The sequence below is a fragment of the Anopheles gambiae genome, chromosome 3 (assembly GCF_943734735.2).
Source record: "Anopheles gambiae chromosome 3, idAnoGambNW_F1_1, whole genome shotgun sequence".
NCBI lineage: Eukaryota > Metazoa > Arthropoda > Insecta > Diptera > Culicidae > Anopheles > Anopheles gambiae.
In genome coordinates this window covers 84436164-84493281 of record NC_064602.1, presented here as the reverse complement: position 1 = coordinate 84493281, position 57118 = coordinate 84436164, and the positions used below count along the sequence as shown (strand labels likewise).

The 57118-nt window shown below is 42.5% G+C and overlaps 1 protein-coding gene across 3 annotated transcripts; it reads right to left on the bottom strand.

Annotated features, from left to right (window-relative positions):
- Positions 1 to 3391: 3391 nt before the first annotated feature.
- LOC1271212 (zinc finger protein 316) lies at positions 3392 to 56319 on the bottom strand. 3 transcript variants are annotated; one of them, XM_061661166.1, is made up of 8 exons: positions 55910 to 56319; positions 53074 to 54539; positions 30583 to 30621; positions 15500 to 16473; positions 14369 to 15338; positions 12829 to 13364; positions 12643 to 12744; positions 3392 to 11200 (listed from the first exon to the last, which is right to left on the bottom strand). In XM_061661166.1, exons 4-8 carry the CDS (start codon positions 15980 to 15982, stop codon positions 10448 to 10450), a joined length of 2844 nt encoding a protein of 947 aa, XP_061517150.1. In that variant the 5' UTR covers positions 15983 to 16473; positions 30583 to 30621; positions 53074 to 54539; positions 55910 to 56319; the 3' UTR covers positions 3392 to 10447. The 3 variants fall into 3 exon arrangements, with proteins under 3 accessions (XP_061517150.1, XP_061517149.1, XP_061517151.1); XM_061661165.1 differs by having other exon boundaries at positions 12640 to 12744; positions 15500 to 16375; XM_061661167.1 differs by lacking the exon at positions 15500 to 16473 and having other exon boundaries at positions 12640 to 12744.
- Positions 56320 to 57118: the final 799 nt, after the last annotated feature.

The following is a 57118-nucleotide window of genomic DNA, read 5'->3' as shown; positions in this document are numbered from 1 at the left end:
TGTGCGTTTCTTTTTAGCTTTTTGGTCTTCAATATAATTCTTCATTCTCATTCTTTCTTTCGTTTTCTTTGCTCTATTTTTGCGGTACAATTATTACCGCGGCTTTCTATATGCTCGAAATGTGATTTTTGTTGCGGTTTGTATTCCTTGTTGTAGCTGCTACTGTTGTTTTGTTGCTGTAATTGTAGTTGTTATTGATTGAACTTGGCTCATTTGCGTAGTGATTGGATTTTATTTTTAAATTGTAACGGTTGTTCTGAGTATTATTAACACAAAACCAAAAAAAAAAAATTAAAATGATTTGCACGAAAATAATCGCCATTATCCAAGATGTTGCCTAAACGGGTGCCCAAAGTTGTGTTCATACATTATGCTTCTGAATGGCTGGAAACATTATTTATCCGTTTTATTTTTCTTCTTCCTTGTTAGTTCTTCTTAGCTTGTTTGGGATATTTTCTTGTTCCAGAAGTTTGCTTGAATCTGTGGATCATTCACATCCAAAACTGCTATTGCCGGAAAATGGGGGGATAATATTTTCTTCACTGTCACTGTGAAAGTTTTTTTTCTTTTTTGAGTGTGCGGATTGTGTGTGATTGTACTGTGTGTAAATTGTTTGTGTTTTTATTACATTTTTGTATTTTTTGTAGTTCCTTTGTTGATTTGCACTATTGATTTGAATGTTGTTGTATCTGTTTGCTGATGTGTGTTCTGCTCTATTGTGTGTTGTACAAGTCCGTTTTGCGTCCGTTATCTGTTCGTTTCGTTTGCTTTATTCGTTTGCTCTATTTGTTTCTTCTATTTCTTCCAATCGAGGCGTGGTTTCCGTTGGTTTGTATTTTGTAAGATTTGTTGTTCCTATTTGCTTATTGTTTGTTTGTTTGTTTGTTTTGGCATTGTGGTTTGTTTGTTCGACTCACCAAAAGTGAATCGCTATTGTAATAAAGTTATCTATTAATTTACTATTTCTTCTATGTTTGCTTTGCATCACTTGGTTGCATTCTGTGGTTTTCATTTTACCTATTTACTTGTCATTCGGTTTCGGTCTGAGGGAAGTTTGAGGGGTGGGGGTGGAGGGGGGGGGGTTGTGGTTGGTAGGGAATGGGGGTTTCTTCTTGCTTGGTTAATGTTGTAAATATGGACACTCTTCTCCCACTGCGTTTCCCCCCTCTTCTTTCTTTTGCGCTTCGTGGGAAAGTCAGTGGGAGTGCGAGCGCTTTTGAGCTAGCTTTGTGGCGTTTAAATATAAACTCTGGCACTGTGTGATGTGTATGTTGGCAGCACAGGAACATTCCCGCTTCTTCTTCTTCAACTCCTTCGCTCTGCCGCTTGTGCGCACGCACGCACGCGTCTCCTTGCATATCTCGGTAGCAATCAGCTGTTATGAAACTGGTTCCTTTAATAATTCGGCATTTCACTTTACAATAAACCTATGTTTAGACAAAATAAAAACAAAAATAGTTGTTACCCATTTGCTATTGTGTTTCTGTTTCACTGCTTCGTTCTTCCACCTCCACTTCCATCAACTGATCGGCTTCTGAACCGGTTTATTAAACGAGCTTCGGGCTTCCAGTATAGAGCACCGATCTCTGGCGGACTGTGTGGTTTGTTTCATTTTTGTTTACTTTCGGTTTGTGCTTTCTGTTTGTTATTGATTATGTGTTCTATTTTACTGTTTTGGTTATTTCCTTTCTATCTTTGCTTTCGTTTCTTCCCTCTTTTTCTGTTTTTTCTTGTCTTGTTTTCTACTTCATTTTTCTTATTTCCTGTATTTTTTTTTCTCAGCACACACGTACTTTTCACATATTGGGGCATATGTACGTATATGTCTCTCTCTCTCTTTTACTCTTTTTCTTTCTTCTCTCGCTTTCTCTCTCTCTCTTTCTCTCTCTCGATTACGCTCAGTTAATAATAAAATATGTAAAAATTGATCTCTTGTTAACAACTTCTATCCACTAATAGTAAGTGTGTGTGTTTGTGTCGGTCTGTGTTTATAAGAAATCACCACCATTTTTGGTGACATTTACAAATTTGCGTTCCGTGTTTTATATTCTTTTGCTTTTGTTTCAATATCTATCTTCCACCTTCGGCCCATTTACGGATTGTTTCTGTTTCTGGGGTTATTATTTGTTTTGTTTATTTCTTTGCAAATGTCTTGTTTTCTTCCCCGGAGAGTTTCTTGTTTCTCGGGATGCCTTTTTTTATTATAAACTGTGCATTTAACTGTCAACAATAAACTGCTGGTCGAGCAGGTAAGTGTTGCTGTTATTTCTGCTTCTGTCGATTGATTGTTGCCATTTGGTTTGGTATAACCTGTCAAGTGCAAATTTCCTATGTACATACTGGAAGGTTGTGTTTTTTCTTCTTCACATTCTTTACTGTTTAGTGTTGGTTAAAACCAAATAAATGTAAACAGTTTCACTTATTCACCACCAGAGACCATCTCTTACTTCATATTTCTCTCTCTTTCGCTCTCTTACGGTATGAATCATCACTATTTCATCTGCTTAATAGACACGTATATTAATGAGTAAGACCATGCTCCTTATCTTTGCGACTTTGTTTCTTGTTTGTTTCTCCGTTTTCTTAGTACCTACGGGATTAGAAGAGACACTCACATACACACACACAATTTTTCACGTTACAATTTGCTGCACTTGATTTGCGTTTTTGCTTTATAAATGTATACTGCTCATGTTGAATAGTAAGTTTAAAAGTAATTTTCACACTTTTGTTATCTTTTTTATATATATATCATTGTTCTCTTTTTAACTGCCACGTACTGAGTTCAAATGTGTATGGTTTAGTTTTGTTTGGCCTGTGCCTAAACAAGCATTGGTATTGAAAAGAATATCTGAAATGAAATATTCTTCCTCGATGCTTTTGCTCAAACATGTTTTTTGTTCGTTTCTTAATGAAAAATTTTAAATAAAAAAAAAACAAGAAAACATAACCAGCAATACGGTGTTGTGTTTTTCGCGCGTGTTTGCTGAAACACTATCAATATGCCGTGCCTGAAAATGGGGTTCGCGTTTCTATTTTTGTGATTAGGTGCTCTATCTTCAATTTTCACATCTTGTTGTCCGGTGCCAAAAGTTGGTTTTGCAGGATGTTGCTTGGTCTGCCTATTTGCTCCGCTTAATCTATTTCCTCTTCTGTATCTGTCGGTTTGTTTGTACTGTTGTGTAGTTATGGCAATAACAAAGTAAGCAAAGACTAATATAGCCTTTGCGTGGAGTCTTTAAGACTTTAAGTGTAAGTTACAAGTTACAAAAAATGTATTTAAATTTGAACAAAAACGATAAAATAATGATGAAAGTGTAGAATAGTCTGAAAACGGAATAAATAAAGGAACATAATAGATAAAACACAAAAAGAAAAACAAACAAAAAGGTAAATAATGTTACTCTTTTAATTTTATTGTACAACTTCTGTTGCTCTGTTATGCTTAGCATTGTATATAAAACGAAACAATACTACTAAGAGCTATATATATATTGACAAAGCTTAGCAAACTAAACATAACTTAAAAGCTAAGTTTGATTAACGTATATATCGAAAACATAACGTACATATATATGTATGGGTATTGCTGGCGCTAGATGGTTTTTGCTTGAAATCAAAATCAATTACCCTTCCCTCTGCTGTTTCAGTGTTAGCTCGAATATTGTTATTATTAATGAAGGGCTTATTTCCTTCTCTTTTATTCTCCCTCTTTCTCTTACTCTCTCTCTCTCTCTCTCTTTCCTATTACAAAATCGAGCAAGTGTTTTGCTGTGTCGTATACTTAATCAGATCCGATAACGCTTGGAACGCAAAAGAAAGTAGAAATGATAAAGATTGGTAGCAAAACCGAATGTGCTATGATCGTATCTGACAGCGGCTTGAAGGCTTTGAAAGAAAGTTTTTAAAATGGGAAACTAAAGAACAGTTAACTGCACTGCACATCGCTTATCCTTATGCAAAAACGGGGTAGGAGGGTATGTGTTATTTGTTTGTTTTTTAAATAAAGAGATCCTCTCCCAACTCCCGTTCATTCCCGTATGGCACACCAGGTGGCATCCGCTACCGAAACGTTTTTTTTTTATTTTTTTACAGAACCGGATGATGTTAAATTGGGAAGGTTGGAAGAACCCCGTGCAGCACCTTTGCTCACACGCACACAAAGAACCTTTGCCTTTTGCTCGGAACTCACAGAAACATTGGCAGAAAAAAGCTTAACACTCCTCCTTTCATCTAACCACACTAAACACTCAGAGAATTTGGTTTGTCGTTGCGTTTTCCAAAACAGTTGCTTAACAGCCGAGAAAATAGTCGATCGTGCACACACCGATCATTTAATTTTGAATAACGTTTTTGCCTAAAAGTATTAAATTTAGATAACACAAAATAAAACAACCTTTAATGTGATGTTGTTCATGGTGGTGGTGGTGGTGGGGGCGCCCTACTCTGGGAAAGCAACAGAAAACAAGAAAATCCCTTTTTCCTGTGGGCGTGAGAGTGAGCGTGAGCGTGAGCGTGATCGTGGCTGTGTCTCTTCTGTGTCATTCGAGCGAGAGTATTTTCGACCGATCTGTTTGTACACATACATCATACGTAAACATCATACACTAACACACATACACAGCTGAGTGCTGCTGTGACTATTTTTTGTTTGTTTTTCTATTCGATCGTTTTGTTCACTTTCGTTTTCTAGATTAAATTTTGATTGCCTAAAGAGAAGTATATATACGTGTGTGAGTGTGTGTTATTTTACTTCGTTTTGCTTTCATATACCTAAAGAGATGCCTAAAAAGAGATAGAGAGAATTATCATTTCTCGAACCACAGTCAACACTTTTAGCTACTAAAAACAATTTTGTTTCCTTCTACTTCTCCGTTTTTTTTTCGTTTTTGTACAAACCGAAACAGTAATTTTGTGAACACCTTTTGTTTTTCACTGCTTTTTTTTGTTTTGTTTTTGTTTTGTCATTTACACGCAGCACTCTCCCTCTCGCTCTCCCTTTTTTGCCTCATTCTTTACATTGCCCATTTTTTGTTAAGTTTTTTCTTGTTTTCGTTCCCTTCCTTTTTTTTTGACTAATTTGTTCCGTGTATGTTTTTCGTAATTTTGCCACCTCCGTTCACTTCACATTCCAAAAACACCGCCCATTCCTAGCATTTCACATTTGGTGTATATATATAATTTTCTTAAAAACAAAAATTTTGTTAAACATTTGTCCTAAACAGTTTTTGAGTTTCTTTTCTTCTTATCGTACTTTCTCTCTCTTTCATTTCATTATACCTTTTTCGGCACCCGCCATACGCCTAAAAGTAGCTTCAGTTTCCTTCTTTTTTTTTGTTTTTGTTTTGTAATCCGTTCGTATGTTTTCTTCCTTTTGCCTAAAGACGACCTTTTTTGTTTTTATTTATCACTTTCTTTCGCCCCAACATTTCACCTTTTTTGTTTTTTCATCACGTTTGTTTACTACCACGTTTGGGGTTTCCGCTTTTTATTCCGAAACAGGTGTGCAAAATAAAATGTTATAATTTAGAAATACTTCTATGCTTTTTTCTTCCACCTTTTCTAGCTTACCTTCCTTTCTTTACCTACATTGGGTTTGCCTTTCCGCCTACTTTATGTGTTAGATTATGAGAATTGTTACGCTCTTTTTTTTTCGTTTGTGCTCACGTGTGTGTTCTTTGTTTTGTATGTTTCTTTTTTATCACAGTTCTTTTGCTTCCTTCCTTCTCTTTCTGCTAGCTGCTTGTGCTTATGCTTGCACTTGCACGCGACCTCTTACTGCTTTCCGTATGCTTTTTTCTCCCCATTTTAACGTGGTTTTTTGTGCCGTTTTGGGGTGAAAGGTGAACTTATCCCTCTTTTTTTAGCTGCGCAGATCACAAACAAAAAAACAAAATCATATAAAATCAAATTACTTCGATAAACAAAAATAAAACAACGAAACAAGCTGCTTCACTACGCGTAAATTGCTTTCGTAACGATTTGTAGCTTCGATAAAACATTTGAAAATAAATAAGCAAAACGGAATATTAATACAGCGTCAAATACAATTTGCAATTTTTTTTTGCTACAAAATGCTCAAATCGGTATTAGGAAAGAAAGAAAGATTGTAATAAAAAGAGATAACAGCCCTGTAACAGAAGCAGAGGAGCAGAAATAATAACATAAGAAATCTTGCAACAAAACACATGCTTAGCTTGCTGTCAAAAAAATATAATTGAAATATACACATCCTTCAGCAGCTTATAACTCTATAGAAAAAAAACTATAATCTTATTAGTTTTTAAATTATAACTTTCCTTAAATCAGATCCTGCCTGTTTCCCCTTCACTACACCTAACGATCACCCTTTCTTCACTACCACTTTCCGTGACTCCGTCCGTGTTGGGTCCTGTTTACCCTTAATTTTTTTTTTAAATAATTTTGCATAGCCAAACATTGCACAAACATTTCCAATTTCTACACTACGCGTTTCTTTTTCGAAAAGAAACATAAATGGACTATTTTACTTTAATTTTTGTTTGCCTAAAATTCGGTAAATCTAATTCACACGAAACCACAGACGAATTGCCGTTTTTTTTTCTCATCATTCAGCAGTTTAACCAGCCGTAACCAGCTGCCACCGGCTTAACTAAAGCTCTAAAAGGTAACCTAACAAAACATGGGGATGGTTGCGCGGGACAAGGTAAGGTGTAGGAGTGTATAAACTATCGGCGTTAAAGGTATGAGAAGACGAAAACTAAAATCATATAGATAAATCGAAAACAAAAAACCAAAACTCTGATACTATCCTACACGTCCGATTGGATCCACGACACGACAATATAAACACATTTTAGTTTCCCCCCTCCTGCTCTTCACCATCTTAACGCACTCACATGCCTGCACTCATGGGTGCCGGCCAGCCGTTACTAAATGCCACGTCACTCACTCCAAAAGTAATCATGTTGCTGCCGCTCCCGCATTTAGCCAGCGGTTGCTTTGCCAACTTGGTTGGTTTGCTTCGTAAGTATGCGATTTTTTCCATTATTATTTTCTTCGTTTTTTTTATACATTCTAGTTATTTGTGTGTTCAACCATTTCTCTTCCATTTAAATTCGAGATTTTCTCCCATTTCTTTAACGCTTTGACTTCCTTTTTCTGCTTTTACCGATTGTTTTACCTTATTTGTTTTACCACACGGCAACGTGTTACCTTTCCGTCATTACATTCTTACACTGTGTTATACTGTTACTGTGTTTTGTTTTGCAAATATTGTGTTTTCATGTTTCTATTTTTCCTTTTTTTAGTGTGAGTGCTTTCATTTCTTTGTAGCTGCACCACTTCTCCTTTAATCGTTACACTTTCTGCTAACATTTTGCTTCTTTCGTTTCCTTTATCTTTTTTCCCCATTTCAACGTTAATGATTCCTCTTGTATCTTCCGCTTGCCGATCAACCTTCACGGTGCTAGTGTTTTCTTTGGCAGTTCAATTGAAAAGCATGGCACACGTTCCAGTTTTACCCACACTGCCTTCTTCTTTTTCCACAGTTTTTGCCTTCTGGCCACCACAGTTTTGACCGATGGCACAACAAACCCTCCCAAGTGTCCCTTTTATTCCTTTACATTTTAACCCTTATTTTCACATCCTTTATGCGCGATGCTTGAGATGCGAGATGTATAATAAAAAAAAAAAAACGTAAACATATGAAAACCATACAATACCATACCCCATTTTGTACCAGGGTGCAAATAAAGAGTGAAAACTACAACACATATTATGAACAAAATTTACTAAATACACACACACACGCGCACCCATTGGAGACATTTTGTTTTGCTTCGTTTTTTTTTACGTTAACAAACCACACGACGTACATGCACACACACACACACACACCAGCGTGCCAGTGTCCAGATATTCTCTCCCTCACTAGACCTTCCTTATGCTTACGCTTCTCCCTGCTTTAGCTTCATCTGTTTACTTAAGTCTACTACCACTGCCACATTTAATTGGTTGTTTTGATTGTTCTGTTCTATTGTTGTGTGACGAGAAACAGTTAAAAAAAACCAAAAAACAAAAAAAAACATGCTTGAGTACATGCTACACAAGGCACTTGACCGCGGCGGCTTAATGGTCAGGTCCCAACGGAAGGGGGTGGCAAAAACGATGAGCGAAAAAGGAAACGGACTTTCTATTATCCAGTTCCGGTTATCCATGTTTGGTGGATACTATTGTTTCGGTTGATTTGCGATCCTGATCCATGTTACTTCAATTTACTATTGTTGACTTAACTCTTGGTTGCTTCTTTCTCTTCTCACTCTTGTCTACTTCTCTGCTATCTCTTCTCTTTATGTGTGTGTGTTTGTCCCATTTTGTCTGTTCCGCTAGCTGTCTCTCTGTCTCTCTCTCTATTATTGTATATATTGTAGGTACTAAATAACAACTGTATATTGTTCTATCGTGTGTTCTATGTGTGTCTGTTCGGTGACTTAGTAAGATCACTCCCCCCCCTGTGTGATAGAGCGGAGTGCTGCTTGCTGTCTCCCTAAGGTCCTTAACTATTGCCAGCAGTGGCTGGTTGGCGCCTGCTTAATGTTTGGCACCTCTCCCCCAGACGGAGGGAAAGGGCCTGAACGAGGTTGAGAACAAGTGGATACAAAAGTACATCCAGAGTTCCGGTTGCGTGTACGTGGTGTGTGTTTGGGTGTGTGTTGTATCTCTTGGTTTGCTTGTGTAACTATAGTAGTATATCCTGCCTGTATTGTATAATATAACTTAATTGCACTAACGTTGATCCTCTCCACCTTGTATTCCCTATTGCGGTTGCGGTATCTTCATTAACTCTACGTGAATCTCGCTTCATCTCTCCACCCGAGAATAAAAAACAACAAAAATCTGTCCCTGTGTCACACCCTTCAATCGCTTGCCCTTTTCATTTGCACAAAAATGGCGGTGTGTAACGGGGTATGTAAAAAACGTAGCCATTTGTCTATTGCATCGGTTGCTCGGTTTGGTTGAGGAGAGTAGTGGATGTGTGTTACTGAGTGTGAGTGGTGTAAAAAACGCCCTCTTTCAATAAGAAAAATAGCACCATCTGTTTGTATAAAGGTTGTAGTACTATACTGTAGCTATTGCACTATTCGCGGTACACGACACCAGAGACACACAGAGAGAAAAAGAGTGAGAGAGAGTGATAATGAGCGAGAGATATAAAATGTAAAACAAAATCACTAACGATTGCCATAAAAAACGACCAATAGTTAAAGTTAATACAGTACTGTTCACTATGTTAGACACACTGTGTGGCTGGTGTGGCGCTTTGTACGTCGTGTGTGCGCATATGTGTGTGTGTGTGTGTGTGTGGTTTTGCAGACATTACATTTTAAATCTATTCGTCTTATCGATCGCGTATAGAGGTATATGCATTGCTGTCGTGTCCCCGTTGCTTGCTTACCTAATTAGCTTAGAATAAAACAATTATGCGTGCCTGCGAAAAACAAAACAATGCTGCCAGGTGCTCACCGAATGCTCGCTAAATCTAGTGGACACACTTTACAGCAGCTCACCGTGTCTGCTCTGGCGAGTTGTGAAGCCCGCCCCTTGTTGAGTGAAATTATAGTAAATAAAATTAACAAAAAGAAAAAAAAAGAAGGAGCTTAAAATGATTTGTACAAACTAGAAATGACAGTATAAAAAAACGAAAATTGACACCCCTTTTTTTAGCTTGCCGAGGGTATTTTTCTCTTACGTCCTGGTTTAGGCCTCATAGCTTGCTGCAGCGTTGAAGTCTCTCCCGTTTGCCTGTCTTCCTGCTTCAGTGCTTCCCTTCTTGCTCCTTGCATCTGGTAACCAATCGTTGCTAGGGGAGCGGCATTGCATTGCCCCCATCATTGCCCCTGCTGTCCCGGACAGCGAGTGTGTGTTTTACTGCTCCGCTCTCTCTCAGCTGCTTAAGCGCTGCTCAAGCGCTGCTTCGATCCGATCCACAGGTTTTGTCCGCTTGTTCTCCCTTTGCGCTCGCCCGTTGAAATGCTCTCGCTCCGCTCTACTCCCGCGTTCAGTCTTTGGTTTCGATTACGATCTTGCACACCTGCGGTCCTGCTGGCCGTCTGTTCGCCTGTTTCTTGTCCCCACAAATCTCTCCTCCTTATCGATCGCGAATTTGACAATCGCTGCACGGTTGTAAAAGCTAACCCAGAAATCCGGGTTGAAATTGGTTCGGGTTCGGTGGCAGAAACCATAGTATCGAGACAATTTACTGGACCATCCGGCCATCCGCTGCCAAGCTCCAAACGGCGCTGGTTTAGTGTCCATTAGCCATCGTACCTAGCGGGTGATGCATGGGACCGGATGCTGACGATGGTGGTGGTGGTGGTGGTGGCGGTGGTGGTGGCGGGGGTGGTGCTGGATGTTGTTGCTGCTGTTGCTGCGGCAGGTGAACCAAATGCTGTGGATCGCTCGGATATCACTGCGCCACGACGGCCTGCGGTACGGGGGCGGCCACGATCGCGGCTGCCACGGCTGCAGCGGCCGCTGCTGAGACCTGAGGTGGCGGCACGGACGGTCCGTTGGCATGGGGCGGCGGCGGCACTGGCTGCTGATTGCCCGCTCCGCCCGGCTGCTGCTGGGGTGGACCACTACCACTAAGCGAGGCCGCGGCGGCTGCTGCCGCAGCTGCGGCGGCAGCCGCTGCCGCCTGCCCGTTCGCATTCGCAGCCGCCACTGCAGCCGCCCCGGCCACGAACGATTGGTTGAAGGGTGGGCCGTAGCACTGCGGGAAGTACAGCTCGTGCTTGACCGGTGCCGCCATGCGCTGGATCAGCTGGTTCTGCTTGTCCATCAGGAACGTGGGCGATACCTTCTGCTCAATAATGCCATTGTTGTTGTTGTTGTTGTTATTGTTATTATTGTTGTTATTATTATTATTGTTGGCGGTGGCGGCGTTGTTGTTGTTGTTGTTGCCGCTGGCATTGGTTCCATTCGCCGTGCCGTTGTTGCGTGCGGCTTCGCTGTTGTCGTTATTGTTGTTATTGTTACTGCTGCTATTGTTGTTGTTGTTGCTGTTGTTGTTGTTGTTGTTGTTGTTGTTTAGGGCGGCCTGCTTGCGCGATTTCGAAGAGTGCGGGTTCATGTGGTTGTCGATATGTTTCTTCACCTCCTGCTCGGTACCGAAGCGTCGCCTGCAGTTTGGCATCGGGCAGCAGAACGGTCGATCGCCCTGTAAATGTGGTGTCGGAACGGAAGGGAAAGGATAGATACAATGCATTAGTCTGGTTGTTGTGCAGGAGTTTCATTGTGTGCAAACTTCCTTTATGCGCCTAAAGTTGTGCATTTTTCTTTACAAAATCAGCTTATTTGCTACTTTGAGTAGATTATCTGCTAAGAGGTAATATTATCTTGTTCACACTTCAATCTTATGCACAACAGAACTTGAAAACCGAAAGATACCATTTTTGCCCAGCAAAGGTTCAATGAATTGTTCATAAATTCTTCAAAATGTTAGAAAGCCCAAGCAAATCAACTGACTATGGCAAACTTACACCGACAACGGTTGTTAGGTCAAATAAGAAAAAGAACAGGAAGAATATAAGATGGTTTATTCTTATTCTTTCATCTGAACCTAATTTTGTATTCATTATAAGTAAAAGTAACCAACTGAACAGTTTTGTCTTGCTTGGAGATCTCAAGAAGATCCACAAAAACCATAAGAAATTTCAGATCATTCTGCTTCATCTGTATTTTATTAATATTCGATTTCAAATAAGCCTGCCCGAAAAGGATGCCGTACAGACCACTTCCCGTCACATAAAGGTCCTTTCTCGGGAGAAAGAATCAAAAAACATTCTCAAAATTATGAGAACCCCTTGAAAAATCCTTCAAAATCCTTCAAAATTGAAACTGATTTTGAATCGCTAGGATTCGGTGGGTTGGCCATTCTATACGCTTGGAATGAGACGACTGAGCTCGCAAAGAACTTATCAACAAGAACTACAAGAACAAAAAGTAGGTGCAAGACCTAAATTAAGGTGTCAAGAACGAAAACGGAGAAAATATGATGGGACCATCATAGCAGAGAAGCAATAAGTGTCCTGCAGTTCACATTATGACGCGCATTTAGCTGCAGTCTTCATCGATCCATGAGCTGAGTCTGTCTAGGGGTTAAAGAGTGCCTTTAGGCGCCGAGTGCTGGTCAATATTTCAAATTAGTGAGATACAATTGTAGTCAGATACCTAACTAAGAAGTTACTAGAATAGGGCTGGGTCAAAGACTATTTAAACTCGGAGAAAGTTCCTGGATATCTTGCTAAGAGTTATCTCAATAAGGCACTGACAGCCAAGCCTATTAGTGGTAACTGGCTTTGACCGACAACGGTTGTTGCGCCAAAGAAGTAGAAGAAGTATGTTAGATAGCTATAATCTGTCAACAGATCATTGTACGTAAGAAAAGAGGATCATCAATATTCACAATAAAGTCAAAGTCATTAACATGCTACTGATATCCTATGTCTTCCAAAGTTTGTTTATGTGACATTATGGATTTCAGCTCTACACTAGAATTATATGGATTTATGGCTCCATAGAGATGAAGAGGAAGAGCTATCTCCGAACAGTTCCGATATGATGGACCCTGTAGAACTGAAATCTAAATTTTACAACTACCTGGTGCGTCCGAGTGTGCTGATCAAGGATGGCCTTCTGCCGGAAGTCTTTGCCGCACTGTCCACACCGGTACGGTTTCTCGCCCGTATGTATACGGATGTGCTATTCAAGAAAAAGAAAAAGAAAAGACATCAGTGATTCAAACTACACTTGCTGGGGCCCTACAATCCCTTTTCCCCTCCATACCTGATTCAGGATCGTGCGCTGCCGGAAGAACCGCGGACAGTACATGCACCCGAACGGCTTCTCGTTCGTGTGGATGCGCAGATGCTGCGTCAGGTGGGACTGCTGCCGGAAGCGCTTGCCACACTCCGGGCACGGGTACGGCCGGGACTCGATGTGTATGCAGCCGTGCTGCAGCAGCGTGCTCTTCTGCTTGAACTCCTTCTGGCAGATCGGGCAGCGCACGTACAGCGGCATACCGGCCGACCGGCCGTGCTGGATCACATCCGGCAGCATCGCCTTGCCGCCCGTCGCCTTGTTCAGATACTGCAGATTGTTGCCGAAGATGGAGTGGTTCACGCCCTTGCCGTCCTTGAAGTAGGCCGGATAGTTGTCGGGCGAGAAGCAGCCGCGCGACTCGCCGCCGCCCTGGGACGCCTCGTCGCCGAACGCTTGCTCGTCCTTCGGCTGGGCGTTCTCCAGCTCGGGCGGGTACGGCACGTCCTGGGGCCAGAGCGTCGCATGCGGACCGTTCTTGAAGATCAAATGCGGAGACACATCTGTTTGGGAGGGAGAGCAAGAAGAGAACAAAAAAAAAACGACACCCGTGAAAGATCGACCGATTTGCCGCGTGAGCAGAGTTTTGTGTCTAGTCTAACAGAGTACGGGTACGAGTAGCCAACAAACGCAACATGTGCTCCGACAGTGAAGTCGGCATCTATCTATCGAACCAATAATACGAAACGGTCGTCCATCGTGCGACGAGTGAAATGGTGAATTTTGAGCATGGCTTGTTTTTGTTTTGTTTTTGCGGCAGCGACTCGTTCCGTGTAAAGCAGGTGCTTATGGGGAAAGGGGTTGGGAAGTAGCCTAGTCTACGAGGAAGCTCAGCAGTTCGAGGTAAGCCCCTTCTGGCCACTCGCCTCCCACTGGGATGGGATGTAACACATGCTTGGAATTAGGGGAAAAGCAACGCCTAGCACTACGACACAGTTCAAAAAGCCACAACAGGATGTAGAAGGAATGTTAGTGAGATAGCAGGAGTGTGCAGCTGTTGACTGTTTGGCTCTGGACGAATTCTGGGACGTGGGGCGCATCCCTGGCGCATCTTCAATCGGAAAAATGTCGCACTTCAACTTCAAAGCTAGATGTGCTTCTACCTCCCGAATTCGCACCCAGACAGCCAGACAACCAACGGCAAGGCTTAGGAAATGGCCGCCCACCGAGGCGAGGATTTCAAAGACATCCACACAAGATGCCACCAAAGCGCACAATAGAGAGAGATAGAGAGAGGGAGAGAGAGAGAGAGGATGAAGATGATGAGCAAGGTTAGTAACAAGGTTGGGAACTGGAGGAACACTGGATATCCCAAAAAACCGGGGGGGAAATGTGGGATTGTGTCTATTTGTGTGGATTTGTGATAGTGTAAATATGTGTGTATGACATTGAGGAAGGAAGAGAGAGAAAGCAAGAGAGAGAGAGAGAGAGAGAGACAGAGTGCATAATTAAGATTAACTAAGTAATATAGATAGTAAAATCGTCACGAAAAAAATCGATCGCTCGCCTTGATGGGTGCGCACATGTTGGTTCAGTATGGCCTTTTGTCGAAACTTTTTGCCACACTCCGGATACGGGCAGCCGAACGGCTTATCACCTGAGTGAATGCGGACGTGCTGGTTCAGGATCGCCCGCTGCCGGAAGCTGCGCGGACAGTACGCGCAGCTGAACGGCTTCTCGTTCGCGTGTATCCGCAGGTGCTGCGTCAGGTGGGACTGCTGCCGGAAGCGCTTGCCGCACTCGGGGCAGCCGTACGGGCGCGAGTCCGTGTGGATGCGCTCGTGCTGCAGCAGCGTGCTCTTCTGCTTGAAGTCCTTCCCGCACGTCAAACACTTGAACAGCCGCAGGTCGGAGTTTTTACTCGACTTGGCGTGGCCGCCGGTAGTGCCGCCGCCGCCGGCGGTGGTGCTGCCAGCGCCGGCATTACCGTTCGGAGCGACACCACCGTTGGTGGGTGAGTGGTGGAGTTGCTGCTGCTGCTGCTGTTGCTGCTGCTGCTGCTGTTGGTTGCCGGCTGCTCCGGGCGCACCGGGAGCGTTCCCGGGTGCGTTGGCGCCGCCGTGCAGCAGGTCCGGCATGCCGTACTGCTCGAGCGCCCCGGACTGGTCGAGCCCGGCCGGCATGCCCACCGGCAGGACGCCCTTCTGGTTGAGATAGTGGTGCAGTGGGGCAAAGCCGGGCGGCGGTAGCATCGCGCCCTGCGGACCGGCGGCGTGATGCCGCTGCGCGTAGTAGTTCAGCTCGGCCTGGGAGGCGGCCTCGTTCCCGAAGCACCCGGGCGGTCCTGGTGGTCCGCCACCGCCGCCACCACCACCGCCACCGCCGGAGCCGGGAGCCGATGGATTGCCCTGCTGGTTCGGATCGTTCGGATGATTGCCGGAGGAGTTGTTGCCACCTTGCTGTTGCTGCTGCTGCTGGACCAACTGTTGCTGCCCGTTCTGCTGCTGGTGCTGAACGGCTTGTTGCATGCTTTGTACCTGGGTGGGAAAAGAGGATTAAAGCAGAGAGAGAGAGAGAGAGAGAGATCCATTAGGTATAGCGCAGAACACTAAAACAAGGCGGAGCAGAGTCGTTTCGCCGGTTCGCTCGCGGTTTTCGCACCACCCGCGTTCTAGCGTGCGCCGCGACTCAAATGTACCTTGATCAAATCTTCCTCAATGTCTGGACCGTTATTCGCAGGATACGGACTAGTGGCCGGGCTGTGTAGATGACCATTCGCTTGTTCACCCGGTTGCTGTGGCCTATTGTCCTGATTCGGCGGACTGTGATTGGCGGATGTCTGCTGCTGCTGGTGATGCTGCTGCTGCTGCTGCTGCTGCTGCTGGTGATGGTGCTGAGCGGCGGCAGCGGCAGCCGCGGCCACCAGCTGCTGCTGCGTCGCCGCCCCGTTCATGTGCGCCTGCAGATGGTTCTGCGCGTTCTGCTGGTAGATGGCCTGGCCCTCGGCATTGCCCCACTGGACGGCGGCGGCGGCGGCCGCCCCCCGCTCGGCCGCTTCCTGCGAATCCTTGTACAGCACGTACGGGGCTGTATCCTGCGAGATGCAGTACATGATCTGGCGCGGCACCTTCAGCCCGGCCGCCAGGCAGGCCGCGAACGAGGCCGAAAAGTTGATCGCCATCGTTTTGGCGGTCGGCTCACCTCCGGGCAGTGTATTGGAAAGCCTTCCTTTTTTTTCTCTCTCTCTCTCGCTTCAACTGTTTGTGCTGAGCGTTTATTGCAACTGTCTTTCTCTCTTTTGCAAGCGTTTATGGCCGCCTCTTGGGGAGTTCTTCCTTCCGTTTCGCTTTACCAGTGTCGGTGAAGGCGCTGCCAGTAAACCGGGGAACCAAGCCGCTAGGTCTAGTTCATGCGAGCCATTCCTGTTGAATAACGGTTCCAGGCCTGGTTCGGAATGGGGTGAGGGAAGGAAAGCAAGTTCTGTTCTAGCTTTTCTTTCTACTTCTGTTTTTACTGTTTTTTTTTTGTTATGTATTTTTTGTTTGATTCTCGAAACGATCGAGCTGAGTGTAGTCTGTAAAGGAGGCAACGAAAGAAAAACCAAAATGATTGTGTGTTCTCCCTTTTTCTGGTACTCTGGTAACTCGCTGCTGCTCGCTCTATAATAAACAACTAAAACAAAAATACAAACGAAAGAGAAAAAAGAAAAGAAAACAACATTTAGCTTAACCAATAATACTTGTTGATGCGATACAAAAATAAACGAAAACAACAAAACAACAGCAAATGGTGCAAATATCTTTAGCAGAGAACTAGTGGAGCGCGCTCCCTGGATGATTTCAAGAATGTGTAAAACACGTACCGCTGGTGGTGTAGGTAAAACCGGCGCACTAAAAACCCGATAGTGTCTGCCTGCTATCTGTGGCACGTCTTTTCTAGGAACCGAATCGTGCAACGTAAACGCCGCTACTGTCGCAACGTGCGTTTCCCAATAGCGCTTAGTGTCGCTCTAGAGGCGGCGACAGGCGAAGACGACGCTCGCTGCTTGTTTGTTGATACAAATGCAACAAGAAACCAAAAACAGAAAAAAAAACTTCCCCAACATTTATCCATGAATGGTGGAAGATCGTAAAGAAAGCTTCGGCAAGCTCGATTCCTCCCGGGCACGGGTTTTCCTCGGTATTTGTGCATTTCTGATGCACACTTACCCGTCCCCAAGGTAGCGCGCGCAGCAGGTGTGGTGATGGAAGGAGGCGTTGCGTTGCGAAAGCCGCCAAGTTTCTGCGGCTACCGTTTCTGCGTACACTGCATTAACAGTGCAGTGTCTTAAAAATCGGGAGCAAACACCACGAACCACGAGCCGATTAAACAAAACCGCTGACCGCTGCGTCGGGGACGCGGTTTTTTTGTTTGTTTGTTGGTTCCATTCAACGGCAAATAAAGCGGGCTGCTCCAGGCAGGGGACAGGAGACGTGCCAGTTTAGTGCAATTGAGTGATGTGTGCAATATATGTATATGTTTAAAAAAAAGCTTCTTCTTGATCGTTTTGTGCAAAAAGGTGGCACAACCGTTAGCTAATTTTTTGGGTTTTTAGTGACTGCTTTTTGGGGCGAACTTTGGTGAGAAAATCGGCGGCCCTACACGCCCAGTTGCAAACACAGACAGTAAGTATTAAAAAGAATTGAAAAGAATTTTGTATTTTGTAATTATTTTTTTGTTTGTTCTAAGAAAAGCCATTCGCAAGCAAGGTGTCCATTTTCCCGCGCCCCATTCAAGGGACGTGCGTGCGAATGTTTGACGGTTGAGAAATAACACTATTTTTTTCTCTTACGTGTGTGTATAGTTAAAAAATTGGAAAACTGCAGTGCGAAGAAACTTGCCGCCGCCGTGCCTATTGCACAAACTGCACTGGCCTTCCCCCCCCCCTCTCTTTTGGCCTTCATGTTCTTACTTCTTCTTTTACCCTTGCCAGCGGCGTATCTTTCAAACGTTTGCGCAAGCCGCCAAACAGTTTTCTTTCCTATGTGTGCTATATTTTGCTCTTTCCACACGTTTCCGGTGCCAGCGAAAGGGACAGCACAAAGTGTGTGTGTGTGTGCGTGAGTGTATTGTTTTTTTTGTCAGCCACCGTTACTGGAAAAGAGGAGCAGGAGTGGTGGCAAAAATATAACAAAAATATACGATGCACTAACTGCAGCTGCAATAACAATAACACCCGCGCTGTGTGGCCGCGGTGTTGTCAAACACCGGAACGGAGAGATCTCAAGGCACTCACACAAAAGGAGCAAAAGGGGTAGAGCCAGCCAGCGGGTGTGATGGATTTCCACCTTGGTTTTGGTCCCACCAGTGTTCCGGGGGAGCTCCGGTTCCGGTTGGCCTTTTGGGGGACACACCGTTGGGAAGGATGTTTACAAAAAAAGGTAATTTGTTACCGAGTTAATGGCAAACTAAACGACTGTTTTGGCAGTAGGTGCGTTTATGAATGGTTGGTATCGTTGCGCTCTTTCTTTCTCACAGCAACATGTAACAGTTCGTTGTTCTAGTAAACCATTACAGTCGCGTACAATATTTGAAAACTTTCATGGATGTTAGAAGTTGAACTAGATCTAGTGATTATACAAGACAAGTACCCCATCCATAACATTCAGTAGCATTTACTGTGCAGGGCTACTCAACTAAATTTCAAAGTTCCCATTGACTATACAAGGTACACCGAAATAAATGGCCTCAGAACTTAATTAAAATGAGGTACTTATGATGACCTCCTGAGAGACCTAACACCAAAAACAAACCCATACTAGTCCTGACACCATCCAATTATCTATTCTGGTTCAAAACTGCACAAGACCTAATGCCAGTCCAGGAGACATTACTGGTCATACCGGTCCATAAACCGATCATGAACCCATTCTGATGTTGAAACCGATCATAAATCTATAACGGTCCTGGAACCCGTCATGAACCCATACCGGTCCTGGAACTGATCATGAATCCATACCTTATCTGGAACCGAAGATGAATCCATATCGATCCTGGAACCAAACATGCACCCATACCGGCTCAGGAACTGATCATGAACTCATACCGTTCTTGGAACCGATCATGAGCCTAGACCTGTCCTGGAACTTATCATGAACCACTAACTATCCTGGAACTGATCATAAACCCACAATGACCCTGGAACTGATCAGGAATTGGTATTGTGATATTTACGTAAGTTCTGAAGCAATCGTCCAGGATCTACCTGCCTAAACACTTTGCAGGCCAGACATATCAAATACCACCAAATCGCTTATGAAGCTGAAGCCAATAAAATAACCATGAGCAAATAAGCTCCTCTTTTAACTGACTCGAGATAGAGACATAAAATGCATAAATTACATTCCATTCTAGAAAGCTTATTGTCTTGAGCTATGTTTGCATTCAAACGCCAGTGGGAATAAAAGAGAGCTTAATCAAAGCTCAAATAAATAGCATATTACAAAGCATAGCAAAGACATATGATGATACTGTTCGTTTCTATCATAATCAAAATGACAACGCTGTTTGACAAAATGATTGTAAAAATTCACAAGGGTCAGGTAGTGTAATAGTAGTGTTGCACAGTAGTATAACGTCCAGTATGCTATGTAAACAAAGGTGAATGAAGAAACACACGGCTTTCATTGTCATTAAGTTGGGACGATTCAGTACGATTCGGCTCCTGTAAAGACCACTCGTGACAGCCAAGTCGTAGATTAGCTATCCAGCTACTTAGCTCTAATTCATCTGATGAGCCTGATTGAATGGCATGAAGTATAATAAATAGCATTTCGATAGTTTGTTCAAATAATTATTTAAAAAGGCTTGTATACAGGATTACGCTTAGTTGTTTGCCAATTTATTTTAGTAGATGAATAGTGAAATGAATTTAATGATTTTTGGTAAATCCTTGCAAAAGCCTAGTAGGATAAAAGGCCAAAAGATATTTTGGACTGGGATTTTCAATGATACATGATTATCATGACCAATTCATCTTTTCGCAACCATTCACAAATACTTCAGGAGTTCCAACTTGGGGCCGCTATTATTTACACTCTACATAAACGACGTGACTCTTACTCTCCCAAAACATTCTGTACTTCTTTATGCTGATGATATTAAACTTTTTTCAGCTATCAGGTCAATTGATGATTGTTTCGCGGTCTAGAACAATCTCAACCTATTCAGCAATTGGCGTTTGGCAAACCAGCTAAGCCTCTGTGTGGATAAATGCAGCGCGATTACATTCAGCAGGAAAAAAACCCTTTAAACTTTTGTTACTCATTATACAGTTACAAGTAGTCTCGCGAGTCATCAGTCAGGGATCTTGGTCTTGAATCCTTGATTCATCACTATCCTTTCGCGAGCATTACCATTATATAATTACCAAGGCCAATAGGATGTTAGGATTTGTAATCAGGCAAACTCTTGAGATAAAAGATCCAATATGCCGGAAAGCTTTATATTCCGCATTAGTACGTTCCATCCTAGAGTCTAACTCAGTTCTTTTCTCCCCATACTGTCACGTGTGGACGGCTAGGATAGAAAGCATACAAAAAAGATTGTTCAGAATAGCAATACAACGATTACGATGGGCTTCATCACAACAATTAGATTACCTGTCACGGTGCATGCTTCTTGGTCTGCCAACCTTAGAACATAGACGTCAGGCATTAGAAGCTACTTTAGTCGCGAAGTTAATCAGCGGGGATATAGACTTTCCCAACCTGCTAGAAAAGCTGAATCTTTATGCTCCTGAACGACTTCTCAGGACACGTGAGCTGTTAAGACCTACGTTCTCAAGATCTGCACTTTCCTACAATGCGCCTATTAACCAAATGATACAAAATCCTACCCTAGATGTATGCAATACGTACGACAAATCGTTCCGAATTATCGTTTAACCTGATGTATTGCAACTGCAAGTGTTTTTTTTTTCGAACCAACAATGATAGTATGGCTGATAAACCCTTAACGAAAAGTGTTTTTCTATTTTGTTTTACAATCATACAATCATTCATCTAGGATGTATCAAATATATTATGCACTGTTCCATGCCACTGTAGCTTTCCCAGCGAAAGATTCGCCCTGTCAGTAAATCAACCGTAGCTCGATGAAAGTACACAATGAATAACACCCAAGCGACTCAATTTAAAGTTCGGTCGTAAAAATGCAATGCCAAAAGCCGTTGGGACGCCAGTTGTTTGATGATGAGCATTTTTAAAAAAACCCGCTTTCTCCCTCCCCCAAATCCTCTAACACGAAGGGATTTCCGCTCCAGGAGTTAGGTCTCAATAAAAGGACACTTTTGCACGTGCGCAATCGTTCAATATACTATTCCCGCAGATGGGTGTGTGTGTGTGTGCATTATATTCCTCTTTTTGGCAGGATTTTAAATTTCACTTCCACATGGTCATCGAGGTGGCTAGTGTGAGATGTTTTATTCCAGCAGAGTTGCAGCTTTTTTTTACATTTGCCTAGTCATTCTCTCTCTTTTTTTGCTATTTTCTCTCACCAATGCAAAAATTGTGATGCTAGCCTCTCGCTCGATGGAAAGAGTATCGGGCTTCCCGCGGAAAATCGAACGGCACCAATGTATGCATTTCCCGTGCACGCTGTCAGAAGAATGTATAAGGTTGCAGCGATATTAAAAAAAGAACTGAACTGTGATATGCAATTTTTCGATAATAAATAAATGCACCTTTTCGAATGGCATGAAGCAAAGAGAGGCACAAAACCGAGCGCATCAACCAATTTAACTTGCATCGCAATGCATCGGCACCGGTGCCGAGATTCAAACGCACTCTGTGTGGGGATGGTGGGGCGCGCGCGAAACCCGCATGCACCACGCATGTGCAACTCAAATATTTATTGTTTACATTCAGCGACCGGGAACCAATGGGACGCACAAAATGCACGTTCGAAGCGTTTGGAGGCCTGCACATGAGAGGTGGTACATAAAACAATAGACTTTCGCCTTGCGCCACCACGCCGCCCAAACCAACGGCCAAAAGGAAGGCAGAAGAAAGCAAGGCTACTGAATACGAATCAAAAGCCAAAAAAACAAAAAAAGAAACAAGGATAATCAGAGTGATAATAAAAACAGACGAATGCATAATAAAACAAGCTGGTTGGACTTTTTTTTTGTCCTTCCTTTTTGTTCGCGTGTTTGTGCATTTGCGACAATAGCGAACGAGTCTCAGCGCGGTGTGTTGTTAATTATCGAATGCTCTCCATTGTTGTGCGTTAATGGATGAGGGGCGGATGCTGCCAGAGAAGAATGCCAAAAGAAACAATGGTCTGGACGGTCCTGGTTTGGACTCGCCCGTTTTGTTCGGAGAAGTGAGAGAGTGAGAGAGCGGGACATGAAATGCCTATACCCAAAAAATGCACCAACGCTGCATTGAAATAAATATTAAATGTGCCCGTCCTGTCAACAGAAGCCAGCGGATGGGAAAGGGAAGAGAGGCGAGGAAAAATCTCAGTTTCGAAAAATCCTCATCCTTGTGTGTGTATGCTTGTTGATGTGAGATTGATCTGTGTGTGAGCCTGGGAGAGGGTGTCATAGCGTGTATATGACCGAACAGACGCCGCCAAAACGATGAGTGACATTTGGAGCGTAGTGAAGCGATTGCGATGGAGCTATATGGCAGGAAACGGGGGAAAGCATTTTTAACCGTCCACACCTTTTTCACATGGAACCAAAATGGTGCTGAAAGGCAGGTTTCATCATGTTTAGTGCTGTAATAACACATCACACTGATTGCATAGCTTTCGGCGTATGGAACTGGAGGAGCATGCTATGTATTTGTTGTTTGTATTTGTTTAAGCTGTTACAATGTGAATTATTTGTTTCATTGCATTACCAAATAGTTCGAGTAATATTTAAATTTTTCAAATATTTTCCATTAGTAGTGTTTTTTTCTGATTACGGCACGCCTAAATGTAGACACATTACTTTGCGAGTAATACTTATAACTGTGCAATCTACGCCTAAATGTATGCAAACCTTTCTGTTACGCAGTTTTTAATGGTGATCAGAATTTATATATCATACAAGCTCATTCTCTTGGGTACATATAGTTCGCTTTCTTGTAGCTAACATTAACATTTCGTGTAACTAACTAATTAACATCACTACATTATACATAATTCATCATTTTTGATATAAAATCAAGGTAGCGGAATTTGGGGCAAGTGTGCCATACGGGGCAAGAGTGCCACCAAGCATTTTTCCTTAACAACTTTAGTTTAATGATCAATTGTGTATACAGTTGGTTGCTTTCCAGTGACTAAGTATTCTGAGCCTAATTGCATATAGACCAATCGATATTTCCCATTGTTTTGAACTTATTTATATTGAGTTTCAAAATTGAGCAGAATATTATAATTTTTTAATCCAACCAAATAAGCTCTCAAAAATCATGCGAACAATCAACCGAGAAAATATTTACACCACCGTATAGCTGAGAAAACGTGAAATTTTTTGTGGGGTTAGTTGAAAAAAACTTTCTTTTTGTCACTGCAAAATTCAATTTCAAAAAAGTTACAACTTTTGGGGCAAGTGTGCCATCTCTGTTTGGGGCAAGTGTGCCACCATCTTTCATAGGCGCGAGCTGTCAAAAATGTAAACATTGTTGTAGCGTGCTGCGGAATGGTGCGCTATTGTGAGCGGATTCCACGCCAGAAAAACAGAACAGTAAAAAAAACCATATTGTGGTACAATTGGTGGTCAAAAAGGGTTCATTGGTGACTAAATACATGTAGGAATACATACACTAGTGGTACAAACGTAATAATTTCCAATTATCTAAGAAATACGGTTATTTTAACCAGGTGGCCGTCTTGCCCCATACGAGTGGCACTCTTGCCCCATAGCCCAAAAAACAACGTCTTTTTGGACCCTTTTTAAAACGCTTCAAAAACTGTTTTATTTCCACTTTTTTCAAGCGAAACTCAGTTATAAGTGAGGAAATAGATGTAAAATGGTTATGAGATTTAAATCGGCTATTGAAAAACACGTTTTAGTGAGTTATAACTTGAAATGCTTAAGGTGGCACACTTGCCCCAAGTTCCGCTACTAAACTGTAAGGCGATGCAGAAAGAAATTTTATACTTTTTTTCCTCCAAGTTTAAATGAAGCAACAGATTTTTTTGTTTGCATAACCTAAAAAATAGGTTCATACAGAATGTCATATTAGAAAACACTGCGACAAAATTCGCGTTTTAAAGCTCCAGTTAGAAATTTGGAAAAAAAACATCGCAAAGAAATATTTGCATAGCTTTAGGCGCTAAAATAATGAATTCGATTATTCCTGCCAAATAATGATCCTACGGATTAAATCAAACGAAATGTTTTTGTTACATTCTATCAGGTGTATGGTAGCACCTATTTTACTTCCAATTTGGCATGAAAAGGTGCAGCTGTAGTGACAAAGTAAATCACTCAATTAAACGTTCATGCTAAATTCGATTGTTTCGGGCAACACATTTAACCCTTAAATGTACGGCCCAATCAATAATGTCTCACCAGAGACTGTTGCATTAATTAGCGTTAAAATGCAGATTGGCGGTACAACTCTAACTCTTTTTGTTTTGCTATTTACTATTTTTACCACACTGTTCTGTAGCATTTCTGCCAGTAGATAGTACATTTTCAATTGCAGTTTCATTTGTGTGCAATTAAAAGTACGTTTTTTTTCGTTGTTCAATCAACATTTTTCTGTTCTTTTTCTTCTTTTTTGCGCCCTTGGCAAAGGGCAACGTCGTTAGTGAAACACACATATCTACCCATCGTCACAGGACGATCTCGAACGAATGGAGAAAGTGGGGGAAAATTGCACACCTCAAAAAAGGTGACAAAAGAACTGCTCTACTGTTTCATGCTACTGGGGATGCGAAATTCCCCGTTGGCGATTCTGATTTCGGTGTACAATAAAAATAAAACACGAGCACACACACACACAGACACATACACGCACGTCAAAAGGGAAATAATTGTGCCCGCGCGCTGTAATTATTCATTTGGTGCAATAATTAAAAATGTTAACAATCGACGAAACTGCAGTCAGACGGAAAATAAATACATTTCGATGGCGCTTCTACGCTTGATGTTTTTTCAGTCTCTCTTTCTCTCTCTCTCTGCCTCTCCTCGTTAAACCATCGTGTTTTCCTCTTTGCTCGGTGCATGATTGCCAACCCCTTACCTGTTCACTCCCTGGGTGCCTTTTTGTTGATGGATGAAAAGCCCGCAACGAGCCAAAACAAAAAAAAAAAGCTGCTCCGAACGGCCAGCCCAATCGAAGCGCGTCATGTGGAAACGTGAAAAATAAAATTTTGACGCCCACAGACCCGAAATGACCACACGTCGGAACGTGTGGCTGGACGCACGAAGGGCAATGGGGTCAACAGCAAAAAAAAATAATAAAAAAATGGGGGAAGTGATGTGAAAATCCAATTTGTGCTGCCCGCCTCGTCAATCCCCCACGGCTCTTATAGGCTCTCTTATGCCACACAGAAAAAAAAAATGCTCCATCCCCATCCTCCACCCAAAATGGCTTCTGCTTGTGGCCAGAAGCGGGGGCCGAAAATTTTGGTGTTTTTTATAGCCATTTTTCGAGAATGCAATTGCAGCATCCTTTGCATCGCCACTAAATGAAATCAAGGGAAACGCACCGGGCGGATGAAGAAAAAAAAGCAAACGCAGCATGAAACCAAGCGGGAGCGAAAAATAGCGTCGAGTGTAATTAAAATTCAATAACTACGAAATTCGGGCGTTGCAAAGGTGTGTGAGCATGTGTGCATAGGATGTGCGCTTTGCCGAAGGAAATGCAATTGCATCGCAACGCTTTGCTCCGGAGTGCTGCTGTTCCATTTTTGGCCAATATAATAACCTTCTCCTGGTAGGGAGGAACAAATAATAAAAGCCAAACGCTCACAAATTGGTAGTTACACAGCCCCGGGGTTGCCTGAAAAACCTTTACGCTGCAAGGAATGAAGCAGTCACCATGGAAACTGTACAAAAGTGAAAGGTTTTATTGAAAATAAAAAAACGCACGGCCAACTGTCGTCGCGATCCTTTTGCACGCAAAATAAGCTGATCGATCTACCGATCGCGCCGATTTGTTAAACATTAATGAAGCGTTTTTCGGTCAATGTTCGATGATTTTTTTCTTTTTTTTTTCTTCCACTCCTCCCTTCCTCTCCAGTACGCAAGCATCCATTGCAAATGATACCATGTGGTCAAAAATGGCCCCCCCCTTTTGTGTCCTCGCAGCCACGGATCAAAAGCGCTGAGTCCGAAAATAATGCATCATACTTGCCAGCAGCTCTGTCAGGACCGCTGGGTGTGATTAATTGTTTTATCGTGCAATCGATCATGAGCTTTTGGCATGTGTGTGTGTTTTTTTTTGTTTCGTTTTCTCTCTGTGCCCTTTGAAAGGTGTCAGGCTTGTTGTGATAAAAAGGAACGCGCGTGGGAACGATTTCAAGGAACGGCAGGTTTTTGTGCACGGTGCAAATGACAACAAAATCCAAGGGGGTAAAATAGTAAAATTGCAAATAAGCAGTGGTGAAGCTGTACGTTTTTTTGTTGTACGAATCGATTCCCACGCTTCGAGTGCACTGAAAACTGTACAGCACCTTGACATTTGACAATTCAACGCGTAATGGAGGCGCCTGGTACGTTGAGATTTCAATGTTCATAAAATCACTTTACAAAAATTAAAGTAAGAGTGTGTGTGCTGTAAAAATGTACAAGTTAAAAAAATTAACTTCAATGATCAATAATAATCATGTCTAAGTTTAAATCTTCAGTTTGAGCTAAAACTATTGCTGGCAAGTCGAAGTAAAGACAAATAATTGGCAGGTAAAGGCCCAAAGCACGGGCTTGCATAACCAATGCAAGATTAAGCTCAAGCATTTGTAAAGAATAATAACTGTATAAAAAACAAATACAGTCATGGCGGAATGTCCCGTTGAGAAATAAATAAGTAAATAAATAAATACACAAAAATACGTAAATACATAAATGAAAAATCCATCATATATAACTTACACTTACTATGTCCAAAATGGCTATGTAAAGAATCACATGTCGTTTTATACGTGTTAAAATATATCAAATACCGCATTACAACTGTCGTAAATTTTGGCCAAATATAAAAGATTTAAACAGAGAACACAGCTGAAAGGCCTTTACAAATTACATCCTACTGGAGAAAAAAAGTTAGCTAAGATGATAAATCGATTGTGCGAAATCTATTGAAAGGCATCGAAGTTATGTCGTTGCTTTCATCTGTACATTATCTTTTCATTATTATTGTTTTTTTTTTTTCAATTAAATGTCCATAGGATACATTTCATTTGAGGCCGAAATCTTTTCGTATGTCAAAAATTGATTGTTTTACAGACTTTACTAAGTGATCAGATTTTACAGAAAGCAGGTCCTCCTGTACTTTAAATATGTTTTTTTTTAACTTACAACTATGAATGGTATCTAAACCATTAAATGATTAATTCAAAAAGAGGAAGCGGAAGCGTACAGTTTAGCTACAATTGTGAAAAATTCTCTTTGTTAATTTCATACAATACATACATTTCTTTACAACAATGGAAAGGAAAACGTCGGTATTAAATTTAAATTAATAATGCTACTTTATTCAAAGAGAAAAGATTGCAAGATAGATACGACAATGCTCACTTACAAACTTCTACTGAAAAAGAAAACAATCCTTTTCAACCTAACAAATACACGCTCACCCATAAACACACTTCTTTTCTAAATATATGTGATGCATTTTCCGATGTGCACATGCAGCGTGTAAACAACAAATCGCACAAAAAGAGTGTCCCTCCCCAGCTCAATGATGCACAAAGTGCACACAAAGCTCCAACGGCACAAACAAAAAAAAAAAAAACAAACTATAAACAAGCTTCACTTTCCCGCCACGGTCAGCATAAAACAGAGGTGACAGAGGCGCAGCATGAAAGTGCATCGTTTGTTTTCGGTAAAAAACGGAGAGTGCATCGTTGAGGGGGGGGAACCAGCGCACAAACACAGCCGGGCAGCAGTGGATAGTGGTTGGGCAAAACCATTCTCTTCCGCTTCCCAGCGTGCGGTAGCGTCCCATATCTTACCGTTCGAGACGCAAAAGCACAACACGCCAACAAGCGTGCTCTCGTCCCGTCCTCTCGTTTTGGTTCACGCTACACGCAGCGAACTCGGAAAAACACCCCGACGAAGGTGAAAGACGTCGCGCCGTCAGCTGTTGTTCGAGCGGGCCCCCCAAAACCCGCACCCCTGGCGCGCAGTGTCTCGCCGCGAAATAGCACGTGGTGTGTACGGCACGCCGTTTGATTCCGGCCGGGAGGAAGGCGCCCGGTGGAGAATTAGTATAGATGCCTTTCATGCCCCCACCCCGCTTCCACAAGGAAACAAAGGGCGGGAAGACATCAGATTGTGTAGCGGCTGTGATGAGCAACGCGAACGGGGAGAAAACTTTGCCATAAATCGTTAGCAGCGAGAGCCCGAGCGGAGCAGCAATGGGCAACACAAAACACAGGAGTCGATATGGAAAATTGGACTCATCGTACAAAACAAACACACACACACATACACACATACGTACACGGGGAAAACACGAGGACAGCTTTTAGTTCCGCACGAAGTTTAGCAAAACACGTTGTCCAAGATCAGTGTTTTTCATCGACTTTCAAGCGATACACACGCGCCTGTGCGAGAGCAGAAGGCAAAAGAGTGACCAGACGAAGGAAAGAGAGAGAGAGAGACTGTATTAGTAAGAAAATGATGTGCGGGGAAGAAAAGGAACAAGAGTTCCACTTCCTCCGTTGGAATCGGCTCGGAAAAGCGAGAGCAGTCGCCTGAGCGTGCGAGAGAAACCCTGAGGATGGAGGGAACCAAAAACGTTGAGCCCCGTGAGCACCGAGCTCGAAAGTGTCTGTGTGTGTGTGTGTTTTTGTAAGAAAATTATTGAGACGGCCCCAAGATAAACATTGCCGGTGAGATCGCGAGCGAGCGAGCGTATTGCACACATGGAAATATGGCGAGCACTCAGAGAGGAAAAATGGTAAAGTTTTGCAGGGGAAACACACCGAGCTGGGCGCGAGTAGTAGGGGGGGGGGGGGGGGAGGTTTTTGTGGCTGAAAGAAAACAAGCTGCAGACGTTCGATTCGAAGGCAAAAACCGGCAAACGAAGGAAAGTTAATGTGTGCTAGTAGGGAGAGAGTTTGTTGTTTTGATATCGGGTCACACACGTGCTAATCGGCGTGTTTAAAGTTGGCAGAGCAATTATATGCACAGCAGCAATGTGCATGTGTATGCGTTGCTCGGAAGGCACATGTTCCTTTGGGGTCGTTTGCATTTGCAGTTTGGGTAAGAACATTTGAATCTTTGTTTTTTTTTTTCTTTTTGATTTTTAGGATTGAATGTTTGCAGTCGTTTGTGTGTATATCTAATAGTTTACATCGTTACACGTTTTTAGAAATAGCATAAGCAGCTTTGGCAAAGTACCGACATACTATAGCCTTTACAGGATTTCTTAGGGTTTTTGGTTGATTCCCGAGTTTTCTTGTTAGCAGCCCATCGTTTTTTGGTTTATTGCAAAGATTTATTTATTTATTTATTTATTTTTTTTATTCACTTTTTGGCCCAAATTGGAGCAAAGCTCACTTGGTTGAGACATGTTACATTTTTTAAAAATTCATTCTACCCTATCTTTATCGCTATCGGGTTGTGACGTCACTAAAATTAAAAATAAAAAGCAATTATTAAGCGTAAACCAGAGCATTTTGGTTCAATTGTATTGATGTCCAATCGGACGATACCAATCAATTGTGGGAATAAGCCTAAAATATAAGGAACAATGAATAAATCATGAGGAAAACCCTAAAAAACCAATAAATGGTTGGAAACCCTGCAATGAGCAATATTTTCTCATTACTGAATAAAAAAGACTTTAGGTCTTTATGTGGATGACCCATACACCAATACTGATTGATCGCAATTATTATTTTAATTATATTTTAACCCCTAATATGTCTAGATTAAATGATCACCTTCTTCTTCTTCTTCTTTTTCTTCTTTTTTTTCTTCTTCTTCTTCTTCTTCTTCTTCTTCTTCTTCTTCTTCTTTGGCACAACAACCGTTGATGGTAAAAAGTTGTGGTCTGTCTGTACCATTCTAATTGGATCGACTTTCAGTGTCTTACTGGATACCCATAAGCAAGATAATCAGTTCTACGTAGGATCGAGGCACTCAGTCCATTCGGGGTTTGAACCCATGACGGGCATGTTGTCGAGTCGTACGAGTTGACGACTGCACCACGAGACCGTCTCGATCAAATGAGCTAAAGAGCGATAAACAACAAACTACACAGCAGCACTGTGGGATCAGCTCAGAATCTTCACGTTAATAACATTGAATTAACAAGTTGAGATTGGGGGTTTTGCATCAATTTTAATAACACTCCAACCAATCGAATGCTTAATTATTTCACCAAATCAAAGCCATTAAATCAACATGTTCATTAAAATTGCTTTCGTGTCGTGCTCATACACACACAATCTTGAATCAAACCAGTCGGCGGTGTTAATGGCGTTTGACGTAAAGGGGTGCATCAAACGCGGGTAAAACTCAATAGTTAATAAGCGTATGTAAAAAAAAAACATGGTGTTGTAAAACATTTCAATTACGTGTCGTGGGGGGGAATTGGAGGCTTTGCGCCGTATAGCCAGACTTACCGTTTCACGTTATTATCGGTAGCATTTATTTATCGTCATCTGCAACGAAACGAAAATAGTGAGGAAAACATTAAACACATTAACTAGTAGCAAACACACACACACACATACATACATGCACATACAGGGCAAAAGGGGGGAAGGATGGGGAGCACATAGAGTTAAAGGTTAAAATTACTTTGATCAGATTTTGCTTTTGCAGCAGCTGCTTTTACATAAAACCTGGAAGGGTACGCTTTGGTTTTGTTCCTCCATAAAAGCATATTATATATCGGACGCAACACACTCTCATCGATACCGTGAGTGAACCGTTTGCTTCGGTAACTCATTGATAGATCACATAGTTGGACTTTTGTTTTTTGGGCCCAGAGTTCTCCCCAAAAAATGCCAACGTTTTTTTTCGCCAATTTCCCGCGCGAGGCGGGCTCGGTAAAGGATGGGACCGAGAGCAGGTTGCATTTTTTCGTCCTTGCCATGCGCAACGTTCCGTTGCTTGTCCGCGCGTCCGAAGGTCTGGGACACGCGGGAATGTGTTGAGGATGACAGCCACCAAACGGGGCGATAAAACTGTACCCACAAGAGTGACAGAGATGGAGAGAGTGGTATGATTTTTTATCTCACAAATTTTTATGTTGCATATATTGGGGGAAAAAAAACGAAACGGAGCGCGCATTCTTTTTTATTCTACTAAATCGACGCGATTTTTCCCCTAGCCTAGGTACTAACACACTGACAGACAGAAATGGAGGAAATAGCTCCTTCCGCCCGCTTCTCCTCAGAGCCACGAAAAAATGGTAAAATAAAACTGCAATGTTGTTTTTGGCGTGTTCGCGAACCGTTGCCGTGGTACCGCGCGGTGGAAAACAGCTATGCTGTATAGAGAGAAACAAAAAAAAAAAGTCCTTCAACAAAGGTGCATCCAGTCGTTCTCTCTCGCTCTCTGTAGCTCAAGGTCTGACTCTCTGGAAATTTTTCTTTTCAAAATTTAGCAAATTTCCCGTTCCATTCTCGGAGTTTTCCTTTTTTTGGGAAACTTCTGCCATGGGAGGAGAAAAGAAACCGTCGCACCTGGCCTGGCAGCTTCACAAGGAAATGGTTCACCCGAAGCATTGACCTTCTTTTATTCGTGGGCAAACTCGTGGCCAAAACACGAACCAAACATCAAACCATTTTGAAGTAATTTTAAAAATTCTCAATTCTTGACAGTTCAAACCTTTGTCTACTCCGCAAGTTAAAGCACAAACTGATCACCAAGAAGGAGCTTCTCGAACCAATTTTCACCACACACCGAATTGAGTTTTTCCGAAAAAAATTCAATGTCAGCGTGTGTCTGCGTCTGTGTGTGAACTAGGGGAGGGGATGAGAGAGTGAGAGAAGAGAAAAAAAAAACATGCCAGAGAGCATGGAGCTGTGAGCGCGAAAAAATTTCCTCCAAACACATCTACATTGAAGCATGGACGGAAAAGGGAGAGAGAGAGAGAAAAAAAATCTGTAATGTGATGAATCCAAATGGACATTGCCGTACGGGAAAGGTGGTGGTGGTGGAGGTGACGATGGTGATCGACCCTGGTGAGCTCGAAACATTTTTCCAAATATGGTAGCTGTCTTTTATTTTTATTTTTGGGTAAGTTTTCAAAACTCCAATAGATAAAGAAGATGCTTTTCTAGTTGGATTTGCAAAGAGAAAATTGCTGACACATACACACGCACGTTTAGTTTTTCTGTCCATTACTGTCAATGATTAAAATATATTCTTTAAAAAAATATTCTCAATCAACAAAAAAAATCCTCATTCTGCGTGTAAGTGTAAGTGTGCGATGGAAAAAAAAGAATTCACTCACACCAACATCTGTGTTTTTTTTTTTGGTTTCAAACATGAGAGAAAGAGAAAAAGAGCCATGCTCCACACGCAATGGAAAATTTCCAAAAAAGAAAAAAAACTGCATCCACAATATTATATTTCACAAATTTTCCTGCATTTTCCATTACCATTGGGTGGAGAAGGCGAGGTCAGCAAAAAAAAAGGGCGAAAAAAGGGCCCAAAATCCAGCTTGTACATAAATCGATGACCGGCCGCGATCCGAAAGCACCACCACAGTGGGCCGCGACTTTTCCGATAAAATTTTCCACCGTTAGCATGTGTGTGTGTGCGTGTGTGTCGAGTATTTTTCCCAGTCCAGGCCGAAAAGAGATAAAAATATGGTGTGCAATTTTTTCGCATTAATTTTTTCGCACATTCAAATGCGTCGAAGCACAAATAACGGCCAGCGAGCGGCAGCACCCACACCAGCAGATCGCTCCATTATGTTGAGTATATGCGAAAGGGCCCGAATGCGGCGTGGAGGTGGAGGATATGCTTGTGACGAGACCGGGGTAGGCCTCTGTACTGGCTGACAGTTTTCATTTAATCGTCTGTCCAGACTAATAGACGGTAAAGCAGCTCTTATTTGAATCGGTCGAAAAATTTGCTTGCATTGGGGAGGGGAGAAAAAGGGGGAGGTGTAGCTGGGCGGGGGATTTTTTTTTTGCTGCCCAACCTATATAAAACTTTTCATATGTTTCAACGCTGGATTTGATCAGGTTCTCTTTTTGCTCTCGGTGATTGTGTGTGTGTGTGTCGCTTTTTTTTCGTTTTTCACTCTCAGTCTCTCTCATTTTTTTCCACCCCCTTTTTTATATTTTCGGTTAAATCCATCCGCCGTCGCTCACACAACCACAAACCAGACATCGGAGGGCCGGTCGCACACACCACGACCACGACGACGCTAGCTAGGTGCATTTTATTGCTCCAACATCCTTCATCTCCACCCCCCGCTGAACTCTGTCTCGTCCTCCTTTTTCGCCGGGAGGCCGGGGGGAGGGGGGGAGACCGAGCCGGGCAAACTGGTTTCCACAACCTACGCACTCGGAAAACTCTGTAAAAGGCCCTTTTTTCCCGATGGAGACTGGGAGGGTTTGCCGATTCTCCCTTTCTCGCACACGCACTCACGTTGGTAAAATGTCCGTGTGTGTGGGAGTGGGGTTTGCTCCCATGTTCACCTTCTTCCCCCCCCCCCCCCCCCCTTCTGTTTTTTTTTTCTTTGCTCCCTTTATTTTATTAGCCCTAGCAATGGTTGGGTGTGGTAGGGCGCTTTTTTTCTGTGGCTGATTTTTTGTGACTTCTTCTTTTTTTTGGTTTTATCTCTCTCTCTCTCCTACTTTTGTGCGAAAATACAAATATAATTCCAACTGCCGAGCCGATCTGGGCTCCTGGTCCCGTTTTGCGTGGATTAGTTTCTTTAACAATTTGCTTAATAAAAATTGTTGCCACAAAATAAAGGAATGCTTTTCGTTAGCGAACGGTGACGGCCTCACTGGCAAAGGGGATGTGTGTTCTATCTCAAGGACAAGCGTGTTACCACCCATTCCCGGTGGAGCAGAGGGACACAAACCTGTTAGACAAACAGTCCTCGGCTGCTACTTGGTCGAAAAAGTGGCTTTACTTTTAAGAAACTAAAAAAAAGACAAGAAAGGTTTCGTACATTATCATTGCAGTTTAGTGGCCGGGGGTCGGGTCCTAGCGCTGCTTCAATTTCCAATTTTTTCTCACACACCCCAGGGTGCACGTGAGCAGTGGAGACGGTAAAGTGGGTACGTTTTTTTTCTTCTTCTTCTTCTCATTCACCGCTCCTTCAGTGAGAGAGCGAGGGAGAGTTCATAAAATTTTCGAACTAAATTCGTGTCATAAAATCAACTAACTTGTGATGGTGGTGAATTCGCGCTGCTGTAAAGTTTAGGCTCGGAAGCAGTAGGGCAGGGTGGCCTAAACCCCAGCCCAGGCTTTAGCCTGTTCTGGGATGGTTGGTTGGCCTTTTTTTTCCTTCCATCCTAAATTCAGCCGCACTGAAAACTGACAAACCGGCAAGCGCGTGACCTTGTGCTTTACGGGCGTGTGAGGTGAGGTCCGTTAGACGCTCCACACTTGATTTGAGACAGGAGATGGAAGCGTGTACGTTCAACGCTCGAGAATAACCTATTGGACATCTTTATTTTACTTATTTATTTGTAATCATGTAAATTATCTGAAAATAAATATAGAATTCAAATCCAAATTTGATAATTTTATCAACTTATGGAAAATCAAGTAACATTTCCAAAGTAATTATGAACGCAACATGTATGTTATATTGCTACATGTTTTACAAATAATTTATGACCTGAACATTATTTATTCGTTGTATGGTAGCAAACAAAGCCACTTGCACTATCATTCTCAAACCTCAAACGTTCTAAAACGTGATACTCTTCGGTAAATATGTACAAAATGTCATACAATATTATTATACATTTATTAATTAAAATATAAACATGAAGCCGGTCTCGTAGCACAGTCGTCAACTCGTACGACTTAACAACATGCTCGTCATGGGTTCAATCCCCAAATAGACCGCGCCCCCATACGTAGGACTGACTATCCTGCTATGGGGGGTATCAATTAGTCACTGAAAGCCAAGCCCACAAGTGGGTACAGGCAGGCCTTGACCGACATCGGTTGTTGAGCCAAAGAAGAAGAAGAAGAATAAACATGAATATGAACTATGACCTATTTGATAAAAATATCAACTTTTCCATTGACACCACTAACCCTAACTTTAACCTTTACCTTAAAAATTTATTCAAATGAGAATAAACCAATTAGAAATTACTTAAAATACAGTTGGTGCATGTTGAATAATTAAAAAAAACAAAAACAATTAAACAAGGTCTTTCTACAAAAAAGTAACTACATTAATGAAAAACAGCTTAGAAGTAACGCATTAATAGAAGAATTGTATGGAAAAGAAGACAAAATTGACAATGGCAATGTAAGAATAAATAACTATAGAACACTTCTTCTTGATAAGAAACGAATCAATACAAAGTGGACAGACAACACAACAAACAGAATATAGAAATCATAGAAATCATATTATGAAAAAATCAACAGCAAAGTTAATAGTTAAAAGGTATTTGTTGTTTCAGAAGGTAATGAAACGCAAATAAAGTAAGTAAAACAGTTGAAGAAAATTAAACAAAATCATTAAAAAGTGTACTTCAAGCAAATGATACTTGGAAAAGGGAAAAATGAACCGAAATCTAGAAATACTAAATCAATGTGAATAAAATTTACTAAACTTTCGAGTTTTCTTCATAACAAATTCGAGTAATTAAGGAAATAGATCACTGGAACAGGCAAGAAATGTAATAAAAACAGTATAATACGCTCATTCATTTAAAGAATAAAAAGGAATAAAGAATAATAATAAAATCAGAATTAATTGTTAAACAATAATAATTAAAGGAAATGATAGTAATTAGTCTAACAAAATGCGTAACACCAAATAGGGTGAATTATGGAAAATATCAAATAAAATACGCAAAACAGATTAAAAATACATATTCGCAATACTAAATTCGAACTTGAAACTGAATAATTAAAAATAATCTCAATATAAAATTCTCGACCACCCACAAACCGCCTTCAGTTCGTATGTATGTGTGTGCTTGGCTGGACCTGCTCTTTTTATTTCAACTATTTTTCAGCATTATTCAATACGCCTCTTGCTGTACGCATCAAACAGCACGTTCTGTCCCCTTCATCCCGAACAACAAAATACCCTGTGCACGCGTGTATGTATACATATTTACGCGCGCTTTCGCGCTTATTTCCCCGCGCAGCAGGAAAATGTGTCCTGCCGCTCCCAGAGCCCGGGCCAGGTGCAGGAGGACATCGTTGGGACATTATTATGTGAAATCCTTTCGCTTGCTGTTATTCAGTGCGCACTTTTTCTCTCACTCGCTTGCACACTGTCTCTCTCTCTTTCTATCTCTCTCGCTCATTCGTGTTGTGCCTGTATAGTTAATCCTTTCGATTGAACGGGGGACTGGGGGAGTGATTGTCCTGTATATCCAACGATATCGTCTCACCACCCACCGGTCAGCGTCCTTCTCACACACACACACTCCCGAGTAACTGATTTAAGCGCTGATGAGGATGATTTCCCCCAGCAAAACTCATGCTTCTTCCCTCGCGCGTTTCCAAAAATGTCCCGCCATAGAGTTGCATGCATGGGATGTGCCAAACAAACCGCGATTCCCCTGCTCGCACTCGCGCCCAGTGGCAGGTCTCATTAGTATGCTTAATTGGATCGAAGCAAAAAGGTTGAGGAGAAGGAGAGGGAAAGTACATAGTGCAGGACGATGCAGTGAGAGCAGTGGGAGAGTGCCGAGCATCACGCACGGGGCACTTTATTTAAAATTTCGTTTTAAATTATAATGATGTCCATCATCAAACGCGACCCACCACAATTGCGTCGCTGACCACCGTACCGTGGTCCCCTTTCGCCTACATTTTTTTCAGGCTTATCGCAATCCACGCGCAAAGAGAAAGGGAGAGAGAGAGAGAAAAGCGAACAGAAAACGGATTTTTCATTATAAAACAGAGGAAAAACGCCAGAGAATCGAACACAACAGTATTGGTGTTGGGGGTGGGAGGTGCCCGCGCACTAGCGACCAAACATGAAGGGGATAAATTCGCGAAATGCGTTCGCGTATGTATGTGCCGCGTCCGTTGCCCAACGCACCGTCCCGGGCCCAACCACCAAAACCACCGCGATTTGTCCATCGAATTGCTGACCGGGACCGCGGGACCTTAGTGCGCAACGAAAAATCGGATCGTAAATGAAAAAATAGGGCTCCCCGGTCAAGCCACCCCTAACCTGATGCTGCGTTATCCTCATGTCGCACTTTTTTTTTTTGTTAAATTGTGTTTCACCTTCCTGCGTACTCGCTACGTGCGGCACATATATGCTGGGCCCTATTCGCGCTGGACAGACTCGACCACTGACTACTGCTACTGGTGGATGTGTTGGTGTGTGTGTGTGTGGGTACGGGGAAAACTCGAACGAGGGGTGTTAAATTTTTAAACCACCCTTCTTCTCATCCCGAGTACTAAACGGGTGTGGAGTGAAAAATATCGATTTGGGAGTTCTGTTTCGGTTTTGTATTAAATGGAAAAAAGGGCACACACAGGCAACTCGCCAGTGCCTCCAACTCGTTCGATCGGAGTGTTTTTGCTTCGCTTGCATGATTGCATTTACTATTGGTTTGCGTAGCCGGGCGGAGGCGTAGGTCAAAAGGTTGTACCGGCGGCCCGGCCCAGCAGAACAGTGCGAGCGAGGAACGGCCCAAACGGTGCCGAACATAAAAAACAAAGTTCGATCACGGTGAATTGTACATATTGGAAATAATCAAATGAGAAAATTGGATGGTTTTTCCGGGCACTGTAGGCGTTTGCCAAGGGTTCGAAATTTCGTTTCGCTTCTTTATGTACAAATAGAAGCGAAAAATACTACCAGCATTACCCTTTTGGGTTTTTTTTGTACTTCAAACGTTCAAGCATTATTAGGAACTTTTTTAAAACAAATATGTTTTTGTTTCTCTCATTAAACATTCAAATAAGAAGCCTCCATCAACGTTGAATATGTGGGAGGCCGATGGTTCACTGTGTAGACGCATTGGCATCTGACAGGGTTCAATTCCCATCCGCGAGCATACTTGCTGAATTCACATGAATATTAGTGGTTTGTGCTCTCTGAAGCGCACTCACGACTGTGATCCAATCCCGACCATTGTTAGTCCTATTTCGACTCCAGCAAAATCGGAATCACTAGTTCCGCTCGAAGTCGTCCGGAGTCGCCTAGAGTCGCCCGGAGCCGCCTAGAGTCGCCTGGAGTAGACCGAAGTTGTCTGGAGTCGTCCAGAATCGTCCGCAGTCGAGATCCTCCCAAGTCATCCGGAATCGTCCAGAATCTTCCGGAGTCAGAGTCATCCGGAGTTGGCAGGAGATGGCCGGTGCAATGTTTTTGTATTCAGGCTTTTATTTTTCGACTCCGATTCTGGATAACTCTGGACAACTCCAACTCCGGACGACTCAGACTCCACCCGAATCCAACGGACTCCGAACAACTCTGGACGATTTCGGACGACTCTGGATTACTCTGAACGACTCCAACTCCGGGTGACTGAAGATTCCGGATGACTTCAGACTGCGGGCGATTCCGGACTTGCGACTTCAGGCGACTCCAGACACCTCCGTACGATTCCGGATGACTCTGGACGATTCCGGACGTCTTCAGACGACTCAAGATGACTCCGGTCGACTCCGGATGACTTCGACTCCAGACAACTCCGGATGTTTCTAGAGGACTTCAAACCATTCCTAACGACTCTAGAGAATGCTGTGTGGACGAAGCCGGTTCAGAAATTTTCGGGGTAAGATCGGAGTCGAATCCGAATTATTGCCAACTTTACCCATCACTAATTCATAGTACTTATTAATATAGTAAATTAAATATAAGTCAGATATGCCTACAATGGTCTATGCAAAGAAGAAGAAAAGGAAAGAGAACAGATAGAAGAAGATGATACAAAACAGTCTAGGTTATGTTCTAGGTGTAGTTCTCGAGTTAAGACACGTAACTCTTACCCAAAAGAATAAAATAATTAATCATTGTCACATCTTGAAATAGTGTTCTTCGTTCACACTTTTCAAACTATTTTCTTTAATTGAGAGTAGCCAAATGGTAAAGATATTTCTTATTGGTGTGATATGAAGACACATTTCACATTCTGATCGGAAAAAACAAAAAGTTTAAATACAAAATTATACTAAAACAACTGATACTACACTGCTAGGTCGTGGGACAACACATGACAGAAGGTTTAAATTAATACATTACTTTACTTTTGCTCCCTCCCATTGCCCTGCTACCGTAGTTCACTCAAGAGCACATTTTATATTTACGAACGGCCTCAAAATGAGAATTAAACCCGTAGAAACAGAACAACAAAAACCAAAAGACAACATTATCGAAGACGCGATTTTCCTTTCACCCTTGTACGACGAAAGGTTGCACTTTCAGTTTCTTTGTTGTGCGTCGTCGGAAAAACGGGGGGGAAAACCCGTGCATTTCTCACTGTCTCGTGCCTCGTGAAGGAAATGTGGGATGTGGATGACCAAACAAAGATAAATACGAACGTGAATGATCTACACCGGGAGCGGCTGGTTGTCGCACATCCACGCGTATAAAACCATGTGAACTGCAGATGCAGGCACAGGCACACATTTCCTATTGCAGCAGCCGACATGCTGCGTAGTTGTTTTTGTCGGTAGTTCGTTTTTTTTTGTTCGTACGACTCTGTCTTTCTTGCAAATGATTTCCTTCAAATGACGAAGTATATCGTCCGCTTGCTTGTCCCCTTTGTTCGAGCCAGCCTGGTTTACAGATTTATTATTTTGATTTTTGTACTTTGCATCAAATCACGAACAAAGAAAGCAGTCAAAGATGGCTGGCTGGTGGTAAACAGTGCTGTGTTTGTTTTGTAAACAGCAACACACTTTTCATATTAAAGAATATTTATAAATAAATGCATTTACTTTAAGAATAAAGGAGATTCATTATGTTCCATTATCCGACTAATTATGTTCTCAGTTGCCTCGCATAAAGTGAGTACAATATTCATTATACGTATGAAATGCATTTTTGTCTAAAAGATCCCAACCAAAAAGCAAAAATCGATCGAATATTAACACATAAAAGATAAAAGTACAGAAAAAAACCAATGCATCGATCGAATTGAGTGTGCACAAACAGATAGTGGTGCACATCGGAAAACATAAATGCAAAATTGGCTCTTTATGCTGTGTGCTTCAGCTTACACACAGCAAAAAAAAGGCTGGATGGGAGAGAAAACAGCTACCGAATAAAAATTGAGTTGGGTTCATTATAAAATCCCACCCAAACATATAATAAGTGCAGCGAAGAACGAAAAAAGTAGCTACTTCATTTTATGTGCAGTCAGTGCCGGTTATGGAGTACATTTCGGCTGCCTTTATGTGTATGTATGTTTACACGGGTTTGTCCGTTTCCGCTTTCAGCGCCTTTTTGTTGGGTGGATTTTTTTTTAAATTTCCAACACTAATTTACATACGAAACGAAGTGTGGCTGTGGGTGTGAGAGGTGAAGCGTCCAACCGAAACAAGGACCACAGTTTCCATTAAGCTGGTGATTTTTCCCCGAACCCCCACCAAAATGCTCACCTCAAGTCCTTTTCCATTTTGCTTCCGTATTAATCGAGCAGAGAAAGAGAGAAAGCAAATTATTTTTTGGGATAAAAAGGACGCAAATTCTTTAATTTCTGCTTATCACCCGGACACAACGGACCAGTGGACCCTCCCCCCTCCCCTCCCCAAAAACGATGTACTTTCCAACCCCTCTACCAGACAATGCTGTTGTGTGGTGCATAGAGTTTTTCAATTAAACATTAAAATGCACAATGCACATCATTATCGCACGCAATCATACGTAGCCTGTTCCTGCGTGACACCGCCTTGTTTGTACAGAATGTGTGTGCGTGTGTATGTATGTGGTGGAAGCAAGGACCAAACAGTGCAGGCTACTGATGTGCATTATTGCATCCAGCGGTAGCATCTCGCGCTCTCTCACTTTACGCATTTTAAAACCCCGCACCCTGCATGGTTGTACATACATATGCACAAAGTACATAAGTGCCTGTGCGACACAGGGCAGCGTTTTGGGTGCACGTGAACGCATAACGCATAATCGTGGGCAAATGCAATAATAAGGGTGAGCCGGGTTGAGCCATGTGTGCGCTGGGCGTCCGGTGCGGGTTGATGGACACTGATTAAAGTCGTTTTCCTTTTTTTGGTGCATGTGTGACGTTTGCTTCACTTATCTAGCTTCCGATGTGCAGCCTTCGGAACTCGCTCCCCCTCTCCCCCCCCCCCCCCACTCTCCCTGTCAGGGCTGTTAAGGTTGGAAGGATCTGCAGCACTGACGCATTGTGTGCATTTCTCGATAACGCATCCCTCCCACCACGCAAACACGAAAGCCTTCCTTTGTCCATCCGTTAAAATACATTATTGGTGATGTCGGATGCAGTGACAGGTACAGGTACACACACGCTCTACCGAAAATGAACTGAAGCCCTTCACACGCGGAATGCAACAACAACAAGCAAAAAAACGCAAACAAACCAACTCGGCAAAAATCTGCACGAAAACGAGAGAAATTCGTTCAAAATATTTTGTACAAGTTTCCCGGTGGCCGGCCATCGACAAGGGACGGCTTTTTGTTCGCCTCCTTCCCCTCCTCTACTGCCCTCTCCCATCCCCCCTCACCCCGTTCTCCCCAACTCACACGCGAACATAAAGTGCATCCGACAGAAAAATCAATATTGCTCCTCGCAACTGCGATGTTGCGCAAAATTGTACCCATCGCGAGATGATCGCGGATGCATTCGCAAGCGGGACTATGCGCATCGGTCGCTACATCGCGTACAGGCACGCACAAACAAGATGTGAGTGAGCTGTGATATTCGCAAACTGATTATGTATCGATTTGTGTGACTGTGTATGTATTTTATTGGATGCTGTCACAATTTGGAGAATTAATTTAACATTATGTTTTATGAGTATGTTGGTTTCAGCAATAACATTGAGGAATTTTAATTATATAAGTTTTATGTTGATGTTGAATTTTGAACTGTGATTGTTCTTTATTTGCGTTGTTAATTAAATTTAACGTAGCAAAAGTAAATGAACAAAGTAGATTCAGAAACTCGGGCAGTAAGAACTTAAATGGGTTTAAAGAATAAAAGAAGAAGTAGTAGAAGAAGAAGAAATAAAATTTGTTTAACGATTAATGAGATACCAATGTTAGCAATATCAATAATTCATAATATTTGATAAAAATATGAATATCATTATGAAAAATTATTCATTAACGAACCCACAGGCACAATAATCAACCGAAAGTGTCTGTTGATGTTGATTAACCACAGGCACAATAAAACGCTTGTACGCTTTCCTTGTACAGCCCAATATTGCATCAAAGTGAAATGTGAGCGCGCAACTGGAATTGATTCAGTTACTGCATCGAAATTTAATTAATTACGAATTTACAGAAAACGACGAGGACTTAAAAAAATACTACGGGTGGTGTAATGCTTTTAATTCTCATTCTTTTGGAGCAGTAACAATGAGAGAAAAAATCCAACCTACGATACTGACAGGTAAAAGCCATCAAAAATATTTCTACCTTCATATTGGCAAAGCATTTGGCTGGATCTACCTCCCCACGCACGCTATTGGTTGAAAATTGGAAATTTCCGTATCGGAAAATTTTATCACAAGCTGAAACCCCGAAAAAGAAGCATTGATAAAGCAATGGGTTGCATTCTACAGAGTGTGGGCCTTGCTGAGGCCTCACAAGGGAAGAAAAAGGAATGAAACACAATAAACTCTCCCCCACTCACATAATTCTACGCCGATGGACAATTCAATCACCGAAACTGATGAAATTTCAAACGATACACTCCACGGTATCGAGTGCATCACACACTCGTGTGTGTTTGTGAGTGAGTGAGCTGTAAGCATTTTTTTGTGTGTGAAAAAAATGCAGCTTAAAAGCATTTCGTATCCATCACACTAACACACCGCAGCACCGACTATACTCACACCGATGCAGACTCTTTCAAGTAGTGCTAAAGAGGGGCAGAGGTTTTTAAATTTTTGGGACTAAATTTGCAAAAATCGTTGATTGACGTGAATTTTATGGCATTCAAGTGCGCACGGGAGACGATGATGCAGCAGACGACGGTTTGCATGTTTTGCCAAGGAGCGCAATGTCATTGTTGTCGGATGCATCGGATAGCGAAGTATGCAATGCAATGCACGGTGGAGTGCCCTTTTTGTCGGGGTCATTTGGGATTTGTGATTGAGATTGCAGCCAATAGTGGAGAGCATAATTTTAGCTTATGTTTGCCCAATCAATGAGGAAAATATCTGAGACTTGTTCTGCAGTTTTTTTCTTCTTGAAGTGCTTAAACTAATACACGATAAATTAATTTTAGGTTTTTTTTTTTTAAATTACCCAATCAATTGATTTATTAATTTAGCATTAGATTTTGTTTGTAATGTTCATTTTAATGCTTTTTGTGCAAATATTGGCAGTATTCTTTTGTTAATTTTTTTTAAACTATTTCATTTGTTCTCTTTATTTTTTCTCCTGCTATGTCTTGTTTCGTTCGATTTATGACATCAATAATTAAAAAAAAATACAAAAATTGTGACTTATATTAATACATTTAAACTGGATAAAAAATCAAAATATAAAAATGATGTTTTAAATGATTAAATAAACGATAAAAAATAATGACTATTCACGCAACGGTAAGTAAACACATCCAAAACAACGAACGATACAAATCAATGCGCGAACTGCACAATTTACTTGCTACAAAATATTGATCATTACTTGTCGTGTTAAGAGCCTTACAGAGCCTTCAATACTGCTCCTCCCCGCAACACAACCCTTTCCATCGGATGGCAGCAAATCAGGCTGTCGCCCGTACCACCAATTCGCGAACATGCAGTTTTAAGCCCCACCACAAACGCTTCACCTGCTTCGATCCACTCCACTTCGCCACCCGCTTGCCAATGCAAATCGCAAATAGCTAATAAAGTTACCACAGAAACTGTGCAGAAATGTAGTTTCCAAAAACGAGAAGAAAAACGCGAACCTACACACAATCGAGGGGCTGGTCCCAATTTGGAAGTCCAGCATTGCCACGGGGTGCAATAAAAATGTACACCCGAAAATAACGAACAACGAACGCGTATAAAAACTGCACCGAATGGTATGCTGGCTGGTAAGCGTGAGTCAAATAAAAAGTAATAAAGTTTGCACCACTGGCACAAAACCTCCCCCCCCCCCCCCCGCGCGCGAGAGCGGGAAAGGACGATATGGGTTTTTTGCGCAAAAAAAAGGTTGCAATAACAAAACAAAAAGGAAACACGTTACCCGAATGGTCACGGATGGAGTAACGCATTAACGACGCATTTTGAGCGCACGCTGGATGATTTTTGATGAAGTTTTTATCATAATGGGAAATTAATGTACGGTTTTTTTTTCTGTAGCTGTAACCACCACTCTTCATCACTTAGTTTGTCGCTTAGGGAGGGGGGAGGGGGCTGGGGAGGTGCACTTTCTGCGAATAATGTCCCGGTGTGGCCTTCCCGGGCGCGGAAGTGCCGTTCGGTTCGAGCGGTTTCGGTAAAGCTGTGCAGTAGAAAGTGCATTTTTGTGGATAAAGAACTTCAATATCAACCATAAAACTTCTGAAGAAGATTTGAGGAATCGATACGCGATTTAGAAGATCATAAAACACTATTCAAAAAGTCCAAGAGATATCCTTCAGAAATACAATTCCACACAATTTCAAAGAGCTTTTCAATGTATCTAATCAAATTTACATTACATGACTCATAATTATATCTTTGCTTAAAACTGACCAGCAGTTCATCGCAAACGTATGAACAAACAAGACAAAGTCCGTGTACAATCCATTGATTCGAGTAATTGACTCCATGTTTATGTCTAACTAAGAATAAGGTACATATACACTGACCTTAAACCATTTTAAGACCTTAGTTCGACACGGTTGGCCCTAGGAATACTAAAGTTTGTTTACACAATACATTTATTTATGTAGGCAACTAGCAAGAACGCAAACCCCCAACATCGGCCAGCCAGCAGGCGTAATGTCTGCAACGGTTTTGAAAAAATGACCACAACAATAACAAATTTGCACACCTTGCAATGCCATGGGGACAGAATCTGCGAACCTTACCGATTACTAGCTGCATGAAGCTACACCACGTCTTATCTTATCTAGGTGCTGCCGAAAAAAAAGGTCAGATATGACCGATAGCCAACAACCCCCGCCAGCGTGTACGAGGCTTGTGGTGAAGGTTGAAATGTCATTCTCCACTGAGACGTGAAGATACGTGAAGAATGCATGGAAAGTGTGATCAAATGCAATGTCTTGATGTACCATAGAAAAAGAAAAGAACCAATGTAAATTTTGAAGGAATGGCAGGTCCTCAAAATGGATAGGAATCTCCCCTTATACACTGAACTCCTGTCGATACTATTTATGATGCTCAATAATGTCCCGCGCTCATGTCAGAAAGACTTGTTCCCTTGGAAGACTTGCAATATAGATCACTGCAACGCGAATTCAGCCGTTTCCCGGGGTGAGCTAGAGCACCCCGCAAGCTCACCATCTTATCCGGGTTGACGTGCACACACCCGCATGACTCACCATTATCCGCACGCACAGACACACGCCCACCCGAAAGCCTACGCAAAGCAGCCCAACAGCTGCACTTCCGTCGCTGGACATGCGATCGCACGGTGCAGCACCCCGGAGTGACGAAACGGAACGTGAGTGCACTCGGGATACAGTCCAATGGACTTGCTGCAGCAGCACAGCCACCACCGTCACACCACCAACAAATGGAATTATAAATTACACCCGTTATCACCATCGCACCATCGCGATACAGAGGGCAGCCACGTTACCGTTAAGCATTTCCTGCATCAAGGGGGATTTCTGCGTCTCCCGGGATGTCACCTTTCACTGGTCAGTCCGCACACTGCCGCGCGGGAATGGGTTTTGGGGAGGTTTTTGTCCCGAGATCGCACCGTTGGCTTGCCCACGAATGGGATCAGTTTCGTTAAGCGAAGGCTCACACACACACACACACTCACTCATAAATGCACACCAATCGAACTTTGCAGATGGTCTCGCCAAATCGGCACATGGTTAACGGCCATCTAGAGCCTAGGTTCTTAGTGCGATTTAATGCACCGTGGAGAAGATGGATTTTAATGCTTCAAGCTCTCAGAACTGGAACTCAAAGCTTTGCTAGTGTAGCTCATGTTTAACAATAGGCGGTTTTTACATATCAATTTGGGAAACGGGACCACAAAAATAGAAAACAAAATGACAACAACACATTGGATTTCAACTATAAACAGTTATACGTCGAACAGCTCAACATCAATTTGTTTTTGGGATATGAGCTTCAAACATTGGTTTAAACCGTTGTTAGCTTTAAGGAACAAAATAAATATACTGCAGTATTCGACCACAACTACTAAACACACAACACACGAGCTAACATTTGAGCGATGGAGAATTTGATGACATTTTTTTCAATTCGACACCTGATGCTAGTTTGCAGCTTGTTTTCGTATGGTGTATTGACATAATTTCTGCTGTCAAATATCAAACTCTGTATACAAGCTAGTTGAATATCGACTGGTGGTGCCATCTGTCAGAATACGCCCTAAATTATAATTACTACCGGGAAGTGATTCCATCAGTTCCTACCTTATCATATATCATAATAATACAATAATATTGGGTAATTTAAGTAATTACGTTTATTTGACAGTTGCCCCAAAAGATACTATTATTGTAATCATACAAAAAACATCAGAAAATTCCTTTATAGTACCCCTCCTCCCGAAAACTGCCACGTTACCGCCGTTACCGATGCACCGAAAATGCCGTAATTGCATGCTGCAAGTTGCAAAATTGCTTGCCAAAAAAAACGAAAAACAAAACGAGACAAAGCAAATCACTCAACCGTCAACCCCGCTGCCGTTCAAGTTCATGACCTTCACAAAATGGCAATCATCTGGACGGGGTGGCCGGTCGGCGTGAGCGCGTTCGATCGTACTCGTGGCATAGCGCACGACACAGCCCACCCTTCTCTTTCCTCCCCACCGCTAAGATTGCATGTGCGTGTGTGTGTATGTGTGTTGGGCGCGTATCTAATGTGCAAATTTGATGCTTTTGCTAGTCTGCTTGTTCGTCAAAAAAATGTGTTTGTCGAGCGCGTAGAACAGGTTTGCCAGTCTGTTCTCTGCAAATGCAGACCCACAATTCAATTCCGCGATCGGTTTCACAGCTTGCAAGTTGGAAGATGCTGGCGGAGAACTGCTGGACCTCTAACTGGGCGGCAGCACCAGCAGCTGTATAGGGGTCATTTATCCTTCGCGTTGCTGTGGGACTAGCCGGAACGGGGAGAAGAAGTCCTCTCGCGCACCACGCACACGAAGCTGAAGAGCAAAATAAACAGGCACAAAACAGGCGCGCATGTAGAGGGTTGCACGATTCCGTGTTGCGTGAGCGACCGAAACACCGAAATGTTTACCATCCCCGGCCCACAACAGCCCCCTGCATCGTACACCCCATTTGGTCGGTCACCATGCAACATACACCCCCCGAACATGTTGTCGCTAGTCGCAGCGCACAGCGTCTCAGTCTTTTCCAGGAATTTTGGGGCACAGCGCACAGCCAAACAAAACAGACAGACACACAGCCCAAAATGCAAAGCAAAAATGGCAAAGAACACATAAACATGCATAGGGTTTTGCTGGAACAGCGGTAGAGCAAGGGAATGGGTAGTAGCGGGCGAGGGTGCGGATGGCGTTTGTGTTTTATTTTATTTTGGAAGGTTTGGTTGTGTAATTTGCCCATCGGTTGAAAAGTTTCTGGCACCCAGATGGTACAAAACAGTAAACGAACAGCATTCGTTTGTGGGAGAGAATAGCTCTTAAAACTCATTATTTTAATTACATACTGTGTTCTTAAAATTCATAAAAATAATCGAATAAATTGTTAAATTTTTAAGAATCATTGTTAAAGTTTCATTAATTACCATAAATTTATAAATTTATAAAAGACAATATGTATAATTTACAGTACATTATTTTCCCAAAATTCATGAAAATACAACCATAACACAATAAAACTTAAGGAAAGAAACAATATTAAACTGTAATGTATATGCTAATGCATTATTTTTCTTTAAAAAATTAAGCTATCCATAACTCAGCATGAAGCAGTAAGTGAAAGCAAAAGATACCTCTGCTAATGAAGTAAAACGTGTCATTAGTAAATAAAAAGAGTTTAAATAAAGCCAGTAACAATAGAAAATCAATATACTAAATCAATGCGATAATCAGACAAATAGTTAAATAAATAAAATCTTATCAATAAATAGAGAAAATAAACAGAAAGAAAAATAGAAAGTCATGACGACCACGACTTAATGATTGAATTACAAAAAATATAATCAAAGTAATTAAAAAATGAAATAAACTAGATACAATAAGTCATTTTTATATGAAAATACTTTTTGAAGAGAAATGAGAAAGATAAAAAAAAACTCTTGCATGAATTCAAGCGTCAAGAGAGACTTGGCAAATCCAAGAGTCAAGACTAAAGATAGTTAATTACAGTCGTTCCTGCTAAATTTTGACTCCAATTCACCTATTTTTAACTCGAAGACATACATTTTTGACAGTGTTCTTAAATTTTTGTGTCTAAGGCATCATTTCGTGACTGCAAATCAATTACTTTATTTACAAGATTTAACATAATTTCTGAAACTGAAAATTTCTGTATATTTTCTCAACAAAAAAAAAAAAACAATCAAATTACACAGTTTTTGTATTGTTTATGTGATTTAAAATTACAATTGTCAAAGATATACTCAAATATCTTGTAAGATTATCAAAATTCCTACAAGAATTTTACATTAATCACTCACAGACAAATATAGGTGTGTTAGAGTAAAACCCATATGCGCACTGTCAAAAATTGATGCTTCAGAGTCAAAATTTGGTGGCAAAGACTGTATTTTACCTGAATGTTAATGTATCGTCGTCTAAGGACGTTTAAAGACAATAAGATCTGAATAGAAATTCCCAAATTTCAGCCAGAACACTAATTATTTACAAACAAGATCAGAACAATAAAAAGGACTTTATATGATCATTTTTGGATAAAAACATCTAACATCTGGATACAAAGAAGAAAATTGTATATCATAGTTGGTGGAGCAATTAAGTTGCAACAAAAGGAACAATCGCATCAGGTATTTCTTATAGGAAATATTTCCATTTTAAAATTAAGCAATTGTCTGAAATTTCAATTTGGATAAGAGAAAGAGAGACTTGTAGCAAATAAGATATAACGAGCGAGTGCCAAAAGTGTAACGTTTGTACTTATGTAGTAATATTATCTAACCACTTAGATACTTTGTCCATTTGGATGACAAAACTCCGGAAACCATTATAAAACAACACAGCACGACAGAAACTGTGACACACTCTAGCACATCGGTGAATCTCTTGCTCGGCGGCCCCAAAAAAAACCCAGAACCGCATTCATAAACACCAGAATCGATCTTTGTATCGTACGAAACAAGCTGGTATCCACGGACAGGTTAAGTTAGCGTGGGGCTGCGTCGTGTGTGTAGTGCGCGAATTTTGTTTTTTTTTTTTGGCAAACCCTCCCTCTTGCTTGACCCGCCAACGCCCTCCCGCCCAGTCGCCCCAGTCGGCGTCTGCCAACGTCCCCTCCATTGCACGGTCGGCGTTTTGGCACGGATATTGTGTGGGCAAAATTCGCCAGCGGAAGAACGCGCGCGCATTCCGCGTTCTTCGCCGTTTCGCTTCCATGGCCGTTTTTACTCTTTTATTGCTGCACACACACACACGCGCGCGACTCTTCGCTTCCACTTGTTTCCGTACTTTGAATGTCCGTTGTTGTATTATTCCGTTCCATCCGTTCCTGCTGCCCTTTCATCCCGCACACCCCTGTCTGTCTGTTTGTGTTCTGCAACTCACCCCTCATCGATTGTGCACTGACACACACACACACACACGCCGCCTCACTCCCGCGCTAGCAGGGCCCTGGCCGTGTGTTCGCAGATTTGTTTCGATTAGGTTGTTATTTTTTTTTTTGCTGCTGCTAGTTACTGCTTCTTCCTCTTTACACTCTTGCGCGCTCTGCACTCTGCGCCCGCAATTATCGTCTCTTTTCGGGGGGTGGTTTTGCGTCGCGTCGCGCTAGAACCAACGACCGCGGCCGACCGAAAAGACAACGCGGCCCACCGATGCCACCGACGTGCGACGGGACGGACGGCCGGTCCGGTCGCCCCGGAGACCGGTTGCTGGTGTTTTCGGCATACACGTAGCAGCTCGAATCCCGCTCGAATTTCGTGTGCATATAGCGCGGTTTTTCGTTTTCGTGTGTGCGTTGTTGCTGCTTCTGCTGGTTCGTCTTACTTAATTTCTTCTCTTCTTTATTGGTCAATCCCAGGGCGCTACCGCGCGGTTCTGATACGATCTGCAGTTCTTTGCGGAGCGGGGTGTCCCCTCCACAGCAAACAAAAATACCGCACAAGCATGCGTTTTTAGAGGTCATTTACGTTGCCAATGTTGCGCTGCACTAAAGTGCAGTTTCAAGCTGATCTGTATGGGTTTTATTTAATATTAAATTTTGCACTTGTCGAGAATCATGATTTTCAAACTATGCGCTAAACCATGACGAGAAATCAGCTCCCTATTTTCTCCGCCATCACATTCTCCTTCCAGTTCGTGTGTCACTTCCTTTCTAATACGGTCGTGTGTTTTTTTTTAAATTCAATAATGCTCTTTTGCATAGATAAAAGCAACCAAACATCAAACGACCCATACCCATTTGAAAGAGTCGTATTTCTGGTTTTGCAACTTGTGGCCGAATTTGGGTAGACCTGATTATGAGAGCAAACCGGACACAAACAAAAAAACATACACACGCACACAGTGAAGAAATCCGGTTTTCAAAGACATCCCCCGAAAAGTGCACACACGTGCATGGACGGGCGATTTTTTGCTTTTTTTTTCTGCGCGAGGGAATATACATCGAGGGAAGCGCATTTCGCTGGTGGCACGAGAAAAAAGGGTGAAAAGAGTTCAATCTCCTCACAAAGACGAACACATAAAATCTCGAAAAAAAAATCTCAGCTAACACTTGTTGAACGAACGCACATTCTTCACAATAAATGCTTCTTAAAAGCCTTTTTTAAGAAACATTGGAGTTGAAAAGAGATACTTCAACAAACTCCTTGCAGTGAGGTAATTTTGTGAAAATAGTGTTTTATAATAAAATTCTGATTAAAGGCTGATTTTCTTCTACTTTTTACATTTTAGAGAGGCTTTGGCTCCAACGGAGTTCTTTCGCCCCTAGGCTGATCAGCGTTACTTTCCAGCGGTTGCTTGGATGCTTTTGGCTTAGTTTACATCCATACAATGGCAACCGTTTTTTTTTATGGAAAACGCAACGCCGATTTAAATGTTGGTGTTTTGAAAGGTATGGAGAAGAATGATACAAATCATAGTCCGAATTCAATAGATTAACGTTTTCCTTGGTTTTCGAGGATTTTTCCATTTATGGCCCTAATTTTTAGCCGAAACAAAGTTTAACCATGTCATCTACAACGTGCTAGAAAAGATTTCCAAAAAGTGGTCAAAAGAACTGTTCTGCAAGCCTCAAAGACAGAAAATAGGTTTCCTGCTTTAGGTGGGTGTCAATCTAGGTCAATAAAAAAAAACTGCAACAAGACTTATTAAGAACCACGCAGCCGGATAGTCAATCTTTGCTTAAAGCAATGGTCCATATGAGACTAGAACCCAGGACGGGCACTTTGTTAAGTCGCCCAAGTTGACGCCCAATACTGCGGGATTCCCCAATGAAAAAAAAAAGAAAAATGGAAACCACTGGATTTGATAGTTCCATGACTGAGACAGATGCAGGTACTATTTTTGGGGCCCGAATTAAAATGGGAGCAGTATCAGGACCTTAAATGGGGCCATGATCTGTTTCAGGACCGATATGGAATCTTAATCAGTTCAAGCACCAGTATGGGCCTGGGATCAGCTCCATCATCAATATAGAGTCAAGAGTCCAAACCCGGTGTAGGCTCGGGATCAATTCCATGAACAGTCTGGATCAGTTATAGAACCGGTAAGGAGTTAAGATCTGGAGGTTTATGACTAATTCTAACGCCTGTATGGGATTGGAGTAAGTTCCAGTGTCAGTATGAGATCTGTAAAACTCCAGAATCGACATGCGTTCAGGATCATTCGCAGGATCGGTATGAGTTCTGAAATTCTGGTATGAGTTCTTTAAGTTTTCCCCTTAAAAGTCACCAGGAATTGGCGTTGTCTTTTAAAAAATGCTCTGCACGTATCCTAATGTTATAATTTGTTTTAATCCTGTAACCGGGCCAAATTCAAATTATATTTGAAAATTCATATTATTATTAGCGTAATAAGACTGGCGCTTAAGAATAATGTATGTAACATGATTGCCAAATAATAAGCAATTCATTCTGAATAGCAAAACGACCATCAAATCATTGCAAGATCAAATCAACACAAGAAACAATAAACTATAATTCAACATGCTCGAGGTTAATTATATTGCATTATGATTATTTTTCAGCAATTAGCCTCATTCATGTCGTAATGACAGCTTGGCTAGTCAAAGCTTCTGATAAATCATTGCACAGTTTCCATAATTTGTATGACATCGATACAATACTTTACAGGTATCGTGAGTATTTTAATGGTCATTATTCTATAACAGTCGTTTGTTGTACATTTTATCGAATACATTTAAATTGAACGCATTGCATCGAATCGCACGTTTATGACCCTCATTTCACACCAAAAACAAACATTACTAAAACATACAACTTACCACAATGTAAAAGGTTACGCCAAAAATCAAACAGGAAGACACTCCAAACGGCTGCACGCGCGCAGAGCAACGGTAATAAACGGCGTGTTTGTTGTATTTCTGCTCTTTCCCTCGCTAACGCTTGTTTCTTGCCGATTTTTGCTCAAATTATAGTCTTGATCACACTCAATCAGAACAAAATAGTAATAAACTAAAACAACATCTCACACACGCACTTCACCCGTCTCAGACGCACACAGACACCTTATCAGCACCGTTTTGTTGGATTGGAACGTTTGAAAGCGGACGCGGACGCGCGCAGGCAGAGCACACCGATGATATGCTCCGGGTCAAACGCTATGCTCTGGATTGGCGGGCGCTTCACACTGCAGGACGCACTAAGCGCGAAACTTCGCGGATAGCGAGCCAGGCTGTTCATCGACGACAGCAGCACCACCACCGGGCGGCAGCAGTTCCACCAGCGGTGCCAGATTTTCCGCCAGCCATTCTAATTACTTGCGCAACGTTGGTTAAATCCACAGCAGTGGAGCAAATGGACACACGCGCGCTTCTTCTTTTTTCCCTGTTATCGGTGATGTTTGCGAAAAAGTGCAACTATTTCCTCCCCCGAGCGCTGGGTTAATGCAGTTTTAAATGGTTCCCAATTTTAGCAAATGGGCGCGCTCTGTCCTCGTCCTTGAGCTCGTTGGCGGCGGTGGCGATGGTGGTGATTGACCCGCGCGAGACAAATTAATCGTACCGGGCAAATTGTTTCATACTTTTTGCATTACTTTGTCCGTTGTTGGCACCATTTTTAGTTGCGGTTTTTTTCTTCTTTTTTTGCTTTTTTTTTTTGTTAAACTATGCCTCACTTAAAATGTTCCCTGGGCGTTAAACGTTAGCTTGTGAGCTTGTAATTTTGACAGCAGCTAATACCGGCACCGTGAGTGTGTGTTTGTTGCAAGGTTTGAAAATACAGTTTGCAGAGCGTAAGTGACTGTTTAACTGAACGATATTGGTAAGCTACCCTCGTTTTTTAAAGTCCTGCCAAACATGGGTGAGAAAAGAAGAGGCAAAATTCCGGATGAAAGCACACACTGTCACTTGAATTTTCACACACTAAAACTTAACACACTATTGGGTTGGGGGTTTTGTATCATAAAAAAATAACGGAGCGCAAAAGGAAAAGCAAAAAAAAACAAAACGATATAACAAATCGTATCAGATGTTTGCACTCTTCTACATATTTTGTGCGGCCTGTGTCTGTTGCTTCTGTAGCTGGTTGCACGTTGCAGAATTGGAAGATTTCGGTTTCAACACAACTTTAGCACTTCAAAACACACTCTTTCACATGCTTTCCGTAGCCCCGTGCGTATTTCCAAAGTTCACACAGAAAGGGTTTAAACTTGTTGTTGTTTTCTTTTCAAATTGTTTGCCTTTTAGATGAACTAATGCATGCCGAAAATCAGTCCCGCAGGATGCAGTACCTAGAAAGAGAAACACACGATATTAGTAATAGTTACATTCCAGTGCATAAAGGGATGCTTCGACCCGTAACGCCCTGTAACGCATTCAAATAATCCATTTTGTAACGTTTACACTTAGAGTCATTGTAAGTACTTGTGACAAAAGCCATGAAAGTGTTACGTAGGAAAAAATACTCAATTTTATGTCCAAGAAGATGAAATCCTAGCAATGTCTCATCAACACCCCTGACTACTACTCTTGCAGCTAGCACTAATCGTGCACTATCAAACGCTCCCTCAATCATTTAACGTTTCGTGCGACCGCTCCATGCATCAGTCAGACCTTCCTTCAGCTTTCCGACAGGCCGCACACAAGACAAAGCGGGAAAAATGTCATTTTTTGTGTGTCAATTCCTCTCTGCCTGCATGCTCCCCATTCCACCCACACATACACGCCGTGCCACGACGCACGCCACTTCGCATCCATCGCGGCTTTGTCGAATGTAGGAAGGTGTAGAGAGCGGTCGAGGATCCAAGAGCGAAGTGGCAGAGCAGTCGGAAAACAAGGCTGCCGTACCATTTTTACCTCCTACATCCCCGTGACCGTTCGAGAAAAATATATATATCTGTTACCCTCCCCAAAAAAAAAAAATCCCGAATATCACCGGCACTGACACACACACACACACACATGTACCGCGAACCGTTTCGGAGACTCGGTGGTGTAATCGCGCGCGCGGCCCATCAAACGGAAAAGCGGAACATCCCGCCGTTTCCGACGTGGTGTTAGTTTCGTCGTGGCCGTTCTTGTGTCGGTTTTTTTTTTGTATGTGTGTTTAGCAGTACAGTGGCAGTTTTGTATGTGCGCCACTACGTGCTCCGTATATGTGTGAGATTCTCTTTTTTCGGTGATGATGACGGTGATGATGACCAGAGGAGCCAGAGGAGCGAAGAACGAAGCAAGAGAAGCAAAAAAAACCCTCACCAAGGGGAGGGAAAAAAGAATTTTGTCGATCGCCGACGTAATCGCCATGGAGACGGGATGAAGAGACACGGTGTGCGCGAGGTGCGTGACATCAGATTTTCACAGGAAATTGAGCACAAGGAAGGGAAGGTTTGCACGTTTGCGACGCATAGCCCGGAAAGGGCCTGACAGACAGGTACCACATCATGTTCCCTTCAGTATTTTTTCTAATGCAGCGCGACGGTCGCACACATCTACTTAAGCGGAGAAGATTTGGTTACCACACGTATACACTAACACACTTTTGAAGAGAAGAAAAAAAAATGTACCACTAAAAAAAGGAAACACCTCTCACAGCCCCAAATCTGCCACCGTACACTTTTAGACTGTTGCAGCACCTCGGAGCTGCTCCTACACTAGCACGTACCGTGTATTAGTCGTTTCACACTGAAACCTTCTCTTATCCGGAGTTGTGCTCCCGCACGGGGGTTGCAGCTACTAATGATTTCTAATCACTCGGAGCAGCCACCATCACCCTTGCAAGCAGTAGCACGCAACACGGAGCCGCGCGCGCGAATTTCGGAAACCCCGCCGAAACACCGAAACACCGAGGCAGTGCGCGGAACCAACTTTTAAACGGTAAACTGGGGGGCTTGGGGCGGGAGATGGCGGTTTGTTTGGGGGAAGGAAGGAGGGCCAGACTTTTGAATAACAAAATAATAATAATTCCACACCGGGATCACAAGTGCGGCCGCTGCTGCTGCTGCTGGTGCCGCCGAACGGATAAAGAGCATATTACAGACTGAGTGCGTTTTCTCTGTTTTCTATTTTAGCTGGTTCGCGGAAGCGCGCTGCTACTGCTCGCCAGTGCGTGCACTCTCTCTCTCTCTCGGCAACGGATGGGAGATTGCCGAGATTTTCGCTCCAGAGGGGTTGCAACTCGACAACGAGCGAGATGGAGCGATATATACTTGGGGCGAGCAGATTCAGTAAGAGCGTTGCAGAGTGTGCAAAGGAAAGAGACAGCGAGAGCATTTGGGGGGATGAGAGTCCCGGTCTTTTTGACTCACACTCTCGCTCGCTGTCTCTCTTTCGCTGTACATGTCCCTCTCTTCGGAGAATCCTTTTGAATGACTGAGTTGAGAAACACAATGGGGGAGCGTCGGACGCACTCTTTTTCCGCTGACCGACGAAACCGTTGGTGCATCCACGCGTGGGGGGTGCGGTTGAGAGAGAGAGCAAAAGGAAAGAAAGAAAGAAAAAAACCTCCCTTATACATGGGCCAAATTGTCGAAATGCAACCTTCAACTTGTTCGTCCATTTTTTATCTTTTTTTTCGTGAGCTTGTGTGCGTGAGCGAGCATAAGGGGAAACACATTTTACATACAGTTGCCGGGTGACTGTTTTTTTTTTGTCATTGCAACCGGCTTTGTGCGAGTAGTTGTGGATGGGGAAAAATTAAACCAACAAGGAGAGAGAGAGAGAAAGAGCGTCCTGAGCGTGGCTCACGCTGCACTATGGGCCGCGTTTGCTCGATCGTCCGAATGCAAATGTGCAGTGCTCACGCTTATCGCGCTACTGCGGATGGATGCACCAAAGGGGAAACGGAAGGGGGGGGGGGGGGGGGGAGGCAGCG

Excerpts from the sequence above, each read along its gene's own strand:
- LOC1271212 (XM_061661165.1), bottom strand. The coding sequence starts at position 15,982 with ATGGCGATCAACTTTTCGGCCTCGTTCGCGGCCTGCCTGGCGGCCGGG. Across the intron at positions 13,365-14,368 it reads ACATGTGCGCACCCATCAAG|ATGTGTCTCCGCATTTGATC; the intron begins GCGAGCGATCGA and ends CCTCCCAAACAG. Across the intron at positions 12,745-12,828 it reads AGCGCACGATCCTGAATCAG|CACATCCGTATACATACGGG; the intron begins GTATGGAGGGGA and ends TTTCTTGAATAG.